We start from the raw sequence: 72,089 nt of genomic DNA, 5'->3' as shown, positions 1-72,089 counted from the left end.
TTTGCAATTCCACGCTACATTTTTTATACAATAATTTTCTTTTTATCACTGCAATTACTGTATCCCTTGCTCTTATTCATAGATGCAAATGCAATGTACATTTGTACACACCTACTTTTCATACTATACTTTGTTTTTTAGGCATGAATATTTTCATTTCATTGGACATGTTGATGGGTACATATCGTAATTACAAGTGATGAGATTATGGAAAAGTTGAAATATTTTAGTTCAAGGTTGTGTTTTTGTGATGTAGTGGATTACATGTACGTATGTACATACAGACCATGCCAAGTGGGGATGGGCTGTGTGTTTTGGGTGTTTGGGTGGGTGTTTGAAAATTGAACTGTTATGCCGTTTGTCTGCACATGTAATTGTACATCGCATATTCATCTATGCATACATGTACATACAAGTGTACACATGTGTACGGTATGTTTTTGAGTTGTACAACTACCAAGAACTTGTTTACATATACTTTCTTTACATACAGAATCATTCATGAGAAGTACAGTATGTTCTTTGGCCCATTTTGATAGAAATAAAACTAGTTCTGTTAATGCACATGAACATTTATACCTGTAGTTTGAACTGTGTAACAATGAATTTATTTTCTTTTTTTGAACTTCGAAGCAATTTTTTTTTAACAAATGAAAAAACAAAATCTACAGTGGGACCAGGAAGATTTCTTTGTCATAACTTGTAACCAGTTTGTGTTAATCCTTTGTTTTTGATGTGTAATGAGAGTCTACTACACATGGTAATCAGACTGAAATGTGACATATCATATTATTTCTCTGACATCAAAATTCAGAGTCAAACAGTTTACAATGTATTTTGTTTGAAATAATGCACTGTTATTGAACAATGATCATGAACTATCATGAATATACAGTAAATGTATTGGATATTACAGTACTTGTACATGTACATATACAAATGAAAGTGTATAATGAAGGAATTTCAAGAGCATTGAGAAACTATAGAACATTTAATTTCAGTTCCTTATGAGTACTTGGTGGCTTGGTGGAGTATCCAACTTTGAAGGCACTTATACACCTGAGGAATTATTTTGAACGTCCTTCCCAGAGTGACAACTTTTTGAACTCATTATTGGCAGTTGGGAGTGGGATGCTAGCTTTGAAACTTCCTTGGTGGTTGGTACAACATTAACAGTTTTACCATCATGGCCAAAGTTTTATAATGAAGGCTTAAGAAGTAATGTGATTAAAAAATGTACAAATTATATGTTCAAATTACACTACTTGTAGTCCATATGTTTTCACTTTGCTGTCTGCTCTTACTGGACATGAAATGATGAAGACTACACAGTGTATTTAACAGAACATACGTGTATATTGCACATGTACAATGTACATGTACACTGTACATTGTACATTTCAAAGTACAACAGTGATAAATTGACGTATTTCCTGACCACACCTCAACACTGAAAAAAAAATCTTAACTTATTTACCAATAATCAGCCGCCATAAACGTGGAAAAAAAAGTAAAGTCTACTACATTGTAATTACAGCTGTATGTACAAAGTATATGTACAATGTTTTAATTTGGATGTGAATTGTAATAGGGGGTTTAATCAAATTGCTAACACGTGAGTGTGTGTATGTGTGTGTGTGCACATGCGTGTGTGCGTTTGTGTATGTGTGTGTGTGTGTGCACATGCGTGTATGCGTTTGTGTGTGTTGTGTACATGGCCCACACATTTTCCAAGCATAATTTCATGCTGATATCCCCCTTAAATGTTTGTGAATTAGAAACAAACAAGTTGCTCTGTCATACAGTCTTTTGATATGAATGGGCCTACTTATCTAATAATGTATATATACATGGAGCTACTATTTTGAGCAAATACAGGTATGGTTTGCAAAAAAAAAAAAAAAGGAAGATATGATTGGATATATACATATATATATGCATATGCAGAAGGGCAGTTCAACCAAAACTGTTCACTTCTGTAATTGCAGAGACCAATCTACCAATATCTCTGTAGCCAAAATGCCCTTAAGCGTCTTCATCTTGCTTTACTAAATTTAGCTTTATTATCATGAAGACTAACAGACAAAAGACTGAATGACGGGGTATTCTTACAACTTCTTCAGTCTAACTGCCCAGGAGGCCCTACATGAAGTGGTAATAAAATGATCAAAGTTTTACAAACTTAGTGCAATTCTTTAAATTTAGACTGCTCTCTACTAACATTTGGGGAAAAGAACAAACAAAAAAGGCATTTTCTGGTTCCTTACATGTACTTCAAAACTTTGCACTACAAATTGTGTAATGTATCCCCTTCACCTTCTCCACCCCTGAATATGCTTGATATCTTGTATACCAATATAGCTAAGTATGGTTCATAGAACCCACATCTCACAGCCCTGAGCTTATATTCCAAAATTACATTGTTACTTAGTGGGCCAATATTGAAAACAGGTGAATACAAGTGCCTATGTCAATTAAAGAATTTCTTTAATTTCTGAATATTTCATCATACAATATTATTAATGAAGAATAATTAACGACAAAATTATTTCCTTTAATGAACATGATTGGCACAATCCCCCCAAAAAACAAACAAAAAACACATTGATCCCCTTTACCAACAATAACATCGCCAAACAAATCTTCCAACTTTTCTTGAGGTCCACATCTCACGACCTTCACAGAGTTCTTTGCAGTTTTATGTAGTGTTTGGACGTTAGAAGTGGCACATCACAAATCATACATCGGCGAGCTGGCGATTTGTAGCTAGCCATTTCCAATCTCAAGAATAATATTCAAGTCATCATCGAATCTGGGCACAACAAAGTCCAAAACACAACGTGAAAGTAGGTCCTAGATGACTGCAACCATAACTTTCAGCCAGTCAAAAACGTTGCACGAATCAGCTGTGCAACAATGCATGGTACGGATCACTGAAGTACTGAGTTTCGCATTGCATTGTGATCAAAGAGTTGGCTGTTTGATTGTGATAATGTGTGTTGTGCAAAAATGCAGGCATCTCTGTGCACATAATTAGTAATTGTTGCAGATCGCACTGTATTCACGGTGCAATGCACACAGCTGGCTGCAGATCGATCGATCCCACAGAACTCTTTTCTGTGATCGATCCCTTAGTTTTCATGCATACGCAATGAGCTTGCGAGAGATAGGGCATTACGTCAGCATACCTTATGAACTTTTGACCCTACGCACTGTCAAACCATTCTGGACGCTTTTTTCGGACAGGTTTGTTGGCGCCCTCATCGATATCGAGCGGTTACAGGGGATAGCGCGATAACTGTGGAGCGCGCGTGGATGCGTAATGATAAAAAAACGTCCAGAATCTGGACTAGCTAAGGTGCAATATTGAGCCCATAACTAGTCTCAAAGAAAGACCTATATGGTGTTGATCGACACTTGAATACGATACTGCATACCGTCGTGGTGCTCCTATGTACATTTTTTTAAAGACATCATAAAACTTGATGTTCTCCCATAATTTCATAATCATTCATCGGAGCATTTTTAAATTAAGTTGAGTCTTTGATGAAAGGGTCTGCGAACAAGCTAACGAAGAATACCTGACTGCTCGTCTGGTATTGACCGATCAAAATGGAATATGTCACCGCATTCCCTGCATGCTTACTGTGCGATGATGGAGTCAAACCCTATTACATGCTAAAGATTTTCGTTGCGACTCGATCTCGGGACAGCAAAAAAAAAAAAATAAATAAATAAACAAAAGTCAATATTTCTTCAAGGCCCTCAAATCTGGAATTCCATCCACTCTGATGTGAAATGTAAGAAAGCGGTACAAAGTTTTAAGAAAGCTTTCAAGCGTACTTTACTTGAGAGACCAGCAAGATAGGGTGTGTTTGTGAAAATGACATCTTGCGTATTGTTAATGAGCGCTAGTCCATGTTTTTGTTTTGTGTATGCATGTGTGTGTATGTGTGAGTGTGTGTGTGCGTGTGTGCCAATGTTTTTCTCTGTATATACAATGTATTTACTTTTCCGGGATTAGTTTTAAATAAGGCCAATTGCCTTCTCCCTCACCCCTTAACTTGATATGTTTTGCTGTTTGTTTGCTTTGTTTGTTTGTTTGTCACATTGTCATTTTATACTTGTCATACCATTGTCACATTTCATGTATGCATATTTTATTAAGTGAAAATAAATGAAATGATAAAAATTTAATAAATTCATTTAGAGAGCAAAATCGCGGATATATAAGGGTGCAAATTACACGATTTATTTCTAAGGATTGATTTTTTTTTTTCATTGATTCATGCACGGTAAAGCCTAAGGGTAAAATGCATGCACACGAAAAATGTAAGCACATATTTCCATGGGCTTGCAAACACCACACTTTAGAATGAATAAAGACTAGCTGTGATAGTGGAATTTCTCATGAATAAATAATAAAGCATTCAAACCCTGGCCACTGTTCAACACCATTGTCAGGGTGTTAACCACATACTCCAATACACACCCATTGACCCCTGTGCAAAGTGAAAGTTTTGTACAGAGGGTTGGAAATACAGCAATATATGTAACCTGTAACTGTGAAATTGATCATGGATTTCATGAAACTGATTTATGTTTTAAACCACCTCCAACAAAATTGTACACTATACAACTATCCCCCACATCAATGACAGTGTTATCTGATATATAGTTACTGAATTATTAAGAATCAAAAGTGGAAAATGTTCTTTTAAACGCCTATTAATCCATAGTTTACATTCGATGCAAAATAATGACATGGATGTTTCCTAAAGTGTCAATTCACGGACCCAGTCGTTTGGTCACCTGGTGTGGGCATGTTCATTTTTTTTCTTGAACATGATTTATGAATTCAATGATTTTGTTGAGTCGTGCGAACTTATGTGCACATAAGTTGACTCCCAGATGGCTCATTGTACAGCTCGTGCATGCGTGTTTGAGCTGAGCATCTAGCGCACATTCCATTTCCACAGCAGATCAGCTCTTCTGAGGCTTTTCGTAGCGGCTTACTGCAACTCTGACTTCAACATTATTTTGTCCACTTCATAATATTGTAACACAACCGGGACCGTTGTGATCGAGGTCGGGACTCTCCTGTCTTGGCATACTTGAAGAACTCAACTCCCTCTCATACATCACCGCATTCGTACGTAAAATATATCACAAATAAACACACCGGTGATTGAATTGTATATGTCACAAGCACTTTACTTGCCTTTATTTTCGGAGAGGGGCGAATAACACATCGGAAAGTATCTCGCGGGGTGGCCCTCGGCCCTTCGCAATCTCACCAACTGCTTGTATACGGACGACCCAAACACTGTCCTTACCCGGCCGTGGCTAGAACGCAACTCCCTTTTGTCAGTTGCCGTACAGACTCTTATTCATACTGCGTGCTGTAAACGCACGCCCCGTCCGTACCTATATCATCTAAGAGAACGTGCGTACACGCACTATCATGACACCACTTTGTTACACTACCCCCCTCTAAAACAAGTCAGTCCTCTGACGGTGAAATAACAACGATAACAGAAACGATGGTACGAAACTACTTTCCTGTCAATGAAACAACTTTTATCTGACAGCCTTCTAGTATATCTGGCTTCTTTCTGTATAACTATACATAATTCATAACTTCCTCTTAAACAAGATGTTATTCTTTCTTCAAAACCAACTCGCTCTTTAACAGTCATTCATTAATGGGACAACACACTGAGTAAGCCTATACACATCACTTATCTTACTAAGTGCAAAACATAACAAACATCAAAACCACCACCTGATATATGGCTTTCATACCTGTGGCAAAATTTGGTAATGACTCAGTGTAAAGCCGCATATTTAAATAAGAAGTCAGCTTTTAAAGCTAAAGAAACAAGATGGAGATTATAACTTCCTACTCTATCAACAATTTCCATCTTACGCCAAACTGCAATGAACAAGAAAACCACTACACAGGAATGTACTTCTTTCCTTGAGAGTCATATTACATGGAATGCATACTCATTAACAGTTAATAATTACTTATCCCTTGTTTTTTTTTTCAATCAGTACTCTAACTCAAAAAGCTAAAAAAAAAAAACACTCTTCAATTACAACCCTTTCCTTCAGACCTGTAATATCCTGTGATAGAGGGTATCTTAAGACATAACTCTCTGACCTCCAATACTTAACCAGCATAAACATTGCAGTTACAAATAATCAACGTTTTCAACTTTCCTTGTATCTGATCTCACGACTGAAACAATCCTTATCATTGCTATACTGTCATGATAGAACATGTTATATTGTCTCACTTTGGCCGAGAAAATACACAAATTGGAACATACATGTACTTTATTCTCGATTTCGCTACTCCGAAAAGGCTCTTGTGTTCTCTATTCACAAATCATAGGGTTGAGTAAAATTAACTACAGCTTTTTAAATTCATAACACGCTGAACTTAATGGCAGTCCTTTGTCAGGAATCTGGCCTCCAGGTCGACTTCGAAGTCTGTGATGGTTTCCTCTTGGCAGACGAGGATTCCCTCCTGAAAGGTCTCCCTCTTCACTGTTTTTTTGATGCTTTTCACCCTCCCTTTGCATTCTTCTTCCAGGTCGTCTGTGGTGAGTGGCACATCTATTTCCCCCCGGTGGACTTTGTGAAGTTTGGTGGTGCCACTGGTTTGCCGGTTGCCTTCAGCGGAGTTGTGCATAACCATCCTGTACTCCCTCTCCTTTTCCTCCTGGAATACTTTCATGCCCTGGGCGCCATACCATGTGTAGGTACTGTTCTCCCTTACTCTAACAGGCAGTCCCATCAACATGCGATGCGCCTCAAGGCTCCCGATGTCTTTCCCGAGTTGGACGCGTCTGATGTCAGTTTGGAGCACAGGAAGCACATCGCCGGGGCCATCTGACTCCGTGGCATCCTCGGATGTGCTATCCGCCACCCGTTGTTCCGCCTCTCGTTGCGCCCACATTCCCCTTGCCTTGCCAGACAGAGGTGTTTTGCCCCCCTCTTCAACATACTGCCGGGTAATGGGCGACACTCCGATCACAAGCTGGTCTCCACATCCGTCATCCGGGCCGGCATCTCCGGTTTGGTCGACGTTCGAGGGCCGCTCCCTCGTGCCTGACTCCTCCCGTGTTGGCTTTGGGGTCGCTGTAGACCGACCCAGTCTCCTCTGCTCCCCAGTCTCGCGAGTCTTCTGCAGTGGGCTGCTTCTCCTCCGCGGACTCCGACTTCTGGGGGTCCTCCTATGGGGACTTTTCCTATGGGGGCTCCTCCCTCTACCCGTTGGACTCTTCTCTGCTAGCACGTCGCGATGTGTCTTTTCATGGGTGCGGAGGTTGTCGATCCTTCCATAGCTTCGGTTGCATTCGCGGCACTCAAAACGCCTCGGATGCCTATGCTGACTTTCGATGTGTCTCTGGAGACTTCGGTGGTGGCCGAAGTACTGTTGGCACGTGTAACACTTGAAGTTTCCACCCATAGTGAAACGTGGGAACCTGCATCAAAACAGAACCTGCATCAAAACCTCACCTGGGGAACCAAGAACCAAGGCTGGTTCCTTCAATTAAAAAACCCAACCTACGTATTATACTTGTAAGCTAAAAGGAACACAAACATCGCATTTATTCATCACATTTCAAAAACCCAATCGTTTTGGGGCCATCCTCTGCCTTGGAGGGTTTCGACGTGGTGCCGGGATAGGCATTCGCCTAGGCGCTGGGGTGGGGATATTCGGTTCGGATTCTTGGTCAGGGGGTATCGTTTCCAATTCGGCGTCTGGTGACGTCGGAATATCCTCTCTGATCTCTTCCTCTGTCTCATCCTTCTCGCCGGGAAGGTAGCTTGTTTCTACTTCCGGCTCTTCGATCCAGGATTCTAACGGTCCCCCTTGATAAGGCTTCAACCGGTCTGAGTGAACAACTACCATTTTGCCATTGGGTTTCATTTGAAGTCTGTACACGACGTCGGAGAGCTTATGTGTCACGAGATATGGCCCTTTCCATCTTCGCTGTAGTTTCGGAGACAATCCCTTTGTCTTTGCGGGGTTGAAGTACCACACGAATTTCCCTACTTGTAAGCCATCCTTTTCTGCTGTCTTGTCATATGTCCGTTTCTGGTGTCTAGCTGCTTTAGCTAAATTCACTCTAGCTCTTTGATGTGCTGTTCTCATCTTCTTTCTCAGCTCGTACGCATAGTCCGACTTCATTTCGGGGTCAATTTCTTCGTCTACTCTGGTCGCTTCCGTAGTAAGATCAATGGGGAGATGTACCTCACGACCTAACATCAACATATTTGGTGACTCTCCTGTTGATTCCTGGGGTGAGGATCGATAGCCAAATACGGCCAGGGGAACTTGTTCGTCCCAGTCACGCTGCTTTCTGGTCGGGTCGATCATCATGGACACCATGGATACAAGCGTACGGTTAAACCTTTCTATGAACCCGTCAGATTTCGGGTTATACGGCGTTGTGCGAGTTTTGTCGATTCCCAGGATAGAGCACATCTCTGCAAACACTTGAGATTCGAAATTTCGTCCTTGGTCTGAGTGCAATACCTGCGGCACTCCGAATCTGCATACAAATTCATGGACAAATTTCTCAGCCACTGTCTTAGCCGTTTGATCCGGGATGGAATATACCTCTACCCATTTTGTGAAGTAGTCCCCTACAACTAGCAGATATTTGTTGCCTCTCTCTGTTTCTGGGAAGGGACCAACGACGTCCAAGGCAACACGTTCCATGGGCATCCCGACTGATCGTTGTTGTAGAGGTGCGCGTCTTGTTCTGACAGGAGACTTCTTGCTGGCACATGTGTTGCCCATACGAATGATTGATCTTACGTCTGCATCCATTTTTGGCCAGTGATACCTCAGGCGAACTTTTGCAATTGTTTTCTTAGACCCCAAGTGCCCTCCTGTATGACCGGCATGCAGTTCCGCCACTACCTGCTTCCGGTACTTCTCTGGAAGAATAATCTTCCACTGTATGACATCTCCACTGTCGGATTCCCAACGTCGATGGAGGACGCCTCGTATCATTCCCAATTGGTCCCACATACGCCAGTATGACTTTGCGATGTTTGATTGCGATTCTACATCGGACCAGTCTGGCCGGATACCCTCCTTTTCTTTACACTCGACTACCCATCTGATCGTGTCGTCAGCAAGTTGTGCTTCTCTGAAATCAGAGAGTGTGATGGAGGGCTCCACGTGGACTGCCTTTACCTGCTGGTGGAATTCTGAGTTTGGTACCGGGCTCTCCCTATGTTTTGTGTTTGGCTGAGGACAATCTCCTTTGATGTTATCGCACTGTGTACAATCCCTGCACGGTCGCCTGGAAAGACTGTCAGCGTTCGCATGTGACCTCCCCGCACGATGCACAATGTCAAGGTCATACTCCGAGATGACTTGGAGCCATCTAGCCATCTGGCCTTGGACATCTCGGAAGTTCAGAAGCCAGGTGAGAGCTCCATGGTCCGTCCTGATTGTCGTCCGTTGGCCATAAACATACGGCCGGAACTGTTTCAGGAAGACAACGACAGCCAGTAATTCCTTGCGGGTTGTACAATAGTTCTTCTCGGCTTTGTTAAGGGCCCTGCTAGCATAGGAAATGACTCTTTCCTTCCCATCGATCACCTGCGAAAGCACGGCTCCTATGCCCTCGTTACTAGCGTCAGTGTCTAAGATGTAATCACAGTCAGGAATTGGGTACGCCAAAATTGGCGCCTCTTGTAATCGTGCTTTCAACTCTGTGAAAGCAGCCTCGCAAGCTTCGGTCCATGTAAATGGTTGACCTTTCTCGGTCAGTCTGTGTAGAGGGCGAGCGATGTTGGAGAATCCTGCGATGAATCGGCGGTAATATGACGCAAGCCCCAAAAAACTTTGAACTTCCTTCACAGTAGTGGGGGTTGGCCATTCTTTAACCGCTCTGACCTTCTCTGGGTCCGTGGCTATTCCTTGGGCTGAAACGATGTGACCTAGGTAAAGGACACTTTCCTTGAACAAGTGACACTTTTTTGCCTTGAGTTTTAGACCGGACTCTCTCAAGCGCTGGAAGACTGTCGCCAAACGATGTAGTTCCTCTTCGACGGTCTTGGCATATACGATGATATCGTCCAAATAGACCAAGAGAAGATCCCAGTGTAGCCCGGACAAGACACGCTCCATCAACCTTTCGAAAGTGGAGGGCGCATTCGTAAGGCCAAAGGGCATTACGTTCCAACAATACAGACCTCCTCTCACAACGAATGCCGACTTTTTCTTCGCGTCATCGTCAAGCTCGACCTGCCAGTAGCCCGAGGCAAGATCGAGGGTTGAAAACCATTTCGATCCTCCAAGGGCATCCAACGAATCGTCTATTCTTGGAATGGGATATGCATCTTTGATCGTGATCTTGTTTAGACGCCGGTAGTCAATGCAAAACCTTTTCGTGCCATCCTTCTTATTCACCAATACAACATTGGAAGCCCACGGGCTATCAGAAGGCTCGATCATGCCAGTGTCTAGCAATTGTTTGATTTGACGATCGATTTCATCTTGTTCCTTTGGAGGAAATCTTCTGGAGCGTTCCTTGAGAGGTGGGTGATCCCCTGTGTTAATTCCATGTCGCACTCTGTTCGTGCGCCCGATGTCTACGTCAGATTTTGCAAACACATCCTGATATTCACATAGGAGTTTTGCGATATCTTTGTGGTGTGTTCCTTCGACTCCTTGTTTGGCCCGTTCGTAGAGGTCTCTTAGATGATCAGGCACCCCTTCAATCATTCCGGCATCTGTAGGTTGTGTCTGTTTCTCTTCAACATCAGTAACAGGAGTGACGAATCCAGCAAGGGTACCCCGCTTAACAACGCATTCTTTGTTACTTGGGTTGTAGACTCGGATAGGCAGGGTCGTATCTTCGGCCTCAACTAGTACACGTGCCACTAATATTCCTTTCCGAGCTAGTTCATTGTGCGCAGGCTCAATCAGACCAAGGCCTGTCCTGACCTTGCTAGATCTCACGTGACCTGAAATTAGTGCCTCGTGTCCAGCAGGTATTCTGGTAGTTTCCCCAACTACTACCCTTGCACAGAACGATGTTCCTTGTCCGTTGGTGCATCTGATTCTCTCGCCCTTCAGGTTCAATTCCTTGGACTTCAAATCTAAACTTGCCTGGTTTTGTAAGAGGAAGTCCATACCGAGTATTCCATCGATTTGGCCAGTGTTACCGAAAACAACTTGCAATGACGAGATACAAGCCCCTATTCGAAGTTCGATCCAACCACTTCCTAGTGTTGAAAGCTCACTACCATCTGCGTTCCTAACTCCTGAGATGTTGGTATTCAAATGTGGCCTTTTTACTCTAGGAATACGGTGATACAGCGTGGACGACAATATCGTGTCGGTAGCACCAGTGTCTACCAGTAGCATTGTCTTGATACCCCGTACTTCCACTTCAACGAAAAGGCCACTGCGAGCCACGTCGGGTCGTGTTCGAACAGTTGGTTGTATCTCTGGTACTGTTGGCAACTCATTCATTGTGTCACGGTATTTGTTGGCCCCTAATTCTGATCCAGCCTCCTCTCGGGCCTCTGAGTCGGCTGATCCTCGTTTCCCGAATTTTTGACCTGTTCTTCCTTCAACTTGTTTCCTGTCTTTTGCGGGCAGTCTCGTTGGAAATGCCCTTTCTCATGGCACTTAAAGCACCTCCGATCTGTTCTTGGTGTGCTCCATCCCGGCTGTCCTGTCCACCCCCTGTTTGCTTGTGGTTTGGACTCTAGTCTTTCTCTGATCCACTTCAGTTCCTGTCTCAGCTCGTCTATCTCTGTCATTGAGTTCCTTTCCAGGACTCTGGATTGTTTATATCTCCTTCCAGTCCTCTGTTCCTCCAATCTGTAGCAATTGTCGGTCGCCAGTGCAGCCTGAATGGCTTCGTCCAGCGAAGTAGGCTTGGAACGGAAGACTCCCTCTCTGACAGACTGATCCTCGATTGCTTCCGTAAAGTGGGTTCTCGCAAGACGATCCTGTGCTTCCTCCGGTAATTCAGGATAGGCGAGCATGGACAATTCTCTTACCGCTTGGCCCAACTCCTGAATTGTCTCTCTTGGCCCTTGACGGCGGTATCGGAGTTCAAGTAGATAGTTCTCGACTAGCTGTCCGGGACCGAAACGCTTTTCTAGAAGGCCCACCAGTTCGTGATATGAAAAGCCTGATGTTTCACTTATCTTCCCGCCGAGGGTTTTCAGGGCAGGCCCCCTAAGGCTGGCAACCAAGAATACTTTCGCCTGGGCATCATCCCAAGCATTTGCCATTCGACATGCTTCAAAATGGCCGATATATTCATTCCAAGGAGTTTTCCCATCGAACCTCTCCGGAATGATATTAGGTTTTGAAGGTGTTGTGTGTGTGAAGTGTGGTTCGTCAAGTTTTCTTTCTTGTGCAACTACTCTTGTCGCATCAGAAACCTGTCTTTCCATGTGGTGAGGTTTGTCTGCTTGACGTGGTTGCGGTCGTCTGCTATGTGTCGGCATCCTTAAACCTGTCGATGTCTTTTCCCAACCGCGAGAAGAAACGGGAGGTCCTCGGTGCTGTTCAAACATCGGAGAGATAGGTCTCTCGTCCGCTAGGACACCGTCGTCAAATATGCTCGCAGTAGGTGTCCGTTCTCGTTCACGTACCCTCGGAAATTCGACGGTTGATTGCTCCATTTCCAATCGTTCCAGCTTTTCACGTAGGAGACGATTTTGTTCCAGCAGCAGTTGATTCTTATCTCGAGAGTGTTGCAATTCTTCATCACCTCGCTGGACTTCTGCTGCCAGCATGTCAAGTTCTTCTTGAGGATCTAGAGCTGAATTTTCCGCCATTGTCAAAGGCTTTGCTTTTCTTGCTGTAGAAGTACAACCGCCTGCAAAAAATGTAGTGAAGCAACCTGACGAAACTGGAATGAAACTGGAATGCTCGTATACAAGCGATGAGATGATGACACCTGAAGACGATGGAGTACCAAAGGCACCTGTGAGCCTAAGGGTGCCCTGTAGGTAGAGTTAACTCCTGCCCTGGACGTCTATGGATGAATTTTTAGCGCCCGAAGGTGACGTGTAGGCACAGCTGTAGCGCCTGCAGGTGACATGTAGATGAAGTGGCGCCTGCAGGTGACGTGTTGGTGAAGGTGTAGCGCCTGCAGGTGGCGTGTACAGGTGAAGAGGCGCCTGCAGGTGACGTGTAGGTAAATAGGCGCCTGCAGGTGATGTGTAGGTGAAGAGGCGCCTGCAGGTGATGTGTAGGTGAAGAGGCGCCTGCAGGTGGTGTGTAGGTGAAGAGGCGCCTGCAGGTGGTGAGTAGGTGAAGAGGCGTCTAATGCAACGTAGAGGTGAAGACACCTTTGCCTACTACGTAGGTGACTAGGCTTTACGGCGACTTGTAGTTAACGCAATAGATTGCACACGTCGGTGACAGCGCCTTTAGGCGTCGTGTAAATGAAGTGAATAACGAAATTTGAGTAAGATCGGAAAATCTTGCAAACGATATGAACTAATACAATCAAAATCCCTCAATATGCCTGACAGATCCCACCGCTGCCACCAAATGTAACACAACCGGGACCGTTGTGATCGAGGTCGGGACTCTCCTGTCTTGGCATACTTGAAGAACTCAACTCCCTCTCATACATCACCGCATTCGTACGTAAAATATATCACAAATAAACACACCGGTGATTGAATTGTATATGTCACAAGCACTTTACTTGCCTTTATTTTCGGAGAGGGGCGAATAACACATCGGAAAGTATCTCGCGGGGTGGCCCTCGGCCCTTCGCAATCTCACCAACTGCTTGTATACGGACGACCCAAACACTGTCCTTACCCGGCCGTGGCTAGAACGCAACTCCCTTTTGTCAGTTGCCGTACAGACTCTTATTCATACTGCGTGCTGTAAACGCACGCCCCGTCCGTACCTATATCATCTAAGAGAACGTGCGTACACGCACTATCATGACACCACTTTGTTACACTATCAAGACCCCGCAGATTCCTACTACGTGGAAAATGGTGAGTTAAAACAACATCGTAAAGCATGATTTGAAATATCCACAATGTTCTCGACCAAGGCCTTACTCTCGATATTACCCTTCAATAAGGCTTCATCAAATTTCTTGAATCTGTTATGTTTTTTGGTTGCATAGCCATGTCTTATAATGTAGATTTGCACGCAGTAAGATTAAAATGTTCATTTAGGAATTCTGTTAAAATTGGCTAGTTTTATACGTGCTGTTTTCTGTTTTATTTTGTTTTGTTTCGTAACCATTCTGTGGAATTAGATCAGCTTTAACAATAAAATGTCTTGCTAAAGACGTCATGGCATTCCGACTTCAGATTTCAGATTTCAGATTCACTTATTGTTCATTTAGGAAATTCTTTTTGTTGGTATATGGGCGTGCACATAGGAATATCTACATACATGTGTAACCAGGCGGCTGGTAACGAGAATAGAATTTTAAATGTTTAACATGTTCCCCTTCCCGCATTTTGAATCACGTGTGAACGGGATTCTAGAACCTTCCTTTTCGCCGGTCACGTGACCACACGTCGTCGTGAACTGCCCTTATGAAGCCCTTATTTTATGGTAATTGGTCTGGTATTAAATTGTTTAGAATATGCAAATATCCCCCACCGGAAGTCAAGAACACCACTCGGCGACTTATCGCAGTTCGTCCGACGTCGGTATCACCTTAACCATTCCTCGTCTCTTGCCTCCTGTTTTACAGGTAAAATCACACTTTTCGTATTATTTATTTATGAATTTATTATGCAAGTTACCTTTGTAAGACTTCGTAGATGGCTTTGAACCCAGTCTTTCATGCCTGTGTTTGATAGTAAGCCCGGTATTTAAGTGAAAAGTTAGTTCTCAAAAGTTGACGAGTGTCTTGATAATTTTCGTCGACTAGCTATATGTCGTGTATCAACTCGCCGCAGAACGCCAGTTCTGCGAGAGAGCATATTCGATGGGTACTCGAAGGGTTATACACATTTCGCATGCTGAGTCTGAGAGAATATTATTTTATTCGTTCAACGGTTGGTATACAAATTAAAAGTGTATGATATTCCTTTATTTGAACGGGCAGACGCAGGTGATTGACGCCTTATTGTACGATGAGCGAATCGTCTTGAATTTGTTAATCACATTGTTTTAAAACTTGAATGAAAGTAATCCACTGTTCGCGAAGAATAAAGGTGCGTTCCGCTCAGCTGAGAGGAGTGCACAAGGGGTAGTCTACGAGTCGAGACCTGCCGAAGTGACAGCCGGCTAAGTTTGGCCGTAAATGTTGATATTGAACATATGCATTTTAAGTGGGAAACGTAGATGAGTAGAGGGATGAAATGACGATCATCAATGTGAAAGTTCGTGGACAGTATAATATTAATGTGCAGGTGTCGAACCAATATGAAGCTTCGCACGGTTCGTGATGTAGACTATCGATACGTTTCAAAGTACCGATGTTCGGGGAAAAGCTAGTCTCAGTAGAAGTTACTGAAGGGGAAGAAGTGTTCAAAAAGTGCACTATACAATGTCATAATATTCGATGTGTACGAGGCATTAACTGTAGAACTAGATCCTCTGTGGAGTCAGTTCATATTAATGTTATAAATGTATTACTAGTACGCCAGCGAACTGCTTTCCTAAAGTTTCATACGGTCAATCCTAAGGGTAGAGTAAGGCGGTGGATAGACTAACATTGGGTCTGACCAACGTGCATCATTCCAAAGGTATGTGAGTGATAGTGGAAGTAGTTGTGCATAGAGGTTGGGACTGACCACCCACCCCCCCCCCCTTGCTCATGTTAATCTTGCCTAAAGTACCGTATGCCGCACAGAGAGAGACAGAGAGAGAGAGAGAGGGAGAGAGACAGGCAGACAGAGAGGACGAGTGGGAGAGAGGGACGAAGAGGATCACAGCCGTTGCTAAGGGTTACTCGTAGAGAACAACGGGCTCGCCTAGTACCTCCTTGGCCTATGTAATTCTGTGTTTGACTGCAGAAGTCGAATCCGACTCTGTTCGCGTTCAATTCACGTTGTTTTCAGTTTCAAGGGGGAAACAAGTTTTGAGATTAAGGGTCGCCGTAATCGTTGTACATGTATAATGTAATGTATGTGGCTGTCTAGCGAATTTAATGTTATGGTACGATAAAATGTTGCATCAATGACGCGTTTAACGGGACGGCTTATTTGCAGTTGTATAGTTCTGTTGCATGATTATGTCGACGGTTTGGACATATCAGTCTATCATAAAGTGTGTAAGCTCGACCCCCCCCCCCCTCTTAATTCTATTTGTTCATATTAGTGACATTACTGATAAACCTCCGTTTATTATCGTCGCTCTTTGGTTGATAAATTTGGTTAGTTGTCATTTATAGATTTAATCCATTGATTTGGCATGGATGTCAAGCGAAAAGGAGGGCGTGTAATATTTTGTAGTTGGAGTAGTTTCAGCATATTCATTTGAAGTAATTGCATCATTTTATAATAAAGGGGTAAGAAGTAAAATCATTCCGTAGAATAACAGAGGAAATGAATAGATTGTTTGGGAATTGTTTGGGATAAGATGGCGACTCAGAGTAATCAGTCCTTTTTGGGTAGCGGATATTTTATTTGATTGAAATTCGCATTATCAAATAGTGCTGTAAAGTTATTCAGACGTTCAGTGCGGATTATTTGTTTTGTCTAATTTCAAGTATCATATCTTATGTACATGTTGACATCAAGACATATGGCTGAGTTATAATGGTAACTGTTTATATGTGAGGATAATGATAGTAATAATAACTGTTAGTAATAATAGTATAAGTAATAATAATGATCAATGATATCGGGAAAATGTCATAATATGATTTGGAAGAGTTTGAGTAATACAATAGAGTAGATTGTAGCATTATTATAGCTTGCAGGAATTCCAAGGGGGCCAGTTGGGGGTTAGGTTGCAAAACAGGATAGTTATGAGTGTTACTGAATATGATCGGAGTAAAGATGAATTCTAAGTGACAGTGTTCCTTTGTGTCTTTACATTTGAATCGGTATTTAGAAGAGTGTTTAAAATTGTGTTTGTTTTGTTCTTGCCCTGTACTCTTTGTACATATTCGGCAGCTGACTTGCTGTCTATATTCAGTATTATTTTTGTGTTCCTTATTTACTTGCGGTTGGAAGTTGAAGTTAAGTAAATAAATGGCAGTTCGTCCGACGTCGGTATCACCTTAACCATTCCTCGTCTCTTGCCTCCTGTTTTACAGAGTTATTTTCGTAGCCAGTCTTCTTGTATAACAAAGACGGGTTACACATGCATAAACTTACATAATTATATTCATGTACATGTACACATTATAAAACTTTGATACAATTTTCACTACATACACAATTATACAAGCATGATTTATACTCACAATACAGTGAGCACATATATCATCACAAATTTCAAATAATTCTTTATATTTACCGATTAACAACAGAACAAAATAGTTAAGAAAACGTGGAATCGGATATTCCTATAAGAAAGTGTATCCTTTACATAACCTCTATACGCCCCCCCCCCCAAACACACACATCCCCAATGATAATACATCGCGTCGTGCCATACCACATTATTAATAACAAATAAAAGGAACGGAAGTTGATGAATAATTGTTGATTAACTTATGGATGAATAGACCAGTGTACTAACTAAACTTATAATGGCAAACATTGCACGCTTATTTTTATGCTGGGATAATTCTCTGTAGTCAGGTAGTGTTAGTGGTGGACTTAAGTACACCCTGTATGCAGCAAGGCAGTGCATAAGAATTGAACTATACATTAAGCTGCCATGGAGAGAGTTATGTAGTCACATTTACATAAGTAAGCTCTTCTGCAAAATTAATACACACGCATGACAGTGGCCTCGAACTCATGACACTTTTCAGGTAGTCAAGCAAGATACAATAATGAAGTTGCGCGCATTCTCCTGATCACGTAAACTTATATGCAATTCTGAAGGACAGAGTGATTCCTCAACAGGGTCTATGTAAGTTTCATTTATGGATTGATCCGTAATATATGTATTTTCAGGTTATTGATTCATCTAGATTTTCAGCATGTGATATCCGCGAAAGTTGCGCGCATTCTCCTGATCACGTAAACTTATATGCAATTCTGAAGGACAGAGTGATTCCTCAACAGGGTCTATGTAAGTTTCATTTATGGATTGATCCGTAATATATGTATTTTCAGGTTATTGATTCATCTAGATTTTCAGCATGTGATATCCGCGAAGTATATTAAATTAAAGCTTATTATTACACATGAACGCAGTTTTATCAGTTACTATAACGTATAGCCACCGTTTAGTGGGTTGCGGAAAATTTGATGAGACTATAGTGCAATTTTTGATACCATCTGTAATCGAGAGATATGTTACTCAAGTGGACCATTGCGATCATTCATTCTTGCCTTTTCCGTTCTACGTCTTCTCAGTTTTTTGGATTTTTTCCTGAAAACTCCATGATGGATTGTCACTCAAACAGGCAGCTTCTCTACCCCGCAAGAATCTTCAAATGCCCTGAATAGCCATTTTTTTGTGTGTTTTTTTGTGTTTTTTTTTTTTTTTTTGGGGGGGGGAATCTTCTTTTCTGTAACCAGTATTATTAAAGTAAATCAAATCAATGTTATGAATAAGTAGAGGGGACTATATTTTCACTTTTTTTGTGTCTGGTAACAAGATTAGAGGTGTCAACCATATAATGGGCATCATTACACCCATTGCCATGGCCAGCACCCGGACCATCATCTGTGGCAAGCTCAGCAACGGCTGAATGGCTGAGGTCTATAAGTCTTACTTCTTTCCTAACTGTGTAAAATATACAGCAAACTGATGTTAAATTGGCATGTAATATGATGTTGTCTTACTTTGTTATTTTATGTTATGAAGACTTTGAGTTGGTCAGGAAAAATGTGGGAATATTTGAATATGCCCTATGTCATAAATGTATGCAGGCCTATACATAAAAGGTGTGTATTTTCATCTCAGTCCAAATTCGCCACATTTTTTTTTCAACATGACTTTACTCAGGCCATTCCACATGTATTCTTTTTTTTTCAGCTCTAACTTAGTGATGTCTGCATGCTGTCTCCTCATTCCCCGTCTGCCTGGAGAGGACATGCTGTATGTCTGTGACAAAGTAAGTGCTGCATTTTTTTTTTATTTTTTTTTATGGGAGACGGGAATTCCATCTGCTTTGTGACTAGAAATATGAGAGGAATATTTCTTTGCAACATTATTATGTTTTACTTATATGACAAAGAGCTGATATAAATCTATCCGACCGGATTTGTTTAGAAACCAATATCAAAGCTTAAATAGTATTGGTGGAGATGAGGATTTGGGCTTTTAACGTTTTGTGATATACTAAGAACCTACTTATGAAATAATAGAGAGTATGCCATTCTAAGAAGAATTCTAAAGATTATTTGATGAAAATTGGGTTTGAAATGGATGAGGCATCCAAAAGCAAAGTAAAACGCAGCGATCGTGATAAAAAGTGGGTCCTACATTATATCATTATTACTCTGTTTTGGATATCGCAGCCATTTCAAAACCATTTCTCATTATCTCAGCAAAAGATGTTAGAAACCTGAAGTAGATCTCAACAAAAAAACTATACCAGTATACAATCAATTTATTTTTTCCATTTTCTGGTCAATGGTCATAGTTGCAACCTGTTAGTTTATGTAAGCAACAAAACTGCGTTGTGTAAACGACCTATTTCCTTCGAAATTTTATTCAGTCATTATTTGCTCATGCCAAAATCTCTTTCAGAACCCGGCAGGACTAAATCCCACAATCTTCAGTGTGAATGCTGCGCACTAGTGACATCACTATTTGGCTGGATGGTTGTGAAATCTGCCCGAATTCCTGTATACAATCGTGTCTTCCTTCGCTACAATGTTCACGGCCTTCTGTGCTCTGCGGCTTTGAGTATCTCAGACAAGGCAGAAACACTCAATGCATTCTTCAGCAGTACATCATGAAACATAGCAAGTCTTAATCTGAACAGGCAACTATCACGAAAAAACCTACGGCATTTCATTAACAATATTGTTCAATAATTGTCTTGATATAGTTTACCAGCCTAAAGTTTTCATGGTGTATACTTTTACAAGGAATTGTCACCAGAGAAATGATGTTGTTCAGGTTGTCCCTCCGTTCGTACATCAGTCTGTAATCGATTATGGCAACGTTGTATCACGAAGGGAAATGAAACGAAAAATACAAGTGGACAAGTTAATGCAGGGAGATTACTTTAGCAGTTGAACACATCGTGACAAATTGAGGAATATCGGAAAATCCGTTAAAGAGCTATAAATACACATATATTTAGAGTTTCAGTGCCGCCATTACGAGATGAGAAAGCTACATCTTTGACGTCAACCATGGAAAATTATATAAAGAAATGTAAAGAAAATAGGCATAGTTTCACGTTTCTAAAATTACAAAAGGAGCTCTTGATTTACTTCTTCCAGAAAAGGGGGGGGGGTAATATTACCCTTAACATTATGGCAACGACAAATGAGTGGAGGCAATTGTGCTTTCATTTGAATCAGATTTTATGGAAATCCCTTGATATTTTCTTCTAATTAGTTTCCATACATAAAAATGACACTGAAACTTTAAAAAATGCATAACTTCCACTGGATCATACGATTTTCCATGTTCATTTATGTGTTCTTATGATATTGCTCCAATCCACGGGTACATTTGAGTTTCATTCCCCTTTAAGTACTGTTTGAGGTATCCAAATGAAACTCTGCATGTATGTACGATTGGACGAAGTTACTTCTACCACCTCGTGGGTGCCAGCGTTCAAGGTCAAATAGGTCATTGTCAAATTCTACAATGTCATTTCGTGCTCTTTCTTTGTATCTCACCTGGTAAGCGCTGTCGACATAGTATTGTGATGTTCTTTTAATAACTTTCCACACTTTTGAGTTATACTTGAGCTATACTTTCGAGCTTACATTTGAAAATCAGTGTAATCACAAATTCGATATGTGGGCAGTGGTGGGCAAGACATCACTTCGCTTTTACCTTGTTAGATGGTGAATATTTGTGAAGCTTCCGTTTCTGATTCATACAGCATCAGCATACCTTATGTGTCTGAGAATAGTGGTAAAGAAGATTAGAGACTTTGGCAACAGCGTGTAAAATTCGCAAAATTTTATTTTGTGCCTTATTTGCTGAATAAACGTCGTAGGAGTACTACAACCTGTTAGGCAATATAGCGTAACAATAACTCTATTATTAGCGTTATAGAATAAATGACAATGATGTAATTCTGAAGAATACTTTTCATTAGATACTTTTGCAATGTCTCCATGTATACTTTTAATCGAACTAGGTATGTAATCATCAATGACTTGTACTTGAATAACGACAGAATGATTCGGTGAGGAAAGTTTTCTGTCACGTCATTAAGGAAGAAGGGAGCGTGTCAATATTATGCTATTTGTTCCATAGTCATTTCTGAAGTGGTTAAATGTATTTTCCTAAAACATTTTTCATTTTATATATACCTACGTTCTAGATGCATATTCGTTGAAAAATGTGGGCAATGTATTCAAAGGTCAAAGATCATACGTTAATGGGCGTAGGGTATACATCATTTCACTAGTTGTTGTTGCTGTTTTGTTTCGTTTTGTTCTCTTTTTTTTCGGGGGGGGGGGGGGGACACGGTTCAAAGTGTCCTGAAACCTTTTGTGATACATGTATTTAGTTATGTATTAATGTATGATGCCAAACTGTTCCCGCTCATACGAATGCAGGACTTTAAGACAGTGGCATCGTCATTATAAAACAGACTCCTAATTGTAAGACATGTTTTAGATTTTAGATAAATTCATGTCTATGCTGGAAACATATCTTGTTGATGATTCATGATGACGTCATTATTACATGAATATTGTACGCATGGAAATAATATGTAGGCCTAAATGTTTAAATGCATACAAACAACTTGTTAAATCCTCTTACATCTGGTTTTTGTTTTTGTTTTTGTTTTTTGATATGGTGCATACTTTAGAAATGTAAGCAGCATGCTCTTGTTTTTTAGGCTTTGTGTACTGGTAAGAAGCATATCTTATTCTTATAGATTATGTAAATAAGTACGTATTCAAGTACGTTTCGAATAAAACGTATCCAGACAAATGTATATCATTTTTGTACCTCTTCCTTCATGCAGATGTATACTCTTGCCTAGAGGGTTTGTTTGATAGATAGTGATAGTGCTCACTTTATTGGAAAGGTAATTGGGTAAATATTTGGTTTTAGTATGTCATTCAAACACCACTATAAGTTAACTTCATTAACATTTCAAAACTCACAAATTCCACACACACATTTCATGATTCACAGGATCCAAATTACACCAATCCTATTTACTTTGCAGAGTGCAACAACAGCATAAGTTTGATATACTGAGCAAACAGGCTTGCATTAGTTCGCACTATTCAAGGTTTAAAGTATAGTTAAGTAACCAAATTGTATACCCGGTTATGTGATGCTAAGTATATACCTTATAGGTATAATGTTGCAAATATGTGCGGTGCTTATTTCATCCATAACTGCTGCAAAATTGCTTCTTCAAAGGAGCCAATCAGTGTCACTGCCTGTTCCTCTAGAGACGCAATATTGCCCAGTAATCTCAAGGTGCACTTGAGGTTACTGGGCAACATTGCGCCTCTAAAGGCGTAGACAGTGACACTGACTGGCTCCTTTAAAGAAGCAATTTTGCAGCAGTCATGGATCAAATAAGCACCACATAGCCAGGTGCAACATTATACCTATATATATGGCACAAAATCGCACCCTCAAGAGCGGCTACAATCTTGGTGCTTCTTTGCACCCTCACGAAAGGTGTAAAGTTGCACCAAAAGTAGAGGCAAGAAAGGGTGCAAAGTTGCGCCGAAAATTAAAGGGAGAAAGATCGCACCCTCAAGAAAGGTGCAACTCGGCACCAATTAGTGTGGGTGGAAAGATGCACCCTCAAGAAAAGGGTGAAACTTAGCACCACTTAGTGTGAGTGGAAATATGCACCCAAGGGAAGAACTTCGCACCCTAAATAAAGGGTGCAATGTTGCACCCTCTATGGAGATGCAGAGGTGCATCCATAGGGTGCAAAATTATACCATTTCACCATGGTGCAACTTTTGCACCAATTTCTTGAGGGTGGAAGATAACACCCATAGGGAGCCACCAGTGTGACATCACTTTGCACCCTTAAAAGGTGCAAGAGTGAACCATTTTTTTCTTAGTTTGTGGAATTTGTGAGTTGTGAAAATGTTAATGTAAAAGTGAACTTATTTGTGTTTGAATAATATACTGAAACTAAAATTTGATTACTAAAATTGGATTACCTTTCCAATAATGTGAGCACTATCCCTATCTATCAAACAAACATTCTGGGCAAGAGTATACATCTGCATGAAGGAAGAGGTAAAAATATGATATGTAGTTGTCCAGATACGTTTTATTCAAAACGTTCTTGAATGCGTACTTATTCACATAATCTATAAGAATAAGATATGCTTCTTACCAGTACTCAAAGACTCTAAAACAAGAGCATACTTCTTACATTTCTAAAGTATAAACCATATCTTGAAAACAAAATGTAAGAGGATTTAAGAAGTTGTTTGTATGCATTTAAACGTATCCATATTTCTTTGCGTACAATATTCATTTAACAGTGACGTCTTTATGAGTCGTCAAAAAGATATGTTTCTAGCATAGACATGAATTTATCTAGAATCTAAAACATGTCTTATACTAAAGGGGAATTTGTTTTATAATGGCGATGCCAATTGTCCTAAAGTCCTTATCACAACATGTCTTGGAGTTCACACTTATTTAAAACATGATATTCTTGGCACGTAGATTACAACTATGGTTTAAAGAGTTAACTGAGATACGCAAACCGTATACCGGCGTTTCGATGAAAACATCTAAATACGAGGTATATAATATGAAAATCGAACTTGATACCAGCCTTTATCGGCAACCAATAAAGACTATGGAGGATTGCAGTTATAGGTTCAGAAATTGTCTTGGGTGATACACGCATTCCGACTGATTTGGATCAATTCGAGTCCCTCGAGCTGAGATTCCGGAACTGCAATGAGCAAACCATCATTATGACTAACAAAGTGACTGAGAATGATACATGCACCAGTGTCTGTTTCGTAGTTCTAAACACAGAAAGTTGTTTCGTTTTTCCAATCCTGTGCAGGCACACAGGGATTTACAGATCATCTTTGGCTATAACGCCATGGTCGCGTGCAAAGTGAATGCAGCTTATCTAACTTGTAGTTACTGAATAGGGGACTACTGTATATTCAATTTATACATATTAATCAGATAATAGATGGCTGTCAAAGAGTAAATTGCGGATATCATATACCATTGTCAAATCCACTTTCTGTTCTATACATAGTATCAATGGAATGTTATGAACCACTTAAGCATTTACCAAATCATGAAGTATAAGAATATCATATTTCCCTGAAACGGCTGCATTTGTATGAGCGGGAAGAGTTTGGCATCATACATAGCAAATATCCTGAGTATAAAACTAAATACATGCATTATACAAGGTTTTAGGACACTTTAAATCATGTCCCTCACCCCCACCCCCCTAAAAAAAACTAACAACTAGTGAAATGTTGTATACCATACACTCTTAAAACATCCGAGTCAGAACTGACCCGGAACTGGGTCCGTTGGGGTCACACACCGTTCCGGGTCAGAAATGACAAGGAATGGGGTCAGATATGACCCATTCAGAGTCATGAATTTGGTCAGGGTGACCCCATCCTGGGTCTTTATGACCAAATTCCAAGTCATTTTTTACCCGGAATGGTATGTGAGCCCAACGGACCCAGTTCCGGGTCAGTTCTGACTCGAATTTTTTTAGAGTTGTAGGTCCATTAACCTATGATCTTTGACCTTTGAATACATTGTCCGCATTTTTTCAACGAATAGGCATTTGGATGCAACGCAGGTATAGAAAAGAAAAAAATGTTTTAGGAAAATACAATTAACCACTTCAGAAATAAGTATGGAACAAATAGCAAAATATTAACACGTTCACTTCTTCCTTAATATCGGCATGACAGAAAACTTTCATCACCGAATCGTTCTGCCGTAATTCATGTGCAAGTAATGGATATATAGTTAGTTCGATTAAAAGTAGTGAGTCATTGCAAAAGTATCTAATGAAAAGTATGTTTCAGAACTATATCATTGTCATTAATCAATTATTCTATAACACTAATAATATAGAGTTATTGTTCCGCCATATTGCCTAACAGGTTGTTGTCCTCCTACGACGTTTGTTCAGCAAATAAGGCACAAAATTTAATTTTGCACGTCGTTGCCAAAGTCTCTAATCTTCTTTACCACTCTTATCAGACATGTATGCTGATGCTGTATGAATTAGAAACGAAAGTTTCACAAATATTCACCATCTAACAAGGCAAAAGCAAGGTGATGTCTCGTCCACATATCGACTTTGTGATTACAGTGATTTTCAAATGGTATAATTCATTGACCTTTTGACTGTTGACGTTGTCGGACTTCACCAATGTTAACACTTGACAGCCATCATTAGATGATCTGAGGAGTGAATTTGGTGGTCATATAGCTCAGAAGTGTGGAAAGTTATTGAAAGAACACCGCAATACTATGTCGACAGTGTTTACCAGTTGAGATACAAACATAGAACAAGTTCCAGTGGGATTAAGGAGGTTACTTTTTCAGCTAGGCTAGCCTAGCTGGAAAAAGTTGGGTCTTTAAGGGCGTCTGGCGGCTACCCCCACCACTTAAAACGTCTGGCAATGGTCATGCATTTATCCTGTAAGTGTAACGAACAAGTTCCAGTGGGTTTCATTAGGTTACTTTTTCAGCTAGGCAAGCCTAGCTGGAAAAAGTTGGGTCTTTGAGGGCGTCTGGCGGCTACCCCACACCACTTATGTAAAACGTCTGGCAATGGTCATGCATTTATCCTGTAAGCAACGGCGTAATATAAATCCGTGGTGAGGAGTGGGGGGGATGATCGGCGATAGTCACCATCACCACGATTACAAGCCCATAACCGGACGGGTGCAACCAGTGGCGTACCGTGGCGGGTTGGTCAAGACATGGGGGGGGGGGCACCTCGTGGAAAAGTAATGTTGAGGGTGTGTATGCATGCTTGCGCGTGAGTGCGTGTGTATGTGTGTGTGCGCGTATGTGCGTGTGCTGTCAGTCTGGAAACTGTAATGGGACTGCAATACATAACGGAATGTGCATGATACATTCCACTGCGCAGTCATTTTTTCCTTATGGATTATGGAATGACGGTGTGAAACGAGAAATTACTGGAAGCAACATCAGGAGAATTGCAAAACAATTAAATGCGAGCGAGCGGAGCGAGCGAGCTTGAAAATTTTTGACATTTTACAGTCCCCAAACTGCCGTTTGTAGCTATATTTTTTCGCTTTAGAAATTAAGGGGGCGCACCGGACGCAACTGCTGGCAATTACTGGCAGCGACATCAGGAGTATGACATAACGATTGAATGCGAGCGAGCTTGAAAATTTTGACATTTTACAGTCCTAAAACTGCCGGTTGTAGCTATATTTCTTCGCTTTGGAAATTAAGGGGGCGCACCAGGCGCAACTGCTGGCAATTACTGGCAGCAACATCCTAGTAGAGCTTGAAAATTTTGACATTTTACAATTCCAAAACTGCCGTTTGTATAGCTATATTTTTTGGCTCTGGAAATGAAGGGGGACGCACCGGGCGCAACTGCTGCTGACCTGGCAGCAACATCAGGAGAATGGCATAACGATTAAATGCGATCGAGCTTCAAAATTTTGACATTTTACTGTCCCAAAACTGCCGTTTGTGTAGCTATATTTTTTCGCTTTGGAAATTAGGGGGGGGCGCACCGGACGCAACTGATGGCAATTACTGGCAGCGACATCAGGAGTATGACATAACGATTATGTGCGAGCGAGCGAGCTTGAAAATTTTGACATTTTACAGTCCCAAAACTGCCGGTTGTAGCTATATTTTTTCGCTTTGGAAATTAAGGGGGCGCACGGGGCACAACTGCTGGCAATTACTGGCAGCAACATCCTAGTAGAATGGCATAACGATTAAATGCGAGCGAGCGAAGCGAGCGAGCTTGCAAATTTTGACATTTTACAGTCTCAAAACTGCCGGTTGTAGCTATATTTTTTCGCTTTGAAAATTAAGGGGGGGCGCACCGGGTGCAACTGCTGGCAGTTACTGGCAGCAACATCAGGACAATGACATAATGATTATATGCGAGCGAGCATTAGCAGCGAGTGAGCTTGAAAATTTTGGCATTTTACAGTCCAAAAACTGCCGTTTGTGTAGCTATATTTTTTCACTTTGGAAATTAAAGGGGGGGGGGGGGCGCACCGTGCGCAACTGCTGGCAATTACTGGTACCAACATCAGGAGAATAGCATAGCGATTAAGTGCGAGTGAGCTTGAAAATTTTGACATTTTACAGTCCCAAAACTATGTTCGTAGCTATACTTTTTTGGTTTTCGGAATTAAGGGAGGGGGGTGCAACGAGCGCAACTGCTGGCAAGTACTGGCAGTGACATCAGGAGAATAACATAACGATTAAATGCGAGCGAGCGGAGTGAGCGAGCTTGAAAATTTTGACATTTTCCAGTCTCAAAACTGCCGTTTGTAGCTATACTTTGGAATAAGGGAACGCACCGGGCGCAACTGCTGGCAATTACTGGCAGCAACATCAGAAGAATGGCATAGCGATTAAATGCGATGGAGCGGAGCGAGCGAGCTTGAAAATTTTGACATTTTGTAGTCCAAAAACTGCCTTTTGTAGCTATATTTTTTTCGCTTTGGAAATTAAGGGGGGCGGATCCGCCACTCGTAGTCAAGGGTGTCGCTTTATGTTCATGATTTGGGGAGGTATGACCAGCGAGGGGGCGTCGAAGTGACCAAATGGGGGAAGGATATCCAAAATCTGCACTGTAGAACATCCTCTCATATTATTGTTTGTGTTTTGTGTGTGTGTGTGTTTTATATACATGAAAAAGTTAGGAAATAGCCCAGGTCAAGTCTTATTATTGGCAATGCAAGGCATAGTATGTAAAGCAATACTGCAAAAACAAAATCATTAATGATCTAGCTTTGATATAACGAAGCGTAAGGTACAAAGGTGTATATTCTATATACATCACATTGCGCAACATTGCAGCGACTCTTTTTGCCGTTCGGATGTTCTGAGTACACTGCGCACATCCTGCTTATATTCAGAATGCCAACCAGGAATCACGCTGAATCGCAATAGTTTTGTCGGCTCCGGACTTTTTGAACAATGTTTCACGCTATATACCTCTTTCATTATGGTTAAAAGAAATCTTAGAAAAATATCTTATTTCTTGATCCCCCTTTCATGTCGATTTCAAAAGCAGTTTACTAACCCTTGAATTACCATTTTGGTAAGTTTTGTATTCTTTTCTTTTTTTACCAGCGGATGGGGGGGGGGGAAGCTTGGCGCCCCCCTCCCCCCACACACACACACACTTAACAACAGGGATCGAATGTACCACTCTTTTGTATGAAATATAAAGTATGAGGGAAGTGGCAGCAAAGATATAAAGACTTCTTGTTTTTGTTTTTGTTTGTTTGGGGTTTTTGTTTTCTTTTCTTTTCTTTTCTTTTGCTTGTCAGCCGTCTTTTGGCGGAAAATCAGACCTTGAAAGAACGAAGAATTTTTGTTGTTGTTTCTCTTATCTTTTGATTTTCTTTCTTCTTGACTGACAGGTGATTTTGACCCCCACCCCGTTTAAAAAACGTAGCATAGCAATGAATAATGCCCAAATATATTCAATAAAATGGTAATATGGATCTCCATTTCTTTTTTTTTTCTTTATATGTCTTATTGATTTCAACTATTCCATTTCTTTGTATGTAAAAACGTACCGGTATTATCTTCCTGTAGGTATTGTATTTTTCTATTTTCTTGATTTAAGTCAATAAAGCAATCATCCCAGGGGCATCGTTCTGTTTTAATGATGGTGGGTGGAGGAGGCACTTGGAGTTAGAATATCTGTGCGAGGGAGCGGAGCGACCGAGTAGGGGGAGGGTGTGGGAGGGGGGAATACCACCCCCCCCCCCCCCTCTCAGACGAGGAAGATTTTGCATTTTCAGACCTGAAATTAAGCGATCTGGTGCACACTTTTGGTGAAACTTTTGATTTACATGTTTACATGTAGGCCTATACTATTTGACGTTGTCAACGTCTGGGCCATACCTATATGTCGATATCAATGTCTTTGCGAGCGAGCGAAGCGAGCGAGCGCTTGAGAAAATTATGTATACATTATCCTACAAGACTGTTCAGCTCTGTTACCTGTCTGGAGGCGGGCGTGCGAACGTCATGCAATATGCCAAAATTGATACAATCACATTTCTAGTTCCTCCATTTTTTCCCTCAAATTTCAGGGGGGGATGATTGTACAGGCCATCCCCCCCCCCCCCTCCTCCATTTCAGGGGGGGGGGGGATATATCCCTCCCATCCCCCCGGGATTTACGCCCATGCCTGTAAGTGTAACGAACAAGTTCCAGTGGTTTTCATGGGGTTACTTTTTCAGCTAGGCTAGCCTATATATTCTGGCATGCCAATATTTTGCGTCTGGCGGCTACGCCCCACCACCCAAAACGTCTGGCAATGGTGTTTTTATTGAATCTTGGGTTATGTCTGACAATGTCCCGCAGGTTTCAAGAGGTAACTTTTTCAGCTAGGCTAGCCTAATTTTGGAGGGTCCTTTTTATGGCCCTCCTGGCCACACCCATCACCGATGACCAGCCAGACGTGCATTTCCATTATCAGGGGCATATGTACTAAATTGCTATATACGTAAAAATTGGTAACCTTTTCAGCTAGGCTGACCCCCGCTGGCTCCCCGACTCACTCGGAACAAATTTTGAGCATTGTCAAGCCTTGTCATACCGTATCTGGGGAAGCTTTGCGACTTGACTTACGGGGAAACAAATTTGCTACTCGGAGTTCTCCGCAGTTGGTCCGCACCTGACAGAACGATTAGCGCGCATCTCGCCTGTAGTTGCCCGGGGGTGCTCACGCAAGTCCGATTTAACCGCAGCCAAGTTTTGAGCAAGACCAAAACGTTTTCCGGGTGAGTCACGGGGATTTCCGGAGAGGTCAAGTCAGAACGCCAGTAGGAGGCCCTTAGCGGCAGCACTTCGCAGGCAACTCCCGCGCAGGTACTTCGCAGTCCCCGTTTGCAGCCAAGATAATGACATTCCATGGGACTTTTGCCATTCCTTCAGAGGAATTTCTTCACTGAGTTGTCAGCCCCCACGCGACTGGTACAAAGGTCACACAGTATACCCCCAAGTAGAATTTAACCCTATTAAGCCCAAGCTATTTTGACCCCTCGCAGGCCCAAGGGGGGGCACATTGTGCCCCCCTATATAACTTTTTTATTATTTGATGTATCATCGTAATATTTGGCACGTGGGTAGAGTAACTCATACTCTACATGACGGTACATTTGAATTTTCACAAGGTCACACATGGAGGGCGCTATTTACCAAAATATAAAGAAATACATAGGAAATATGCTAAAACCATGATTTTTCTGTATAATTTCTTTATCCCCATTATCCCCGCGTTCACATTGGTCCCCGCGACGCGGGGACAGCCACAAGAGATCTTATCTTTTTCACGACTGACCGTTCACATTGGTATCTCATCTGTCCCCGAGCTGTGGGGGCATTTTGGGGCTTGGAGCGAGCTCTGCCACTTGAATCCAGGCATTGCGCATGCGCACATTTGATGACCACAGCTGGACGCTATCAATTGCGCCCCAAGGTCACTCTCCCCTCCAAATCTTGTCCCCGTACCCGACTTGCTTCGCGGGGACGAGGGGACAAGTCCCAGCGAGCGTTCACATTATGGTTTTTGAGGAGAAAGTCCCACAGCTCGGGACTTTCCCCGCGTCGCGGGGACCAATGTGAACGCGGGGACACACCCGCGAAGCAAGTCGGGTACGGGGACAAGATTTGGAGGGGAGAGTGACCTTGGGGCGCAATTGATAGCGTCCAGCTGTGGTCATCAAATGTGCGCATGCGCTATGCCTGGATTCAAGTGGCAGAGCTCGCTCCAAGCCCCAAAATGCCCCCACAGCTCGGGGACAGATGAGATACCAATGTGAACGGTCGGTCGTAAAAAAGATAAGATCTCTTGTGGCTGTCCCCTCGTCGCGGGGACCAATGTGAACGCGGGGAGTGTCATATTAACACACCAATCATTTTCATATTTGCCACAAATGATAAGCAAGTGGAATTTTATCATTTGTTATGGTTGAAATTTCTCAAGGTCACCACATGGGGGCGCTATTCATATCAACATAGTGATACATTATGAGACCCGAGATGAAATGTTTGGGATGGGTACATGAATAGTTATGACATTTCATATTTGCATAATACTGGAATTTCGAGATTGCACATTGATGATATGAAGAACTAATGATATTAGAGGCATAACTTGGGTGAAGGAATCAAAATAACTCGAAATATAAGGGCAATCTTTAGAAAATATCATTGTTTTCAATTATTTCTATTATATCTATTGTTTTATGCCTTTATCACATAAAAACAAAGAAAATAATAAGAAAAACTTTCCAGGACCATAATTACTTCGAATTTTGCTCCTGCAACAAATTTCAGCCAAGAAACACCCATGTCATACACTGTAATGTTGTTAAATAAAATGGGAACAGAAAAAAAGATGTAAAATCTGACTGACATGGTTGTCAGTTTATGGTTGCCATGGCAACCAGCAACATCAAATATAGTTAAATTATATATCAAAATGTTCGCAATAAAATTTTAGGAAAAGTCACTAAATTTGGTTGAAATCGGATTAAGGGCAAAGGAGTGGCAAACGAAAATCTGGTAGGGGGCACAATGTGCCCCCCCCCCCCCCTTGGGCTTTATAGGGTTAAGGAGAACGCGTCCAGCAGGTAAGACACATGCTCTGACTCGCCTAAATCCTTGTCCGCCCTCAGAAATTGTCAGGTACGTATGCTGGAAAATCCCTCCACGCAACAAGCCTGCGTAGCTTGCTCGGAAAGGTGTGACAGGGCCTTAACATGGTTGCGGGTAAAAAGATTTGCGTGCACGCCTCCGGGTGACTACGGGTGAGATACGTGCTAGGTACTGTCATGTGCGGCTCATCTACGGGGACGTCCTGATAGTAAAATTTGTTCTTTGAAAGTCGCACGCAAGGCTTGCCCGGAAAGGTGTGACACGGCCTTTAACGTGATCATTCTCCAAACACTTGAGAGATTTCCACCACACTCGGCAAAAATAGCATCCTGTATCGTGGGGTGTTTGGACGTCAAATTGTTCAGATGCATCTAATCATTCAGGTACATAATAGCACTTTAATTGATATTTCGGTATTCTGATAAACTCATGTCGTGGCATATTAATATAAGTATTTTTTCAGTTATATACTTTGCAATAATATTTACACTATCTATCTACATGTTTTATTCTGCATATACGTTTTGTTACTTAAATATACAAAGCTATGTTCATTGATATTATTCAGGGTCCCAAGGAAAACCACGACTTAGAAATGAATGAATGAATAAATAAATAAATAAATAAATAAATAAATAAATAAATAAATAGAGAAATAAATGTAAATGCGTGAGTTAACCTTGTAGTGAAATGAGCATAATTTTGTAACCACACACGCAGAAGCTTATCAACGTTTCATGGACGCGTGTCGAGAACAATGATGTGTATTCTTCTCTCGGAAGAATGCGGTAAACCTACCGTCTGTTTTTCCTCCACGAGGATCCCTAACTTGCCTTGGACTGTTGAGTTGCTGTAGTAATCAAGTGTCAGTCCTTCTAATTCGATTTGAAAAATGTATTTCAAGTTGACAGTAATTGTCTCCTCAATCATAATACATGCATGTGCATGAACGTGTGAAGTGGCGAACGGAGAGAAGTTTCTTTAACATAAGCAAAGTAGAGATGTCAATCCGAGATAATAATCCTTCTTGTCCCAATGAAAACAAAAATTGCTTGACTTGACTGAAGGCTTTTGCACCAGCTATTAAGACTATATTATTCAGTCAAACATGTACTGTAACAATCATGTTACCGAGAACACATGAAAAGAAAGCTACGCGACTCAAGAAACCAATTGAAACTTAAATATACTAGTTATAAAAATACGTTGACGAAAATTATACGCATAGAAAAGAGAAAATATTATACCAAGCAGTTATATTTGTATAGGCATGATATGCAAAACACATGGAAGGTTTTAAAGCAAGCAATGAATATATCAAATGATAAATGTAATATTACTAAAATTAGGTTTGAAGATGAAATCATTGAAGATTCTCATCAGATTTGTAATATTTTGACTAATCATTTTTCTTTAATCGGGGAAAACCTTGCAAGCAATATACCCCACTCAACGAAACATTTTTCAGAATTTTTAGGTCCACCAAATTCTAGTTCAATGTTTCTTAGTCCAACATATAAGCAGGAGATAATCAATATTGTTTCAGATTTTAGTTCTAAAAAAAGTGCTGGACATGATGACATCAGTAATTTTCTTTTGAAGGGGGTAATATCTTCGATTGCGGATCCTTTACCTCACATATTCAATTTATCTCTTTCCAATGGCATTGTCCCTGAGAGCAGGAAAATAGCAAAAGTTATTCCTTTGTTTAAAAAAGGCGACAAACTAGATGTTAATAATTACCGACCGATTTCTTTGTTATGTACATTGTCCAAAATTCCTGAAAAAATCGTTCATAAAAGAACTATTACTTTTTTAAGATTCAATCATATACTTTCAAATTCTCAGTTCGGATTTAGAGAAAAACACAGCACAACACATGCATTATTAAGTTTTGTAGAAAAAGTGGCACACGCTATTGACAGATCCTCGCATCTAATAGGTTTGTTCCTGGACTTCTCCAAGGCCTTCGACACCATTAATCATGATATTTTACTTGATAAATTACATCATTATGGAGTGCGTGGGAAGGCCTTGGAGTGGTTCAGGAGCTACCTCATGAACAGGAAGCAATATGTCTCTTTGAATGGGTATAATTCACAAATGTTGAATATCAAATGTGGGGTCCCACAGGGAAGTTTATTAGGTCCGCTTTTGTTTCTTGTTTATGTAAATGATTTTTGTAGGTCATCAGATGTTCTTTCCTTTATTCTCTTTGCGGATGACTCAAATTTATTTTTTTCGCACAATAATCCTCTTACTCTTGTAAATACAATAAACTCTGAATTAGAAAAAGTCGCCGAATGGATAAAGGCAAATAAATTATCTCTCAATCTTCAAAAAACAAAATATATGTTTTTTAGCAACTGTATAGAGAAACCACCTGTCGACATTGTTTTTGATGGGACTCCACTGGAAATTGCTTCCCATATTAAATTTCTGGGAATAACAGTTGATAATAAGCTTTCATGGAAATTCCATATTGATAGTATATGTAAAATTATTTCACAAAATATTGGTATAATCAACAAGGTTAAATTTTGTCTTCCTTTGTCGTCCCTTATTACATTATATTCATCTCTCATATTGCCATACTTAAATTATGGTATTCTTGCTTGGGGAAACACATATCAAACATTCTTAGATAAATTACTTTTATTACAAAAGAAGTCACTCCGTATTATATGTCATACTGCATTTCTGTCTCATACTGACCCGTTATTTTTTGAAAACAAAATATTGAAAATCAAGGATTTGTATCTGTATAACCTAGGACAATTTATGTTTAATTATGATAAAAAAAAATCTTCCAAATATATTTGAAACAATGTTTCCAAGAAATCAGTCCGTCCACAATTACCCAACAAGGCGTTCGAATGAGTTTCATTTGCCCTTTTTCAGAACTCTTCTGGCTCAGAACACCTTTATTTATGATGGGCCAAAGTTTTGGAACTCACTTCCTAATGATATTGTAACAGTACGAACTTTGAATTCTTTCAAGAATAAATTGAAATTATTTTTACTGAAATCTTATAACATATTACCGAACTAGGTTTGTTTCATTAACTCAATTAAGTTATCACTTATTTTTATGCATTAATCATTACACATCAATTATTTTCTATCATGAGAGTAAAATAATCTGTCGAATATAAGTTCTCCTCAAATATGACAGTCATCGAACAATGCATCATTGTGTCTATTATTTGCTTTTAATATGTCCGCGCTTTTGTAGTTTTTCTGGTATATGTACCCAATCCTTATATTCACAATATCATTCAAGGGTGCGTATTACTACTCCTATACATCCTGGAAATCTGTTTGCTTGTGTCCACGATGGCGTGTGTTGCAGTTTCATTTTTTTCCCATTTTGTTTTTTTTTTTTTTCGTTCTTTCCTGTTATATCATTTCTTGTCAGTTGACATTTCTTGTCAGTTGACATTGGTTTCTTTGATTTTGTTTCATATATTTGTTTGTAGTTTCATGAAGCCATTATTTGCTTTTTATGTATTTCTGAGGGTCCCATATCGTACAAGCTTGGCTTTTTAGTGGGACCCTCCATTTCCATTACCATTCGTGTAATATGCATATGTATATACCTTATAAATGCAATTGTATGTCGTTACTCATCATCACATGTATCTTGTTGATGTACGTTTATCGAAATTACTACAAATTTGTTTTGTTTATGCATTGAATATAATTTCTCCTGTTTATGTAATGGAAATGAAAATAAAGTTGAACTTGAACTTGAACTTGAACTTGAACCAACCAATGACGAAGCATTTACTTCTCTCTGTACTCATTGGTCGGTGAAATTGTCATCATGCACAGTGTGTCCATGATAATGATTATGATAAATACATTTATGTTTCTAAGCGCATAAATCCGGAAAAAAAAATATATTGAAGTAAGATACAACATCATGTACATAATATTTTATGATTTAACAACAACCACAATAAAAATTATGATTGATTTAATAGATAAGTTTTCTGTGGCCTTTGTCTTTGTCTTTTGTTTTGTTTTGTTTTCAAATACTCTCACGCCGTTTTTAGCATTGACAGTCCATACAGAGCTTTGAAAAAGTCGGATACACCCGCGAACAAATGACATGTGATATAGATTATTGATCATGACCCAGAGAAAACCCAGCACGAGCCGGACTCCTATTAAATAATTCAGATTTAATACAGCTCAGGCCATAAGCCGTCAGCGTAAATCGTGTTTGCCCTGGCTTCTCTGGCCCTCAAGATTGGTTGGTTTTCTGCTACCACACGCTGGGAGCAAAGTTCGTTGACTTCAGATATTATTTGAACGGATCTCTTATGGATCTTAGGTTTCAAAAAGAGGTTTCTTCTTTTTGCGCCATGAATACCTATCTTTCTTTCTTTGTTGGTAAAAAAGATTTTTGTTCGAATCCAGTTTTATTTGCAATGTAAAATAGATACAAAAAAAAGAATATTACGTAGAGGAAAAAAACATAAAAAACGCACAGTATGTGTTATTTTCTAAGTGAGAATAGACAGCTACCAATCAAATATATGGAATTAAACGTGATTATCGTTTCCTTTGCTGAATCAGTTTTGATCTCTATTATCGTCTTCAATTTGACTGAAACCTACCAAGTTTGTTAAGGTAAGGGAATAGGAGACAGATGGAGGAGAAGGTAGGGGTCTGTTCACCATAGCACCTCATGGGTATAAACAAAAGTCATGTGTTTGATTCCATGCTCAAAACATTTTTATCAAATACCTGACATTTCAGTACAGCGTGGAAAATTGTGTGGTGCTCTTTTAATTCATTGTATTGTGACGTTTATCTATTTCGCATTTTACATGAAGGTTACGCATTTAGTTTTTCATTTTTTTTCTTTAAAAAAATAGAGCGCATCATTGCAGCTTCATTAAGATAACATTACTTTTACAGATGAAATGGCACGCATCCAGTTTTCTTTACAATGTGTCCCTTTATTACAAAAGCAGACCAATACATTAACCTTATGTGCGGATGTAATCTGCATGTCCTTCCCTAGTTTTCTTTATGATGCAAATGCACGCATTGAATGCCGGGCGTTCTTGTGTTCTTATAGAACATAATGATTCAGATGTTTACCAGTGTAAGTATAAAGCATAAGTATTCTTAAATCCATACTCATGCATTGGTGCCGCGTTTTACACTGATCACATCAAAGGAATCAACAATACATGCGGATACGGATGGCCAATATGCATGTACATAATAGCCGGACTTAGATAGCATATTATGCCTTATGTTTCGAATGACAATAAAACTTATGGCATTAATTTAAAAAAAAAAAAATCTCTCGTTACTCATTCCTTTCCTTGGATTTCACTTCAATACAAGGACGGGTCACCTTCATGTCATGGACTTTGAACATACAAGCCCTTTGAGACTTGCAGGTAAGTTGATATAATTCCTTAATTTTGCAAATATGTAACATGACGTATAATTGGATTTCTATTCCTAGAACAGAGTGCAAATCGACGAAGTCCTGTCCAGTTCCGGATTCTCCACCATGTTCTTCTTGGATATGAAGTTGATTCCATCAGACCAGGGGCCCGTTTCATAAAACTTGTCATCAGTGACAACTGCCACATTCCTTTGACAAATTAACTCTCAGCCAATCAGATGCAAGGATTTCAGTAGCTTGTCACATCTATGACAACGTGTCACTGATGACAAGTTTTATGAAAGGGGCCCAAGGAGATGCAAATATACTTTCTTTCCACCTTCCCCTTACTAGGGAAGGACCCGTGCTGCAGGATTACGTGGCTGTTGTTGATCCCTCTTTTTTTAAATACGTATTACTCTCGTCCACTTTTGTACGACCTTCTTGCACACTTTGAAAGATGACATTCCATAGCCGCCTACCACTCGGTGTTTATAGGATCCATGCGAAGGAACCTCATTCCTATCATTAATGACTTCAGACTACCTTTGTTTGATGCACTGAATTCATACGCATGTGGTTTATATGTTTCGTTTTTCTTCTACAAACCTTTTATCGACTTTAACTCTTTTACAATAAAACTCAGGGATTAAGAACTTAGGAATTATACAAAAATTGAACAAAACAAAGGGTATAATTTTTGAATTCTTGAGGAAAATGAATACAATAATATAGTACATGCTTATCATAATTAGCGACATATGAATGTAGACCTATATATTTCGGTCATGCAACCCTAAAACAAAATTATATTTATAATATATCTACTTTCTTGATACCAAAGATACATGTGGATGTGAATTGTAAGGTGGGTTAAGGATGCGGTGGTAGGTACATGTATGGCCGTTAAAATGTGTTTTAGAATCTCCGCATTTTAGGCTTGGACGTCGAATGTATCAAATTGCTTACAAGTTATTACTCAGTTTGATTTCTGTAGTTTAATGCAGATATGCGCGCAGCACATGTTTAGCTACGGGGTGGTGGATGATCCTTGGTAGAAAATACACAAACACTACTATCAACACACAGCGGAAGAATTTTCTGGGAATTACATGCACGCCGTAATAGGACACGTACCAGCGGTCATCGTCAAGGTAACCCACACCTATCCGTCTGCAGAGAAGATACATACTTCGAAATTTTAAGAGTTTGTTCGCAAAAACCAATAAGTCCATTTTCATGAAAATTAATAGACATAATATTAATGTGAGGTAAGGAATGAATTGTCCGACCAATCTGAAGATATAATCAGTATATAAGAAAACGCAATAAAACTCGGATTTTTGCAGTCTCAAATCATTGTTTTGCGGCAAAACACCGATAAGTCCGCTTCTCGCGTTGCTGCAAAAGTCGGTAAGTCCACATTCACCAATCAGCATGACGTATGTGTCAGGTGATTTCATTCATTACGCTGTGTTATGCATGCTGTACAGTAACTATGAAGGACTATACATACACACACGATACGGACTTCGCTATAAAGCATGCAGGCTGTGCACAGCGCCAGCGTCTCGGCTACTGCCTGCTGATCTAACTGTGACAGTAAGCTTGTAAGGGATGCCCAGCTTTCGTCCAACACGGGACCAAAACGGAAATAAAATATACCGTTATTACTGCAATGCAGTTTTCACACATTCGAAACATGGTGTCTTGCTTCCCATGTTCCAAAGAAGAGCATTTGTGCCGAATTGCATGAGCATACCATTGCTAAAAAACATGAAGAAGTAGTTTGATCCAATCTGTCCTGGTTTATTTTCATGATATTTGGTTACGATAGCAACGCAGATTCCAACACATTAAAAGAAAATGTCTTCAATACTTCATCAATGTGTGTGTACCAAAGTTCGCGAGCATTTTGCTAAAAAAAATGAGATTTTTCAATCCATAATATTTTCTCAATTATTGCCATAATATACTGTCGTTTACGTATTACCATATGTTGTTACAATGGCAACGCAGTTTCCAACACAAACCCGACACAAATATTTGTGTGCTAAGCTTCGTAATCATTTTCCTTGAAAAATGAGGAACTTTTCGATCCCTAATATTTTCCCGATCAATCGCCCTAATATGCTGTTACCATGGCAACGCAGTTTTTGAGCCATGAAAAAGAAATGTGACTTGCACATTTACCAAAGGCCAATCTGCGCGCCAAATCTCATGGATATTGCTCGAAAAATGTAGAAGTACCTCGATTTAATACCAAAAGCTATTCCGTGATTCATGGCAAAAAAACAAATGCCGTCATCATGGCAACGCAGATTCCAAGACATACGAAAAAATAAAATGTCATGCACATCTCCACTCCAAAACCAATGTGTGTGAGGTAATAACTTCATGAGCATTGCTAAAAAAATTTAGAAGACTTGCACCGCACAGATTTTATGCCGCGAGCGGTGGACTTGTCGGCTTTTGCAACAAAACGAGAAGTGGACTTATCGGTTTTTGCGCAAAACTTATTTAAAAGTACATAATTTTTCAAATTTTCCTCTTTGTGCAGGTTTCTAGAAATCAACCCTTCTGTTACGTAGGTAACCGACATCCATTGATCTCTACATCATTCGCGTTCTACGCTAACAGAGTGAAACGAAAACTCGTGATGTAAAAGAATTGAACAAAATGGACATCACGGTTTTTGAGAACAAAGTCTTCATTAGAATGCACAAAAAGCATGGTGAACCGCTTTCGTTTAGTATACATACCATCGTACAAATTATGCTCACCAGCGGCAACGGTTACTCACTACCATGACTGCTGGTCAAGAACTTTGTATAAACAAAAACAAAAAATCTGTAAAACCAAATTGATTTAAACTGCGTGTCCTAGGAAAAAAAAACGAAACCGAGTTTCCTTGCAACTTTTTTTTACCATCGGAAGGTTACATTTTCTGCATGAGGTGTACGTGAATGGAAAGATGCGCTTCTTTTTCATTAATTTTGATGTACAACTCGATATTGATAATTCTGGCATGACTGAGATAGAACAATGTATGAACAGTGGTGCTACTATATTTTCGGTTGCACGCGCAGATTAGGATTCCGAGTGAATTCTTCAGACTTTTTTTTTTCAAATAACATTTATTCATATTTCAGACAACAAAGATAACATCAAAATTTTCATTTACATGCATAAATTAGAGAGAAATTCAAACATAATCAAATAAATCATTTGAAAGATTAAACAAAGGTCTGCCACAACGTGTTTTGTTTACTTCGAGTCTTTTCCGTAATTCTGATAGAAACATATATCGCAGTCTACGTTCTCTATTATCAACACCTTTGTAATTACGGAGTACTATAAATGAATGCACCAAAAAGCTATATTCATAAAATCATCTACTTCCTCTTCTTCATTGCTCTTTAACAAAAAAGTAATATTAATGTCAAATGAAACATGAAAAACTTGCTGAATTAACCAAGAAATATACTTCCAGAAGTAAACTTCTGTTCAGTTTGCATGTAATAAAAGCATATGTTATATCCTCATCTAGCTGACAAACATCACACTTGAAATTATTACTTATTTTCCACCTAAACAAATTCATCTTCACTGGTAATGAATTATATAACACTTTAGAATCAAATTCTTTCAACTTATTATCTTTTACTTTGACCAAATTACGTACAAAACAATCATTCCAAATTATCTTCATCCCTGGTACGTTTTCCCAGAAAAAACAGCACCTGGTGTATACTCCTTCTTGCTTGATGAATTGATTATAAAAAATACTTCGATGTTACATCGCATGATCTCTTTACATTTTTCCCAGCTTCTAAATGTGGGGTACATATTAATGAAATATTCTGCTCTCTGTCCGTAGATAGCTGAGTTAACCATATTTTCGGTATAGCCTCCCGTAATTTCGAATAATCAAAAATTGCCCTTCTTTTACTATTTTTAAATTTCAATAATGACATGAATTCTTCTACCGTTTTGTATCTCCCTCCCAACAAAATGTCTTCTAATCGGATAATACCACTCTCAAACCATTCTTTGTAAAACAGAGGCTTCTTTTTGAAAACAATATTTTGATTGTGCCATCTTTCCCAATATCTCTTTGTCTATCAAGGACCAGGCGCGCATTATTTCATTATAAAACGAAGGCATATTTTTACCAAAAATGGACGAAACATCATACTCTTGAAAATCACGATTCAATAACAAATCTAAACCTCTAAAACGGTTAAACCAATAATGAGCAAGGGTTTTCCACATGGCTGTCGTGTCATCAACCATCCTCCCTATCCACCTTAACCTGAAACTTAACACCAGCTTTTCGACATCCACCCTTTTTAATCCACCATTTGAATGATTTTTGATAACATCACGCCTTCTTACTTTTTCTACCCGACTTTGCCATAAAAATCTAAAAACCGTCATATTAAACCTTTTCATAATCATGACAAGAACTGAATCAAACATAAGCAAATGTACTATTTGACTAACCACCAAACTTTTCAATACTATCACTCTCCCCACACATGCAGGTCAAACTTCTTTTCCTCCAATTATCTAGGAGGCGTTGCATTTTTTCCAGCTTGTTTTCCCAGTTTGCTTTACATGTGATCTTCTCACTTCGTGAAATAAAAACCCCAAGGTATCGTATAACATCTTCTGTCCATGTTAATCCTACATCTGACAGATTCCATCTATTTTCTCTCTAACCAATCCATAAGAAAGCAGGTTTATCTTTATTTATTTTCGGTCCTGCTACTTTTCCAAACACATCTAATTCTTTTAAAATAAATCTTAAAGACATGGAATCTCCAACAAACAAAAAAAAAATGTTGTTTCATCTGCATACTATATAACTTCAACTCAAACTGACAGTTACAATCCCTAAAACCTACACCTTTCATATCATCATTTTCACGTATCTTATTAGCAAGAAACTCAACCGCAATCACAGAACAAAAGGGCAGATAACGGGCAACCTTGTCGGATACCTCTCTGTATTTCAAATTGTTCTGTTATTAAACCGTTTACAATTACAGAACTCACTGTTTGTTTATATATACATTACTGCTACCCAGTGTCTAAACTCTGCTCCAAAATTCAACTTTTCTAAACATTTCTTAATAACCAATCTATCAATAACATCAAAAGCCTTAGAAAAGTCAACCATCATAATTGCACCTTCTTCAGCTTTCTCAGACATATTAGCTATCATATCCTGTTCAATTCTATTCAAAACCCCTTAATCGTCCCTTAATATACCCAACTTGTGTTTCCATGATAATCTTTGATAACACCTTTTTTAATCTTGCTGCCAAAACTGCTGCCATAATTTTATAATCACAATTAAGGAGAGTAACTGGTTGCCAGTTTTTCAATTCATCACTATTTCCCTTTTTATACATCAAAGTGATGAGCCCTCTGCCTTGAGAATCCGTCAACTGACCTTTTTTCATATGATTCATTAAACGCGTTCATTAAAATTTCACATACATCATTCCAAAAAAACTTGATAAAACTCTACAGGCAAGCCGTCCATTCCGGGTGCTTTATTTCTCTTCATTAAAAAAAAAAAATAAACTGCCTGTTTAATTTCTTTCAAATTCATTAATCCTTCACACTGTTTTTGCTCTTCTTCATTTAACTCTTTTATCTGTTGCGATAACACGTAGTCATTAACATAATCCGAATCAACAAAATTTCTCTTATACAATTGCTCATAGAATCTTTTAACCTCTCTCAAAATATACTGTTGGTCAGTCTGTAACCAATAATTTCTGTTTACCTCCAACTTTCAATAGAATAATCAATTTAGTTTCACCGTTCTTCTTTTCTAACGATAAAAAAATTATTTGTTTTCTTATTTCTCCATCTTCCATCCATTTTACTCTTGACCTTATTCCTGCTCCTTTACACTCATTCTTATACATTTTTTTTTCTAATTTTTCTTTAACAATTACATACTTTTCTCTTAATCCATTATCATTTCGATTATCTAACTCACATTCAATAACATATAATTCTTTTTCCAAATACCTTTTCTATATTTTGTTTTGCTCATTTTCCTACTGTACTTCTGAGCAAATTCTCTGCAATTGATCTTCAAAATTTCCAATTTCATAACACTTGATCCCTCAACACTGTCTTTGCATTTCTTGATTTCGGATACCACTCAAAAAATATTCTTCACAAAGCAAAGATGTATTCATTTTCCAATATCCAGATCTTTTAATTACCCTATTAATCCTTAATTTCAATGAGATGGCATTATGATCGCCTTTTATAACAGGACGAATATCAGTGGACACTACTTTATTCATTATATTTTTACTAATCATCCAAAAGTCTAACCGTGACGCTATATTCAAACTTAAATTTCTCCACGTAAATTGCTTTTCATTCATATGCAACTTCCTCCTTACATCAACTAAACCGTTTTGTTTCAGTATTGATTTGAGTCTATGTGGAGTTCTAAAATAACAACTTTTCGACCCTTTCGTGTCCTTTGTTGGATCTAGAACACAGTTCCAGTCTCCATCTAACACAAAATAAATTCCTTTCAATATCTCCAACTTTTTTACTGAGCTGTTTAAAAACTGAATCTTTATGCCTTTTTTCAGTTGGTGCATATACATTAACAAAACAATATTCAACCTAATTTTTTACAACTTTAAGTATTAACAGTCTTCCATCTTTGTCTGTAAATGTACCAACAACGCTTATATCAATATTTTCTCTTAGCAAGATTGCAATTCCTCCGTAGCGATTGCTCCCATAGGAGAAAAACACATCTCCTTTCCATTCACATTTAAAATCTTTTCGAAGTCTGATGTCCAGTACGATTCCTGAATAAAAACCACATCAGCTTTTTGGTGCTTACACCACCTGAAAAAAGTATTGCGCTTGGTTTTATTGCGCAATCCTCTTACATTCACGCTCAGTACATGGCAAATCGAACCTTTGAAAAGTGAATTATTAAGTATTACATTCATACTTCAGCCTCAAAGCTGATTCATGTTTTCTTTAGTTTCTTCTCCTTTAGTTTTCTCTTTTTGACTTTGGCAGATGTTGTTTGGCATCCAGCCTTTGGCACCTCTGGAGATTCTATTGAAGCATCCGATCCCTGACAATCATCTGTCTCGTACTCTTCACTTTCTCCTTCGCTCTGTTCGTCTCCAGTGGTTGCCATGGTGACCGTGCTTGTGTCGTCACGTTTGTCCGCGCTCGAAATGGCTTCACGCTCGTGCTGTATGAATTGCGTAATTTTCCATTAATTGTTGTGTGTTCGCTGATGAATTCTCTCTATTCTCTCTATTCGCCTTAGCAACGGGGGTGTGGTTTCGCGAGTCGGGAACCTCTCTAGCAGTGCCAGCTGGTCGACGCGTTGCTGTGGTGACGCTTTGCCGAGACTCCCCACTTGCGCTGGCACCCCGCCGTGCTGGATTTGCCGTGTCTGTCGACGTTCTCCTCGGCTTCTCGACATACTCGGTGTTCGTCCTGTTCCCGTGGATGGAGGTCGTGCAGTCCCGCTGGTAGTGTCCGACTTGTTTGCAGAAGCGACACACTACCTGGCTTGTGCATGCTGACCGATGATGCCCTTTTTGTAGACAGTTTGAACACACAACCGAGGTGTGGTCTTTCAGAATTTGGTTAGCATGAAACACCTTCCCTTGAAAAATTCCGAATGTCACACGTCTCGGGACAGGTTGTTTGGGTCTCTCAATGAAGATGACTCTGTCACCTGTCAGACAGTTTGTCAGTTGTCCGTCTACTCGTAGCTTTTGTAGCATCACCTTCCCTTCCACTTTGTATTTCCTTCTCTCCAGCTCGTCTACGATCACAGAATTGTCAACTGACAATGGCACGTCTTTGACTGTTAGTTTAAGTAGATTTTCGTTCCCTCCAGGCAGAAAGGGGTTAGGGTCGTAGACTGCTATGCATGCATCACGAATGGTCACCCCGTTTGTGATAAGACCGATTCGAACGTCTTGCTCTGTTTTGTACAGTCTCCCCAATCCGCCTATTTTCTGTATCCCCCTGATTTTGGAAGAGGTTACAGTCTTCAACAAGGCTTTGTACACTTCCTGAGTTTCTACTTCTTTGTCTCTTACATTCGGTATGTCTCTATGCTTTATGAAGACTGGCTTACCATGATTTTTGTCACTGAAAGCAGAACCCGCCGCCTCCGCGTACGAATGTGTCCCATTGACATCCATGGTAAAGTCCACCACTCTCACAAATTCAGAGCCATGTAGTTTGGAAAGTTTCCGAAACCTCACAAGGTCATGAAACACTGAATATTTCCTTCAAAAAGCAATTGGTTGATACCTTGGAATATCACTTGTGAGTTCTCAACAATCGCTATCTTGAAATATCCTTCGATTTCGTCGATATGGAGGGATTTTCCTAGAGCTTTACGAAGTCGTGACTATCAATAAAGAGTAGAAATAGCGCCCTCCCATTTTTCAGACTTTTACCGTCATGTTTTCGAAAAACAAAGTTCATAACCCAAACGTCCATATTTTCTTCTTTCATATGAGATCTTATGCGCCAAATATGAATAATGCATGCTCAAGAAATAGCTGCATGAAAACATGCTTCATTTTTAGCGATTCCACATAGTCGAAAAGCAAGCAATCAGCTCTCCCCGACTTTATTACACTATACCGGGTGTCCCCAAAAAAGCGGAACGGTGGATTTTCAGTACTTTGCGTTCTAGAAGTGATATATTTTTTGACATCATTAGAAAGAGCATCTTCCGCAGAAGAAAATAATTCCAAAATCATTAAATTTGGTTCAGTACTTTTTATTCTACGCCAATTTCTGAAAATGCAGTCATTTTCAAATTTCGCCTGATTTTTGCGACTTATGAGATAATAATTTGAGTGCGACACGCGATCCATACGCAGAACATTGTGTAAGCTCGATGATCCATGTCAACAAAAGATACAGCTTTCACATTGGGCACGGGCCAGGAAAAAACAGTGTGTGTGTGTGTGTGTCTGTGTGTGTGTGCGCGCTCAATATGAAAGCGTTATCTTTTATTGACATGGATCAACGGGCTTACACAATTCACCGTATGGAACGTGTGTCGCACCCAAATTTTTATCTCATAAGTGGCAAAAAATTGAAAATGACTGCATATACAGAAATTGGCGTAGAATAAAAAGTACTCAACCAAATTTAATGATTTTGGTATCATTGTCTTTTGCCGAAGATGTTCTTTCTAATGATGTCAAAAATTATATCACTTTTAGCACGCAAGGTACTGAAAATCCACCGTTCCGCTTTTTGGGGGACACCCGGTATAGTGGTCTCATTTGCGTGATTGAATTCACATAAAACAACGGCAGTGCTACAGTGGATGTTGGGGATATATACAGAGAATGCTGTATGGGGACGGAAAGCCCTGTGTTGTCAATTATTTGGAATAAGCTATGAGACTTAATCAATAATTGAAGACGATGATATATCTTATCACTTTTCTCAGTGTTTTCATTCCTTGCTACATTTCCCTTACTGACTGATAGGGTATTGAAATTTTTGAAGGGGAGTCGATCGAAGCAGAAAGAGGTTCATCACTTTATTATCACTGACTTAACTGAACTTGCACTTCAAATATTTCAGAGGTACGAGTGCAGGGCATAAAAAAATCGTCTTTTTTTATTGCTCGGAAGGCATTTTAGGTCGGTTAGTCCCCATTCCCCCCCCCCCCCCAACATTCCGCCGCGCTGTTGAACGCTCTTCGCTTTGTGGTAACTTGCATATGGTCAGGCAAGCTCAGATTAATTTACCATTCTATTCACACAACCGAACCGTCTGTAGCATCCTCTTCCCTCCGCCTCATGTTTGTGTAAATTCATTGAAGCATGAATGTCATTGTTATCTGCCAAGTCGAGAAAGTCAAATGGCTCCTTATATACTATACATATATCTTGGTGATATTGAAAATTGAGATGTTATATGAAAGGAGCAAAATGGTTAAGGCTGTGATTTCTTTTTCTTTTTTGTAAAAGATTGTCGAAAAGGCTGGAAAAACTCTTTCAACAGCTCAAAGTCGCCATGCATGCCATTAAAATCGAGTGAAAATATTCACCCTTGAAGAAATGAATACAAAATAGAGTGACCTCAGGGATCACTCCAATATCTTCGAGTGATCCCTGAGGTTACTCCAAAACGAGTGAAAATGAACATTTTCACTCAAAATTCACTCCAATTTCACTTTTTCACTCTTTTTTGTATTCACTCCTTCAAGAGTGAATATTTTCACTCGATATTTTTTTAGAGAGTGCAAATGAGAATTGGTACCACTTCTGTTTATTGTTCTTACTCAGGTATGCATGACTTTTGAACACTTATTTTTAAATCAAATGAAAGAAGAGAAGTGTATCTTTCCATTCATGTACCTCTCATAAAGCAAATGTGTGATTACGATCGCAAAGAATTGCAATGACACTCGGTTTCGTGTTTTTTTTTTTCTGGGACACGCTGTATATAGCTTCTTTTAAATACTGATAAACACATCCATATATCCTTTACAATATGATTTAGTTTTGCCAAATGCTTTCCTCCTTAATCTATTGTTTGGACTGGTCGTTTCATTTTTAGACCGCAGGATGTTACAACTCAATGGATGCGAGCCTCTACTGAGAAGGAGCAAGTTTTCAGTGCAAACTTCGACTCGAACCATTATGTCAGCTCATTACAGCCCCGAGTTGGCCCGTTTCTAAAATGCTGAGATAAGATGCTCAACACGTATTCTCACATTTTGAATAGCAGCAACAAAAGAATGTATGATCAAATGATTACTTATATGTATAACTTATACAGACAGATATTCTATAATGGCCAAATAAAGCTTCACAGATCAGACATGAATCAATGAATCTTATAACATAGTGTTAGTATATGAATGATGTGCGATAGTACATAAACGCGTGCAAAGTAATGATAATGGCAAGTGCACTATCTCTTCAGCAAGTTTAAATAGATACGTTGTGAACCCAGTATGGCATTGCTGCCACATATGACGTAGCTCCTGCCTACCTGATTGTCCTGACAATACCACTTTAAAGATGTTCAAAGTAAGCGTGTAGTAGCTACACTAAACGAATGAACAGATGGTCATGTACAATTTACCAACGTGCCAGTACTTATCATTGTAAAAGCTAGGAGATGAGCTTGTAACTCCTCTAGGAATCAGTAAAATGTAAAACACAAGTTATCAATTGACTAAACTCAATCATTTGAAATACATCAAGCACAACATCAGCAATACAAACTCTACCACCCCCTCCCCTCATCGACTTCGACTTCATTGCCCTCGCCCAAGATGACTATGCGGAAATTAAACGACTTACAACTTTCAGTACCAATCCCCTCATCGGACCGCAGGATATCATGTGATTTGTCAACTTATTTCGTCGTCCATACTTTCTAACTCCTCTTCGTAAGGCGGTCTTGAAATCCCTTAATTCATCATCTCATCCACGGAGATGAGCGACTCTTGAAAAAATAGTCACCTACAGATTTCAGTGGAAGGGCATCAATCGTTAAGTTTGTTCATGGGCCAAAAGTGCAAACACTGCAAAATCCTCCCCACAACAAAGCACCCCTTTGCACCCCGTCATATTTCCATTTTCTCACTGGTCAAGACTTCACTTAGAATTGTTTCCGTTAATCCTCTGACCATATGATATTCGCTCGTCGTCACACTAAAAGTAAGAACAATTTTATGTCCCCTCTGGTCCACTCTGTTGCGAACACTCGTGTAACTTAATTTTTTGTATGTGAACAACGTAATTTCACCTCCGGTCACTCCACCTGTCACCATAGAAACGCAAAATGGACATCATTTTTGACCAATTTCCTCCCTCATTCACTCCTCATCTGGAACAAGTTTCTCTCCCCTGTAGCAACTATTCCAAGGAACAGTATGTCAAAAAAAAAAAAAAATCAGCAATAATTTATGATCACATATACTATTTGACAACTTTCAACGTGAAAGCAGAATACGTCAAGTTGCAAACGCACTGTCAACTCACTTAACATCATCTCGCTCTCAAAACATTGGATTCGCGAATTCTCTCTTTCTCCTTCTATCCGTCTCTATCTCAAAATTTCATCTTTAATTTCGCCCTCTCGTGGAATACAACTCATCAAAATAATCATCATTGTGCGATTTCTTCCTTATATACGGTTATTATTATTTGTGTCGCGTTATACTCACATGTCTTACCTACACATTGGAAAGTGTAATAAATGAGCTTTAAATCGGAGGACCACTTTAGTATCATCCGCATGAAGTATAACTGACAAAATAGACGGTTTTTGTCGAAACTGGTCGAATTCATTTCATATGAAAGGTACATCTATGAATGACAGTGAACAAGAATAAAGATTTTCATGGCTAAGTACATCGTATGTAGAAACTATATAATGTTATAAAACATTTGGCAGAGCAGTTAATGAAAAAATTCCCATAATGCAGTGATAAATGTGCACTATTTTCGAATGTTTTCTTCGAATCTGGTCGAATACATTTAATGTGAAGGGTATATTAATGATAAAAAGATGGTTATAGCTATTAACATCAGATGTAGAAACTATCATCCAATAGATAGTAATCACATTAACGTAGAATAAGCATAATGTGATAAATAATCATAATGTGATTAGTATAGATGAACAATTGCACACAAAAAAAAAATTGCACACACATATCACTACCCCCACAATATGTTCCAAGAAATACACATACGCAGAAATGTTGAACAGTTTCAAATATTTTTGATAGAAGAATGTATGTACCATGAAGTCAATTGTATACTCACATTTTTTGACAGCCAGTACTCTTTTTGCTTGTACAATATCTCTGATGGCAAAGAATACAAAACATAACCCTATTATCGATCTGTCATCCGAACTTGAACTCAAGCAAACACTTAATGCACTCGAACAACTCCGGAGACATCTGTCTCATCCAAATGTTGATGTCTAGAAGTTCTTTTGAAATGCAGAGAAAGATCGCGTGAAAGTTGATTGGATCACCGTAAACACGGTGATCAGTGCACTGAGAAGTACAAGCTATGCCACACGCTTACACGCGAAGGTATAGAGGATGCAATGACAGTGGTATTATCATTGGTCGAAGCTATCAACTCGATAACCGTAAACAACGCTCTGGGAAGTACAATCCACATCGACTGCCTTTCAAACGCAAAGGTAGTAGAGATGATCAAATGATAGGGGCAGTGCCATCCCATTGGTCAAAGCCGATTGGCTAACAGAAAATACTGCATTGAGAAGTAGAAGCCACGCCCAATGCATTCAACACACCAAGGTAGAGAGGCTCCGGTGATAGTAGCAGTGGCATCGCATTGGTTAATTTTGAAGCTTATGAAAATATCACAGTATAAGAATAGTAGAGTTCATGGACTCTATATATCGTTGAGCGATTTGTCAAAGTTCGTATAGCGCTCCTAGTGCCACCGGGATACTATACCTGTTGGACCAGTTTTAGCCTCATCTTAAGCAATAATCAATGCAAAACATTTAGTATAGTGACCTGAATTGGTGAAATCGACAGAACATTACACAGTACTTGTTTTCATGAAAATACATCCAACTCAAAACTCTGCTCGGATACGAAATGACTCAATAGAAGAAAAATGTTCATTGCATACGTGTGCTTACATTTTTCATACGATTTCAACAAGTGAGATGTCCAGATGTTTGGAAATAAATTTTCCTTCGAATTCTGTTGAATGTTTTTCGATACAACACACTTATTTAATCTATGATCTAAATATAAAGTGATTAGTTACTTTTGTGACTGTCATGTGTTTATCCAACACAGGACTATTTGGGTAATTTCCAGTGTAAACGCGACATTGAACAACTGCTGAATCTTTCATACTTTTAGGCTTTTCTGGCATCAAACTTGTTTTAATCATGTAATTGATTATCTCAATGGATTTCCCATGCCTCTAAAAGTGGTGTATTTGTCCCTGTATGTTGTGTAGTTCAAAAGTTATGGAAATAGATTGCTTTCATTGAAAATCCAAGATGGCTGGCCAGATGACAAGTTGTTGTTTTTTGTTTGATTTTTTTTTTTTTTTTGGGGGGGGGGAGACACACCTAGGGTAACAAACAGGCAAATTAAAAGATATATATGCCAAAGTATATGAATGGCAAGTCCTACTTGATTTCAATATCTGCATCTCAAATCAGATTTTCAAGGCAACTTATTTATCAGTGATACAATATCAAACATAACTTTCAATAACAGTTTTATAGAATTTCACTGTAGATGAAGTATTTACCAGCAGTACTCTAAATAAAGTTCGTTTGTTTGTTCGGTATTTATTTTGCTTCTCAACTCAAAGCAAAAGGAATTACATAGGTGTGGCAATTTTAGGCAAAACATAATCAACTGACAAAGGAGCAATACAAAAGTGCACATTATACTACATGCATAACAAAAAAATAAAGAAGCTTGTAAAACATTTATAGTCACATGTAATACAGATAAGGCAGAACAATCAAATATGATTCAGTAAGGAAGCAGGAGACCGTCAGCATAAGTATAGCTTGACTGGGCTGATGACCTCATTGGAAAATATAGCTCTCACAAAAAGAACAGGTTTATTTTTTTTTTGTAATTACCATAGTATTCTTTAGACGGAAAAAAAAGAAGATATGAATGAGTGCTATGCAAGTGCAGTATAGGTGTGTTGAATGTTTGTAATGGGCCGATTAGTCCAGTCAAAATACGACAAAAAGTGGGTTAACCCACAACTAATTGCAACAGAAACGATTCCACTTGCATATGAACCGGAGGAGCTATTAAAATAACATATTAAAAGTTCCCTAAAATTCGAGTGGTGGATCAGTGTCTAATTTGCATAAATTCAAAATGGCCGCCATACAACCTATCTATGCCTATATCTCGGGATATATAACTCACAGAAAGTAAATTCCGGTGTCTAAACCTATGTTTTATAGGTCAAGGAATACAGATATGTTATCTTTATCAACTTTCAAGCATCCCTTTATATAGTTTTTGCATATATTTGCATATAATTACATACAAGCATCTCAAGTTCCCCTTCCTTGCATGTTTACAGACTATTACTTGGGAGAAAGGAAATTGGAAGACGTTGGGAAACGTAGGGCCATATCTGGGTGTCTAACCCGGTGACTAACCCGGGTGTCTAATCCGGTGACTAACCCGGGTGTCTAACCCGGTGAAGTGGTCCCACCCCACATCCAACTGGACCCCATGGAAGACCAGCTTAGTGTAGCTGAATATGGGCTATCCAGCCATCTTCACAGATGGAAAATGAACAACAACAACAACAACAACAACAACAACAAAATGGCAGCCATATTGCCTGTACAAGCAGGTATCTTAGTAATGTAGTACACTCAGGAATAAGTCGCTATCTGGACATAAAACCCGCAGAAAATAGATTCTTGTGTCTAAGTCTATGGTTTTTAGGTCAGGAAATACAATTATGATACAAGCAGTAACTTTCAAGCTTCCCTTTATACATTTTCTGCATATATTTGCATTTAATTAAATGCAAATTGGCCGCCTTTATAACTCCACAGGCATATATCTCTATCTGTAAAAGGTACCCAGTGATGGTGTCTGTGGTCTTAATTTTACTGCTGAGAATCACTGATGTAGAATACCTTCCCACTCAGGAATAATTACCTATATTTCACTAAAAATTTGCGTATATTCATACATAAATCTATTCAAATTAAGAGTAGCTTATATCCATAAGCTACTCTACAAAAGTTTCATGAGTTTGGACATTAGATGACGATCTTGTCATATCAGGGTACCATGTCACCCACTCACTTTCTGAATAAAAGACCCAGGGGTCCAGCCCTCATCCGAGCATCTCAAGTTCCCCTTCCTTGCATGTTTACAGACTATTACTTGGGAGAAAGGAAATTGGAAGACGTTGGGAAACGTAGGGCCATATCTGGAAGCCTTTAGGGACCTCCAGGGCCCAGGGAGGCATGATGTCCATATATGCATGACACTAGTTAGCGATAAATGCACTTACAGTACTAAGTTTGTTGTAAATTTGACCATGTGTTTTCAAAAGGAGGATCAAAAATCAAAAGTGGCCTCCAATAATTTGGTCCCAGCCCAAAGGTGGCCGCACCTAGATCAGATTTGAGGTGCCTTTGGGCATTCTGTGGCCGGGGGATGGTTCCCATTTTATATACCAATATTCTACCAGCCAAGTTTGATAACAAATTGAACAGTTTTTTGTTTTGTTTTTTTTTTTGAAGATGAAAGAGTGAAAATTGGTACCTATTTGGCACTAGCCCCAAGGAGGTCACCCCTGCATCTGCCATAATAATCTTGAAAGTATGCTAATACACTCACAGATGGGGACACGTTGAAAAAAAAAAAAAAAAAATATATATATATATATATATATAGATATAGATATGATGACGAAGTAGACTGGTGATGCATTTCAGTCCAACAGTGCTAGTTATTCAGACCAAATTTTCGACAAATAATTATATTTGTCTTCCTGAAGGCCGACAATGGCAATTCTGAAGAAAGACGAATGTATTCGTCGAAAATTTGGTGTGACTTAATAGCACTGCTGGACTGAAATGCATTACCACCCTACTTCGTCATATTTTCTGTACTGGTACCATATATATATATATATATATATATATATATATATATATATATAAGACGATGAAGACAAACAAGTTGACATAATGCATTAGAATCCAACTTCATTTATTTGTAAACCAAATTTTCGACCCTTGCACGGATCTTCCTCAGGGTAACATATATATATATATATATATATATATATATATATATATATATATATACATATATTGAAACAAGGAAGGAAAAACTGACCAGAAACAATTGTAATAATAACTAGCGAAAACTTTGAGCAAAGAAAACGAGCAAAGAGAATTAAGGGTTTGGGACGAACACCGATCTAGGGCTTTCAATAGCTCAGTCGGTAGAGCACCGGTCTAGTAATCCGGAGGTCTCGGGTTCGAATCCCGATGAAAACCCATTTTCTTTGCTCAAAGTTTTCGCTATATATATATATATATATATATATATATATATATATATATATATAACGTGTACAATTTTGAAAAGAAGGAAGATAAAACTGCGAAACTATACAGTCTCCAAAATATTCATCTTTGTACTTTTTACCTAGCTCTGTTATAACTGGTTCTACTTGTGTGTGTGTGTGTGTGTGTGACGTTTTTTTATGATAAATTCCTTATTTTGGGGGTTCTGGGACCTTTTGGACATGGCGTCTATTTGAACAACTTGATAGTCTGTCATCCTTGGGATGCTACTTGCCTAGTTTGTTGAAGATCTGTCATTACATTAAAAGAGAATCTGAAAATGGTTTTTGAAAATGCATGCATGACTGTCGACGGACGCCAGAAGATAAATGATGGCTATTTGCAATATTAGCTTGAACCTTTTTTGCTGTCTTGAACCTTTGGCTAAGATGAGTTTAAAATCTAATGAATCAAAGTCATTGGATTTCAAGAAAACTTTCTTCCGTTTCAAGTACATCATTTTCATTTTCTGTCTTGCGATAATACAGATACTTAAGGTATGTAATGTGATCTCTGAAAATATAGATCAATGATAAAAGTGTAAAACATGAAAACTCGCTAACACTCAAAGTGTTCTATACCACAAACTCTGGACTAGGATAGTGTGAAATTGCAGTCGATTAATGTACAGCAAACAGGATCCCGGCTTCATTTCATACTGACGAAAAGAAGAGTGGTAAGTCTCACATTTGTTGTAAACTGTGTTGATGTCTTTCAAGAATGTTATTCATTCCTAGTCACCAATTAGAACAGCATCATCTGACTCCTCAGATATTTTAGAAATACAACATTACAAGTGTCTGATCTATAATGGCCCGCATCTGCCACTGATAAGGGTTGTGTGCAGTCAAATCTGTTTGTCCTGCAACTATGCACTACCAGTTTGCTAACAGCCTGATGTAACAGATACAACACGAAAAATGGTAAAAGTAAAATTTATCAGAATATATAAGCGTTTTATGAGCTTGAAGCCAATGAGAAGAATGCTGTTTGTATTGATCGACTGATGAATCCAGAGTACTAGGAATAGAAATGTTAAGGCATTTCCTTTTTCTTTTCTTTCTTTTTTTGAATCTGGCTTTTTTTCTGTAAGTCATTGGGTGAAACCACGCAAAAATATGACAAAATCCACTTCCATACAATAATCATCACGGTCATGTTGCTCATTGATAAACATGCCTTTGCCAAAAGTTTTGCAACAAAAGGCACAAGTATCGACTAAACATGGCTGCAAATCATCGCAGGTAAGGAAAAAAATGTTTGAAAAAAATCTGCTGAATGATTTACGACCAATTTTGGTGTACCGTAAGCACACTTTGAAAGCTATATGAGATAATATGACAAGAACATCATCTAAACAAATGTCCAAACTCATGAAACTTTTGTAGAGTAGCTTATGGATAATCATGATCTTGATGACTTTCCCCTCCCCCCCCCCCCCCTTTGGCCTAAAAAAGAAAAGTATTGCAACATAGACGCAAGTATAAGCAGTAAACATGAGGGTAAAATTACACGATATAATACATTAAATATCATGCAATCATAAAAATCTTATCTTTTTAACGATTCCTACTACATAATTTGAGACTTTACTGTTGTGTACCTATTGAGCACACTTTGGAAGATATGAGTTGAGATTATAGTTAAATAAAGATATGTTCTATTTGATGCTACTTACAGTTGTTTTCTGTTCTGAGGCTGTATCTCAAGAAAATGTGAGTTTAATGTAGTACAATACTTTTAATCAATGCAAGAATATAAAACTGGGTGTAAGGATAATCGTTAAGGTCGTGAATGGAATTCTAACAATTTTGCCCTTGAAATATTGGATGCATTAATTTCAGTACAATTAACGTTCTGTAGCTCGTATTCGTATATCAGAAATTATATTCACAATAAAAATTTGAATAGATTTATGCTTAAATATAGCTATGCAAATTTTTAGTGAGATATAGGTAATTATTCCTGAGTGGAACGTATTCTACATCAGTGATTCTCAGCAGTAAAATTAAGACCACAGACACCATCACTGGGTACCTTTCACAGATAGAGATATAAGCCTGTGGAGTTATAATGGCGGCCAATTTGCATTTAATTAAATGCAAATATATGCAGAAAATGTATAAAGGGAAGCTTGAAAGTTACTGCTTGTATCATAATTGTATTTCCTGACCTAAAAACCATAGATTTAGACACCAGAATCTATTTTCTACAGGTTTTATGTCCAGATATATAGCGACTTAATTCTGAGTGTATACTACATTAATGATATACGAAGATACGGGCTTGCACAGGCAATATGGCGGCCATTTTGTATGTAATTATATGCAAATATATGCAAAAACTATATAAAGGGATGCTTGAAAGTTGATAAAGATAACATATTTGTATTCCTTGACCTAAAAAACATAGGTTTAGACACCGGAATTTACTTTCTGTGGGTTATATATCCCGAGATATAGGCATAAATAGGTTGTATGGCGGCCATTTTGAATTTATGCAAATTAGACACTGATCCACCACTCGAATTTTAGGGAACTTTTAATATGTTATTTTATTAGCTCTTCCGGGTCAAATGCAAGTGGAATCGTTTCTGTTGCAATTAGTTGTGGGTCATTTCATATTTTGACAGGACTAGATATGATATGTAATCATTCTTCAATATGTCAACACAATAATACTGCTGAATTCAGAAAAAACAATAAACGGAATCGTCAGTTGAGAATGATAAGGGCGTTAAGTTGCCACAAAACCCATAGTCTTCAAGACAACTTAACGCCCTTCTCATTTTCAGCAGACGAAATTATATCAATTGTGAAATTTCACGATTGTCAGTATACGCCATTATCCGTAAGCCCCGTGAAGTAATGTCGGTTTCGTGTGCCTTTTTAGGCTAGTGTCGGCTTCGTGGGATTACCTCTTTAGATTTTAACAGTAACAACAAAAGCAACAAACAAGTAAACAAATAAACAAAAACGTAGAAACCACAACTGTGTATGCCCCTAGACAATCATTCTTCCGGCTAACTTTTTTGCTATAATATTTTCGTCCTTACCCGATTGATATCGTGTTTTATTACTGCGTTATAATGTCACACATTTCTTTAAAAAGAGACTGTACTGTACTGGTTGAGGTGGGGATTTAGGTTTATAACATACCTAAGTGAGATATAAATTGAGAAACCTCTTATGAAATATAAAGATCGTGTAATTTTAAGAAGGATTCAACGTTTATTTGATGACAATTTTATTCGAAAGGGCTATCCGAAAATGTGATAATATTAAAAGGTGACAGACCATGCCTTTTATTGGATCTCTTTCTTTCACTTTGTTTTTGGATATCTCAACCATTCAAAACTGATTTTCATCAAATGAACTTTTGATACCTCTTAGAATTGCATGCTCTTTGACATCTCATTTTTTCTGAATATCTCGCAAAACGTTAAAAGCTAAATCCTCACCTCAACCAGAACTGTTCACACGTTTTAAGCATATACTTCATTATGTATGTTATAAAGCAAAATATTGGACAGTTCTGCAGGTGTAATTATGATAAAAGGTGCACACCTTGCTGTGTTACCGAACTAATTGACTCCCAATGCAGAGTGATGGAGAAACAGAGAGAGAGAGAGAGAGAGTCGGCGAAAGAGAGAAAGTAATAATGATAATTGCCGGAGATATTTAATAATGAATTAGAAAGCTTTTGAGAGTGGTTGCCATATTTCATTTAAATTTGTACGTGACCAGTTTAACATAAAATGAATCATATTTCGGTGCACTTTTATAGTGTTGAATTTGTACCATGCATTGCTCATAAGTATAGGCTTTAGTGGAGTTATACACCAACTCTGGCAGTCATTGATGATGCGATTCATTGCCGATGCATAATCCGAAGTTTGAAAGTTCTTGTTAAGAAGTGAGCTCCCTTCGAATTTCTTTCGTATATAGTAGTTTATTAATGCTATTCTATACTGTTTGTTTGTTTGTTTGTTTGTTTGTTTGTTTTTATTTCTGCATTCAATCATGTCAATTTGAATACAAATTTCAAAAAGTACAAAGACAAGGAATAGCAAGTGCAGTGAAATAAATCGACAACAGTACACAAATAGATACACATAGGTGATTGCATTGAGCAATGTAGATACACAGAAACATGAAATAAAATAAACAGTATTTTTTCAGTAAACAACAGATATCATTGAATGCAGGAGACCACCATTGTAAGCGATTAAGCTTGAAATGGATGGAGGCCTCATAAAATGACTATTCAACGACACAGTTCTCTTGGAGGAAAGTGATCAGGTGGGTGCAGTGCAGTTGCAGGTGTCAGTGCAAGATGCAATTGAAGGAAGAAACTAGAGATTGAAAAAAAAAATGACAATCATTTACCATAAATATTTGTTATCTTGATTGGTTAGGAGAATATGATTGCATCAAATATCGTTTTTGTGAAGCTTTCAAAGAATAAATACTTCAGCAGTACTTTATATTGTCCGGGAGATTATTTCAAATGTCCGGACCCGAATGTCTTATAATTTGGGATTCAAAAGATCAAAATTTCCACATATAGAGTAGGGTACGAATGGACAGAAGTATTAAACCTAAACATGTTATTAAACGATGATGGAAGTTGATCATGTATATATTTACATATAATTACTGCTACTTGAATAATATTTAAATCAAAAACCTTCAATGTTTTAAGTTCATAAAATAAAGAATCAGTATGAGCCAGAAAATGCGATCCTGTACAAATACGTGTAACTATCTTTTGTAGTTCTAACAATGACTACAATGAATATCAACAAGACTTTGTACAAACCAAATACAGAGAATTACACAAGGGAAAAGAACATTCTCAATTTGCTAGTGCGCATGTTCAGTTAAATTGATCTGTCCAACCTACACTTAAAAAGAACAAAAAAATAGCTTCAACCTTTACGTGTGACAGAGTAAAACTGGAGAATTCGTAAAGGTGCAACTTTATAGTGCTCACTGGTCTGAAAGGGGCAAAGTTGCACCCATAAATTGTGTCGCACGTAAAGATGCAAAGTTGCAAATAACATTTACCCGATAGTATAGAAAAACACATGAGAGAACGATATAATGAAAGCCAACAAAACGTCTTACGTTTAAGCCAACCGATTGAAGCCCACGTCACACAGTGTCGTACTTTATTGTATCGTAAGACATTGTTCTAGGCGATAAGCACTCAGATCTTATGAATAAAAAATCCATCTTTATTTCAATTTTTGCATATCAACTCATATTTTTCAAGATACAGTTTTATAGAATTTCACTTTGGGTGAATCATTACTATCATAGCACTGGAAACTAAGTTTATGGTTATCAGTGTACGTCATTATCAGTAGCCCCTTAATGTAATGAGGGTCATCTGGGTCTTCCTATAATGTCGGGCTCGTGGGGTGACCTCTTTGAAATTTGTTTGCAGTACATAGAAGGGTCTACCGAGAAATTTCCTTTGCTGTAGTGATTTTCCAGGATGATGAGTTTGTCTGTAATATTTTTAGATCAAAGTGTAGAGTAAATTCGATCGCAGGACAGAATATACTATCACATTCCATAAGAGTGGCTTCCACGGTCAGCATTGCGGTTTTGAAACACACACACACACACACACACAAGACAACAACAGCAACAAACAAACAAGCAAGCAAACAGACAGGCAAACAAACAAATAAAAATATCAACCACAATCTTGTATGCTCCTTTATTATCGTACTTCCATTTCCATTTTCCAGTTGTGTTGTTACGCAACTGAAATCATGTTATTACAGCCTTATTTATGTCACACATTTTGAAAATGCATAATGTGAATATTTTAAAGCTTAACATCGACAGTTCTGCAGAATATGTCCAAAGAGGCACAACTTGCTGCTTTATCACTATTTACGCCACGATTGAAATCAGAGTCTCTGTTGTGAAGCAATTACAGAGATCTTATTAGATCGTATCTGACCATATCAGATCCAGAGGCCAATCGTGGCAATCGCGTTAATCATAAAAGAAAAATGGACGTTCAAAATATAATTTTCTACGATCAACACGATCAACTTTTGATCGTGATCATCGTAACAGATTGTCTTGAAACGTATCAAAACGTAGCGAATCTCATGAAATTGTGCTTCTAAATGGTGTTGATCCGGATCGACTTTTTAACATCCCTTCCATTTGTATTGTTGTAAGATTGTATATGCTTTTTAGTAGCATTATTTGTGAGGTATACATAACAAGATTGTTTTAAAAAGCGTATTATCATTAGTGTTATATCAAAATTATTACTATTTTCCACAGACACACAAAGGAGAAGTTCCTCGCTGGCAATCAAATGGGGTAACTTTTTAAACTAAAAAATGGAAAAATATCAATGGTATGTCAGCACGTATTGAACAATGTCAGTATAAAAATGGCAATGATTTCTTGAATTTTGCATCAAAGGCAAATTAATGATCACTTTTTAAAGGCTAGACTGTTTGAAATGAGCATTCGTGACCACATCGCATCTAGTAAAGCGTGCCAACACGTATGGTCTCGCATCAAGTCGTATCCAAACGTGAAATTTCAGATGTGTTGTACAAAACTTTCACGATCAGTCACGAATATCCAATCGTGGACACTTAAGGACTTATCGAACTGGAGGAGCTTAAAGGGATCGTATAGTCTTGGTTGAGACCTAATTTCAGGTTTCTCACATCTTTTGGTGAGATAATGAGAAACCTCTTATGAAATATGAAAGAGCATGTAATTCTATAAAGAATTCAACGTTTATTTCATGAAAATTGGTTTTGAAATGGCTGAGATATCCAAAACAGAGCGATTCTAATAAAGTGTGCGGACCCACACTTTATTACGATTGCTTTGTTTTACTTTGCTTTGGGGTTTCAGTCATTCCAAACCCGATTTTAATCAAATAAACTTTGAATTCCTCTTAAAATGGTATGCTCTGTACTATAATCATAAGTGTTTTCTTGGTATCTCGCAAAAAGTTTAAAGCCCAATTCTCATCTCCACCAATACTGTACAATCCCTTTAAAGCGGGACCCCCACTATCGTACGCTCTATTACGAACGCCACGATTGGACATTCGTAACTGATCGTGGAAGTTTTGTTCAACTCATCTGAAATTTCACGTTTGGATACGAGGTTATGCGAGTCAATACGTGTTGCTTCGCTTTGATGCGATAATCTTATGGTCACGATTGGTCTATTTCAAGCAATGCGATCTGGTCTCCTGTTCAAATACGATCCGCTAGGATTGTCCCGATTGAGCCCATAACTGGTTCCGTTCTACCACTATACGATCGGGATCCCCGATTTGGTGCATGCAGCTACGTTCTCACACGTTTCAATACGAATACCGCGAGCCAATGCGGGCTGTTGAGATAAGGTACGATATCTTTCACGATCGGGATCAAAAGCGACCCCCGTTGTGCGATTGGACCCAAATGGGAATATTATAGTTCGGCTGATGATGGATTTCATTGTTTCCTCAACTTCTGCAGACTGATTAGGCCTACTATCCTTAACCATTGATGATGGCAAGGGTTGACAAGTTGAGGATGATAAGAACGTGACTTTTGCAGTATTGCGAATGACGATTACGTTATCATCAGATAGAAAGTATCAACTAGGCCAGCCAAAACCTCAGATAGTCCTTCCTCTAATTAACCTAAAGAAATTTGTATATCATTGAATCGACGTGCTAATCCCCCCCCCCCCAGAAGAAAGCAAAAACGAATACACAAGATCAGATCATTGCCCCATCTTCTCCAGAAAAAAAAAAAAAAAAAGATCGCTACAAATGTTTTCACCTTTCTTTGAAATACATGAAGAAAATATGATGAAATTGAAGCTAAAAAAGAGGAAGGGATCTTTTTGAATGCTAACATAATATGTGTTATATACGCTCAATATAAGAAAGTTGGCCGAACTGATAGCATTGCTTTTGTATTTGATTTCATATTCGCATAGTAGGTATCATAAAAAATGCATATTTATTTCAAAATGTCGTTATCTCATGGAGTATTGAAAGTTTGGTTGGTTTAGCTTGACTTATTGTTTTATTTACAATGAGAGAAATGACTATTTGAGGACTATCTGAGGTTGTGGCTGGCTTAGGTGATGCTTTCTGTCTGATGATAACGTAATTGTCACTGGCAATACTGCAGAACCGATAAATACACAAGAGAGGTACATGTATCTCCCCTAAAATAATGTCACTTTTTAACGAAAAAAAAGTCTTCAGCAAGATTATTTCGCAGGGGTACTGCAGCTACACTTATTGACTAACTTCTTTGTGAAAAATAAGGACAGTGATCTTTATAGTCATGTACGAGTGACCTTACATCCACAACAATGGTCACTTTTCAAAAGTCACAACAGTTACTTAGTGGGGTGTGTGAAACATTCTGCTTCTGGTGGATGTTTCAGTGGTGTTTTATATTTGACTGTGAAACCCCTAACTTATTCAACCTCGCGGAATACAAAACATATACGATTTGCGAGTAGAATAAGGGCACATGTGCAAAATAAGCAAAAGGAAAGTGAAAAAGTAGACCCCGATCAACACGATTAGGAAGCACGATTAGGTAAGATTTGTTGCGTGTTGATACGATCCAAGACAATCTGATGCGATGATTACGATAAAAAATTAATCGTGTTAATCGTAGAAAATTTTTGAACCGTCCAAAAATTGTCTACGATTAACGCGATTGCCACGATTGACCTCAAGATCTGATACAATCTAATACGATCTGATAAAATCACCACGATCGCTTCACGATTGAGACCGCGATTTCAATCGTGACACCAGTCGTGACAGTGGGAACCCCGTTTAATCAAAACACATCAAAACAGAATGAATCAAAGAAGACTGACTTTGGCGGTTTGCCAATTCATCCAAATCCACTTGTTTTACAATCTCCGCATACTTTTGAGACCATACCTTTGTCAAGCAAAATTATTGTTCTCATTTCGAGATAGTTCTATGGAGGACGAAACTCACTTAAATTTCTACTCCGCGGAATGTTCCTTACCTAAAGAATGATGGTCATAATTACAAAAAGTCATTACTATTAAACTACACTTTAATCAGAATGTAAGAAGTGCTTCATAAGAAAAATAGAGGTCTGTTGTTAAGTCGTCAGTGATCACTTTGTAAAAAAAAAAAATCACATCGTACGATTATAAGCTATAATGGTAAGTAATCACAACTTGAGAGCCATATTATTGGCCATTTTTTGCAACCCAGCATTTATAGCTTTTTAGCATGAAAAAAAAATCATTAGTCATGCCTCTGTGTTCGTATAGACTCGCTTTCATTTATTCCAGAGAGGATAATAACAGAAAATATTATGGGAATATTTCGATGTACATTTGGTGTTCTAGTATATATTTCATACTGTAATATCCAAGCTGACGTGCGTTTGTTGTGCTTTCCGAATATACCCCGGGAGTGAAGATAGATTTGATCTTCTCTCCCCACGATCCGTAACGGGTCTTTAACCTATTACAGTATGAGCGAGGGGCAGTTGAAATAGAAGGGACGGTATTTATTCCACATTTCTTTTTCTTTTCTCTTTTACTAGACGGACCTGACACAAGAGAAAGTGTGAGTTTTCATGCTTGTAACATTTTACCATCTAAATCGTACTTGGATACTGCACAATAGGCCTTATTTCATTTTGTAATATTATGCCTCCTAGCTGGATATCATGTATTATTCAATTGTGTTACATTTGATGTATCTTTTATTCATTAAGAAATATGAAAATAAATGAAATGAAATGAACGAAGATTCGAATGGTACTTTTTATCTTGATTTTACTGTTATGGGTTACAATTGCCAATTTATCGCCAATTTATTGCCAAGTTAAATCCTCTTCTTTTTTTCATATATTTTTCATACATGAGTTGATATGATCTTTCATATTTTTCATAAATGAGTTGCGCCACATCGGCTGATGAAATGACTTGAATCAAGTTAATTTCTTCGCGATGTGCATGTCCGTTCACGAGAATTGCCATGCCTACTGATGCATTCACCTTGAGCGTGGGTGAATTCGCTATTTTCTGCACCGTTTTGTTTTCCTATGATATGGAGTGTCGCATTGTAATGTCATTATTAGGTGCTGCATATCCCTGAAAGAGAAAATTGATAATGTGTCATGAACATTTAGGATTCATTGTCGCATTAGTGTTTGTTATGTTGTGCTCATGGATGCAAAATGAAGTAATGTCCTTCGATATGAATTTTCTTCAACTGTGTCTACTTCTGTACAAATGTAATTTACAAGACGGCAGCTGCTGATCTACACAATACCGGAAAAAAGGAACGAGCAAAAATCGGACCTGTCATCTGCTGCCATTCGAGCAGCGACACTACCACCAGGCTATCTACTGGTTGTGGGCAGTGGCACGATGAACTTGGTGTATAATGCTTTCCGGGAATGAGCTGGACTTTGTAAAGTATTTCAGGAATTAAAGTACCACGAACTGTTCAAGTTATACCATGGCCGGAAGAGTGTTCCTTTCTCTATACCTACGGTACAGTGCAGATGAGTGTGACTAGAGGTGACTGATAGTTAGATTTTTGGTAGGTGTAGTATTAAGGAATGATGTGCGAAGCTGGTACGCGGAACTGTGATGGTGGAGGTGGTGTTTTGTTTTGTTTTTCACAAGAAACAAAAGTGAATTTCCGTTTTGAAAGATTTTAACATTCGATCAGTAGGCCTGACCTAAAGAAGAGCGAGATTGTGATACCTTCTGGCTTCAGACCAGGCACTTTCTCAATTGCAAAACTCATTTCAAAGCCAAAAAAAAAAAAAAAGATTTCAGAATTTACATATTCACAATGTCACAATATCGAGGATGTACCTCCTTCTCTCTCTATCTCTCTCTCTCTCTCTTTCTATCACTCTCATGCATATTGTTTTATTTAAAACAATTAATCTGACAAAGTAGCTCGTTGCAATTTTGATGGAGCTCGCCAAAAATATACACATTTCTTTTCAGAAGGTAACTACAACAACAAATAAAGCAAATTTTGTGTGAAAAAGAAATGCGTCATTGATGCCCTTGACGGTCCTGAAAATGAATTCAGTCCTATTGTATACATGTGTTTTGTCGTTCCGCTCAACCGATGGTTCTTTCATGGTCACAAGACCTGGGCAAATCTTATGCCCCCAGCTTACCTCTCCTCTATCGATGATAAAGAGTGATTGTCTATGATAATGAGTGTAAGACCGCGCTCTTTGTGTGTGTGTGTGTGTGTGGGTTTGTGTGTGAGTGTTTGTGTAATGAAGCAGATTGATCACTCTGATTAGGTTGATCAAGATAGCCTATTCTGATATTCATGTAGAATTATATATCACTTTTTATGCCTCCGCCACGAAGTGGTGCCGGAGGCATTATGTTTTCGGGTTGTCCGTCCGTCCGTCCGTCCGTCCGTCCGTCCGCCCGTCCGTCCTTCCGTCCGTCCGTCCTTCCGTCCGTCCGTCCTTCCGTCCGTCCGTCCGTCCGTCCGTCTGTCCTTCCGTCCGTCCGTAATGAATTTTGTGGACAAGGTAACTATCGAAACCTGTTGAGGTATCCTAATGAAACTTGGCATGTATGTGTATTAGGGGGTGAAGTTGTGCCTATCAACTTTTGGGTGCACATGCTCAAGGTCAAAGGTCAAAAGGTCAAGGTCAAATACATAAAATTTCACTATTTCCACCATATCTATTGAATGCCAGAAGATATTTTCTTGAAACTTAGTGTTTACATGTTTTACCCAATTAAGATTCTCTGGTGAAAGTTGGGGTCATGAGGTCAAAGGTCAAAGGTCAAAAGGTCAGGGTCAAATACATAAAATTTCACTATTTCCACCATATCTATTGAATGCCTGAAGAGATTTTCTTGAAACTTAGTGTATACATGTATTACCCAATTAAGATTCTCTGGTGAAAGTTTGGGTCATGAGGTCAAAGGTCAAAGTTCAAAAGGTCAAGTAAAAATATTAAAACTTTTTTTTTTCTCAGTACCTTGGAAAATTGTTCAAGGTATCTTCATGGAACATAGTATATACATGTACTGACTGGAAGTGATTATCTAGAGAATGTAGGGTTCATGGGGTCAAAGGTCAGGGGTCAAAGGTCAAGTGCAAGACTTCAAAATTTTACTATTACCCTCATATTTATGCAATGCCAGCAGGGTTATTTTTTTACACTTGGTGTATGCGTGTGTAACCTAATAGAAATTCTCTGGAAAGTTTTGTTTTTCTCTTTTTGCCTCAAAGGTCAAAAGGTCAAAGATCAAGTGAAAGTGCTGAACTAACTTTTTCCTCCATATCTCGGAAGTGGCTCAAGTTACCTTGAAACTTAGTACATATTATGCATGTTCTACCTGAAAGTAATTATCTTATGAACTTTAGGGTCAAGGGCCAGATGAAAATGGTAACAATTTACTATTCAATTCAGAAATTGCACTTTTTCTCCACACCTGTACCTTGAAAATTACTCAATGCCTAAATATATGAATCGGTCAAAGTCAAGTTAAAGTCCTTAAATCCCAAGATACATGCTCTCCTATTCATCCAATTAAACCTACGTCAAGGAAGGTGAACATTCAACACATTTGTGACAAACTTGTCATTCCAATATTTTGCCAATTTTGTGAAAATGTAATCACACATTGTCCACATGTACTATCTAGACCTATTGGGAAAATCATGCATTATGGCGGAGGCATACCAGTCGCCAAAGCGACATTTCTAGTTTTATGCATGGAACGATTTGCATAAAAAAGTATATTGTATTGTATGTTCAAAGAAAAGAATGTGATTCAGCAGCACAAGCGAGAAGAAAATAGTTCCTTATTTCTTTATTTTGCTTTATTCTATTTACTTAAAGTTGTAAAGTTCATTGGTAAATTCAAATTTTAAATTGAAAAAAATGAATTTGGCACAACTTTACTGAATCATCTACCTACACGACAGGGCTACACGATACAGAAGACTATTGTATTTTTGTTTAATAATTGTTGCAGGGCAGTCACAACAATAATGCTTGAGAAGATGACGGCCCCTCCTCATACTATTTGTAATATCGTCAGAGTTTCATATAAAAAGGGAAAAAAAACTTATTACGATCAAATTAATTACCAACTTTAAAGACGACAATATTCACTTTCAGAACTTACGCTATCAAAAGACATTCCTAACTCATTAAGTGTATCATAAACTTTCAACAACCATGGTGATGAATATAGCTTGTAATTATGCAAAGTTTATATAATTTTACATACAGTGGATGAATATTTGCTCTCATTTCCAGTGATAGTCTTTAACCAATATTTAAGCATTCTTTCCTTAACGGTGCAGGCTATTTCAAACCAACCTAATTCTCTCGGAGCCATACTATTTATAGTATTTTTTGTTAATGTCAGTAAATCTACAACCTCTAAAATATTCTCATTAAACTTAAAGGGCTTAAATTTTCTAACTTGACCTCTTGAGAAAATCATTACTTTTGTTTTACTGACATTAATTTGTAGTAACCATAATTTACAGTTATCACTTACAGCATTGAGTGCAGATTGCAATTCGTTCTTACTAGTCGCTAGGATTAATATATCATCAGCAAACATCAATGAGAAGAGTCTTAGAAATACATCTATTCCTTTATCATGTAATACGGTCAACAAATTATTAGGCTAAAAAATCAACGCCATTATATGCGGAACTTACATAATCTTGAAAATCATTTATGTACAATGCACTGCAGTGCCCGTATGAAAACCTCGAAAATGCGCGGCTTGAACTTCCAAGTTCATTGACCCCATCTGCCAAAATATTAAAAATCCTTCATAAAATCCATAAAAATGTCCGGCTCACTAACAAAATTTATTCATCTGTTTCTTGTGCCATTTTCAACCTTTCCTGCAAGTTTCAATTAAATCCGTGCACAACTTTTTGAGTTATTTTGCACACGGACAAAAAAAAAAAACCCATAATACCTCAAGTGTCACCAAAATGCTGCAAGAACTTGATTGGACCACTTTGGAACAGCGCAGAGAAAATGACAGGCTAATCATGATGTACAAAATACACAATAATCTTACTCATCTTTCGGCACAGGACTATAGTATCAAACAGGTTACTCAGTTGACGAGATCCACGCAACCACACTCCTATCAGGTACCATACTCGAGAACTGAATCGCATCGCCATTCGTTCTTTCCGGAAACAGTAAGGAGCTGGAAATCCCTGTCGTCGGAAATTGTTGCAGCGCCATCTGTGGGAGCATTTCGTAACCGACTAACGGTTGATCACAGTGGCTGGTCTTGTTCTTCATATTTGTTACGTGCTTGTAAATATCTGTAAATAAACTGTATTATAATGTAAATAACACAGTCTACAAGAATCCTTAGTTTATGAAGGAGGCAGACTTATCCAGAATAAAAACAAGACAAACAAACAAATCAACGCCGATGAAAACATAACCTCCCTAGGCGGAGGTAATGTAGGGAATTTTGACAGTGGGGGAAACAGTGTAGTGGTTGCAATGTCAGTTCCTGCGAACGAGAAACCTCTCAACGGTGTGATCAAAATGACCAGAGCCCTATATCATGAGAAGCTGATATGAAATCAACTCTTGCTGGAATATCAATTGTCATGGTAACAACAAGAATCAAGGTTGCTGATTGGCTGTTGCTATTAAAATCTTGTCATTCCAGCAAGAATTGCTACCTTAACATCTTCTTTTTTTTTAATTGGACCCAGACCCAGATGTTATGTCTTTTGTTCCTCTCAGGTTGACTTTTACAGCTGTTATATTGGAGTAGTATTGAAGTAATATTATTGGAAAGTTTCGATCCCGTCCTTGCTTAATAACAAGACAGCTCAAAGTGTCATGCCTAGGCAGCAATGTAAAGTACACTCAACAAAAAGATAGGAAAAGAAAAGAAAGTAAACACCTTTTCAAGTTCATATTTCTCATAGAATATTTAGATAAAATTCAATGTATCAAAGAACATTATCAAAGATAACTTTATTGGCTATGAAACAAGTAGCATAGTACAAAGTGATATTGTACGCATGAGTGAACCCAATTGTTGTTTTTTTTCCTCAAAGGCACAAAAGTAAAAATTGCAGAATATTTTGTCAATCACTTGAATAAAACTCTTCAAGATAGCACAAGACCAATCTAACGTAATGAGAGGCATATTTAATGATGCAAAGCTGAACCTATTTTTTGATCGAGTGTATTTTTTATGAATGAGCACTTGACTTACAATAAACCTCCTCCAGAAAGCAGGGGCAATGATAATCAAATGCTACCCTTGGCATAATCATGTCTCTAACAAGTCGATGCAATGTGCATATCTCAACTGAAAAAAAAAAGGAAGATAAATTTTGTGGGTTTTCATATTGACTTCTTTCTATGCCGTCATAAACTGTAGTATTTTTCTTGTTTGCCAATAACGGCATGAAACATTAAAGGTTCATGACTTTTGAATGGATTGTCCAAATTTCCTAAAACTTCATCGTCGATGTGTCCTGCTGATTTCATTTTTTTTTTCACTTAGTTAACATGTACAACATGTATATCTATATTTCCGTTTAGTTTGCCTTCGAAAAATCATACAGTCAACTGTAAGGTGTTTGATAATCTGATGATGACTCGGTTTTATTTTTGCGTGGCGCAAGCAGTATTAGCGAGGTTTAGATCTACGACGCGAACGCTGGAATAAAGCGAAGCATGCCTCCCGGGTTGAATAGTGGAAACAGTTGTCTCAGGGATGTGTAGAGAACCATCCCCCCCCCCCTCCCCTTTATCAGCTTCGCCTTGGAGTTTGCGTCGCGGATCTAAAACTCGCTATTGCTGTGGAACTTCATCGTCGATGTGTCCTGCTGATTTCATTTTTTTTCACTTAGTTAACATGTACAACATGTATATCTATATTTCCGTTTAGTTTGCCTTCGAAAAATCATACAGTCAACTGTAAGGTGTTTGATAATCTGATGATGACTCGGTTTTATTTTTGCGTGGCGCAAGCAGTATTAGCGAGGTTTAGATCTACGACGCGAACGCTGGAATAAAGCGAAGCATGCCTCCCGGGTTGAATAGTGGAAACAGTTGTCTCAGGGATGTGTAGAGAACCATCCCCCCCCCCCCCTCCCCTTTATCAGCTTCGCCTTGGAGTTTGCGTCGCGGATCTAAAACTCGCTATTGCTGTGGAAGTGACACTTTTTAACAAAGGAAGGATTTTCCAAGCTCGATTAAAAAGAAATGACTAGTAATGATTCAAGGTTTTCATAACGAGAACGTATGGATAACGTCTGCTAATCGGTTTCAATTTGAATGATTATACATTCTACAAATTGTGTGAATACTCATCCTAACCAAGGCTCGTGTGGAAGTTTTAGTAAGCCATCTTACCTTCGAACAGTTTCTAATGTAAAGCTTCCGTAATCCAACCCTAAAACGGAGTACTCTTTTGACATGTTGTGTAGCAATGATGTGCGTAAAAAGTATGTTTTCCTTCCATGTTCATCTTTCACTTGTCAATGCAAGTCACTGTATCACATTAAAACAAGTGGAAGTCTATCTTCAAGACACTATACACCGAGTTAGGACCATGTTTCTGGAGTTTATCTTGTTTTTGCATTACTTTGGGTGCCTTCTTCTGTTTTGGGGGATTGCTTTTCTTGTGTGTGTGTGTGTGTGTGTGTGTGTGTGTGTGTGTGTGTGTGTGTGTGTGTGTGTGTGTGTGTATGTGCGTGTGTGTGAGTGTGTGTGTGTGTGTGTTTTGTCTCCTTTGGTTGATTTTGTTCTTATTTGTTCATTTTGTTTGTTACATATCTTTTTATTATTGGGTTTCTTTTATATTTCGCTTTGTTACTTGCATTTTAGACACCTTGAAACTTTTGATTACAGTAGCGGTCATCATTAACCTGTGTTCCACTGCAGCAGGCCAAAACGTGCCCGAAATCCTCTTTAGAATAGCCTCAAAAGACCAATGTTTTATATTTTGTTTGTTTTATTTGGTTTTGTTTGTTGGATTACTTTGGTTTGGGGTGTTTCTTCTGTAGGGCTTTGAAGGTTGCAAGAAACAGTAAACACGTTCGACATTTGAATCTACCACTGCCTTTGATCCATTTCCACAAGACACTTGTAAACCAGAAGTGACAATAGAGAATGGATACATGAGTTTATGCAATCAATAAATATGTACATAATTACAACGCTCTGTATAGTCACCTGATGTATTTCATGTAATAAGAAGAAAAAGCACTGCATTGTCAGTATTACTACACTGCAATACAATATCCTCGAAAGGTTGTTGACTCATATGTCATCCTTTCCGTTTGTTCTAAACACCGTAGAATTGTTGTGCAGCA

Source organism: Diadema setosum, chromosome 19 (genome assembly GCF_964275005.1).
Source record: "Diadema setosum chromosome 19, eeDiaSeto1, whole genome shotgun sequence".
Lineage (NCBI taxonomy): Eukaryota > Metazoa > Echinodermata > Echinoidea > Diadematoida > Diadematidae > Diadema > Diadema setosum.
The sequence above is the reverse complement of the archived record's forward strand: the minus strand, read 5'-3'. Positions refer to the sequence as shown.